At 38.0% G+C, this 72,089-nt stretch overlaps 1 pseudogene; it reads left to right on the forward strand.

Moving 5' to 3' along the window:
* The first annotated feature begins 35,105 nt into the window (after positions 1-35,105).
* Positions 35,106-35,266, forward strand: LOC133070811 (U2 spliceosomal RNA; annotated as a pseudogene).
* Positions 35,267-72,089: the final 36,823 nt, after the last annotated feature.

Genomic DNA, 72,089 nt, shown 5'->3' on the forward strand with positions numbered 1-72,089 from the left:
GATTTAACAATTTCAAATACACTCTTTCATCAACTCTTTGAGTTAAGAATCCTCTGGGTGGTCATTTCACAAACCAGGAAAAGAACATTTAGAGAGTATATAAGTTGCCCAAATATATGGTAATATTAGGCCAGAACAAGCACTTAAACCCAGATATTCTACTATCAAGTTTATCCTTTGATACTAAGGGCACTTTGACCTCTAATTTCTCTTCATATGACTAATCTTTAAATATTAGAAGACAAATTTCTCTCTCAGCTTCTCAAGATGAATATCCTCAATTGATTTTATCACATTAACTTTTTTGACAACTACATCAAAATTCTGAATTTTATTAGGTTTTTGGCCGACTAATACACCTAAGTGCATTTTACTTATTGACTTAAGGGAAGTCAATAAACTCAAATGTTCTACTGCATATGTATAGCATGAACTTGCTGAGTAGTGACAGTGTGTGAATAAGGCCTAATGGCAGTAATTATTAAATATTAACTCAATCTGAGATAACTCTGTTGCCTAACTCCTGAAAATATCCACTGTAACCTTCAACAGCAATACAGGTGGACAACAAAGTCTATAATATGGAATTAATAATCCCATTTCCTCTGAGAAGAAACAACTAGTTTTTGATGTTCATCTTTTATTTATTTTATTGACATATAGTTGATCACAATGTTGTGTTAGTGTCTGATGTACAGCAAAGTGTTTCAGTTTTATTAATATATATTTATATATATGACCTTGTTTATTCATTCTATATTATAATAGTTTGCATCTGCTAATCCCAAATCCCAATCCATCCTTCCCCCATCACTCCTCTCCTTGACAACCACTTCTGTTCTCTGTATCTGTTGAGTTTATTTTTGTTTCATCGGTAAGTTCATTTGTGTCATACTTTAGATTCCACATATAAGTGATATATGGTATTTGTCTTCCTCTTTCTCACTTACTTAACTTAGTATGATCATCTCTAGGTCCATCCATGTTGCTGCAAATGACATTATTTAAACCTTTTTATGGTTAAGCAGTATTCCTTTGAATAGATGTATGACAGCTTCTTTATCCATTCATCTGTTGATGGACATTTATGTTGCTTCCATGTTTTGGCTATTGTAAATAGTGCTGCAGGGAACATAGGGGTGTCTTCATTGTTTTGAATTATAGTTTTGTCCAGTGATATTCATTTCCAGATAATACATAGACTGAAATACGTGCAGAGAGTGTGTGCAAATATGAGGACAGGTTTCATTATAGGGATTATTGAAAAAGAATTGAGCTGTTTAAACTGACAAAGGAAAAGTCTTAGGAACACTAAATGATGATATTAAATATTTTAAAGTGTTTCTATGAAAGAAGTATCAAGTTTATTTTGTGTAGTTCCCTCAGTTAAATGTACACTTAGAAGTGCCAAAGAGAGCATTTGGGATCAATATGAAGGATAGCTTCCTAACAAAGAAGTAAAAAATTAGTTCCCATGTTGTTCCTGGAAACATCCAAACAGAGCTGTGTGATTTTTCAGAAATGTAATGTAGTGGACCATTTCCTTTCTTCACTCTCACCAAAGCTTCCTTAAGATAGTCTGAAACATCCAGAGATACCACTTGCTCACATGTGAGCCACAGTCACAGAGCTTCTTTGAGCTTCGTTTTCTCTGTTTCCAATATGCCTACTTTCTTACTCCTGGCTCCATCTCCTTTTTTAAGTAAAAAGACTCCTGTCTTTTAGATTTGTTACTGATATTTGGATTCCCAGATCTGATATGTTGTTCAGAGTTAGTCCCACTCAATCTTTCCTCTCTGAAAACCCGTTAGTAACATGTGATGCAGTCTAAGGAGAAAATAGAAAAAATGGGGTTGTATTAAAGAGTCCAGTATGACAGATTGCTTTATATAACCTGCAAAGTCCCCACTTAGTCTAGGTTTCCATCATTCTATAGTTAATATCCCCTACATTTTTATCAATGTGGCTTCCTTCTTAAAAGAGATTAATAATTTAATTGAAAAAACTATACTTATATACTTATACACCTTAAAATAATGATTTAGGTTATGGTGTTTGCAATTTAAAATTTCAATAAGGATATTTATAAATTCACTTTGTCTTTTCTCAATACAATATCTCCAATGAACATCATTGACTTGATTTCTGTTGTTAGTCAATTAAATATAAAGTGGTGTCTAGAATATCTCTGGCTCCTGAAAAAGTATTTTTCCTTAACTTGCTCTCCTTATCTTTTTCTCCCTTCTCCATTCCCTTCTTACCCTACCTACTTAGATTTGTTTCTTTTCCACACTAATCCTTTATTGTATGTCATCTTCCTATAAATCAAGGTCTCCAACCTCTGGGATCTAATGCTTGATGATCTGAGGTATAACTGATGTAATAGTAATAGAAATAAAGTGCACAATAAATGTAATGTACTTGAATCATTGCAAAACCATCCTCCCCACCATCCCCAGTCCATGGAAAAATTGTCTTCCGTGAAACTAGTCCCTGATGCCAAAAAAGTTGAGAACCATTGCTATAAATGATGGGAACTTTCATTTTCTCTGAGATTAATAAATAGCACAGTCTTTATTATCTCTTTATAGTAGAAGATTTTTCTGTAGATCTATTGACCTCAACCCAAGTTTTTCATAAGATTTAGCAAATTTATTGGGAACTTCATTCTCCACTAATGTAATAAAGTAAATAATAGCATGCTATTTTTTAATGGTGTTTTAACACTTATGTAAACATTTTCTTCTAAATTTTTCAAAAATATAATTCATAAAATTTTTCTGATATCATTTCTTTCAATATTTCCAGGGCTTCTTGATCCAGTTGGGTCAAAGGTTTTACATAGTGGTAAATTAATGAGTTTACTCAAGTTCTTTGTAACTAAAGAGGGAAGAATTACTGTCTATAAATGCTTTCTCTGGGTTATTTTTTAAGTATTTAATACAACATTTTAATTCATGCAAACCTTTGAATGATATAGAATCTTTGCATATATATTTTTGTTAAGGATGGCAAATCAGAAAAGATAAATCATAAAAAGTTTTCAAAATCCTAAGATTCAGTGATTTTTCTGATGAGGACAATAATTAAAAAAAGAAAAATAAATAAATAAAATTTATAATTAGTAAGCTCAGATTACATTGCTACAGGTATTACCTACAAGTTATAATTCTTAAAGTTGTTTTGATTCTGCTCTGATTTTTGTGTTATCATGTAGGGTAGAAGTAAACTTTTTACTCTTTGATCTGTATTTAAAGCTATTCTACAGCTGAGATTAATCAACTATTTAACTTCTATTTTTGAGCTAAGGAGAATCACTGAATAATTTTGTTATCCCATTGGTGGTGGTGGTTTCATCGCTAAGTTGTGTCTGACTCTTGAGACCCCATGGATTGTAGCCTGCCAGGCTCCTCTGTCCATGGGATTCTCCAGGCAAGAATACCAAAGTGGGCTGCCATTTCCTTCTCCAGGGGATCTTCCCATCCCAGGGACTGAATCCATGTCTCCTGCATTGCAGGCAGATTCTTTACCAACTGAGCTATGAGGGAAGCCCTTGTTATCCCATTGGTCCTCAATAAATGGATACTCTGGGATTTTTTTCCTAATACCCATACCACCCATATTTTCATATAAAATACTGGTTCTGAAAATCTTCATTGACGACCTAAGATGGCTCACTGACTATAGTTCTACCGATAAGAGTCCCACATTGTATGTGTGTGTGTGTGTGTGTGAATTAAGCCTATAATGCACTGTTTATGATTTTTAAGCTTCAGTTTCTGAAGTATAGAATAGGAAGTTGGAGAAAACTGCAAAGGTATCTGGAATCCTAGGGTGTCTTTTTATAGGATTTTCATACTTAATTCAATAACAATATTTCAGATCCTTGATTTTATTGTTTTTTTCTAGAATCAATATGACATTTTTGTCGTTGCACTCATATGTCCAAACTGATCACATGGATCACAGCCTTGTCTAACTCAATAAAACTATAGTCATGCCATACAGGGCCACCCAAGATAAACAGGTCACAATGGAGAGATATGACAAAACGTGGTCCACTGGAGAAGGGAATGGCAAACCACTTCAGTATTCTTGGTTGTAAACCCCATGAAGAGTATGAGAAGGCAAAAAGATATGACACTGAAAGACGAACTCCCCAGGTTGGTAGGTTCCCAATATACTACTGGAGAACAAAGGAGAAATACCACCAGAAAGAATGAAGAGATAGAGCCAAAGCAAGAACAACAACCAGTTATGCATGTGACTGATGATGGAAGTAAAGACCGATGTTGAAAGAACAATATTGCATAGGAACCTGGAATGTTAAGTCCATTAATCCAGGTAAATTGAAAGTGGTCAAACAAAAGATGGCAAGAGTGAATGAACATCGACATTTTAAGAATCAGTGAACTAACATGGACCAGAATGGGTGAATTTAATTCAAATAATCATTATATCTACTAATGTGAGCAAGCATCCATTAGAAGAAATGGAGTAGCCCTCATAGTCAACAAGAGTCAGAAATGCAGCACTTGGGTGCAATCTCAAAAATGACAGGATGACCTCTGTTTGTTTCCAAGGCAAACCATTCAGTATCACAGTAATCCAAGTCTATGTCCCAAAAACTAATGCTGAAGACTGGAGTTGAACGATTCTATGAAGACCTATAAGACTTTCTGGAACTAACATCAAAAAAAAAAAAAGATGTCTTTTCATCATGGGGGCTGGAATGCAAAAGTAGGAAGTCAAGAGATACCTGGAATAACAGGCAATTTGACTTGGAGTACAAAATGAAGCAGGGCAAAGGCTAACAGAATTTTGCCAAGATAACACACTAGTAATGGCAAATACCCATCTCCAGCATCACAAGAAATTACTTTACACATGGACATCACCAGATGATCAATACTGAAATCAGACTGATTATATCCTCTGCACCCGAAAGTGGAGAAGCTCTATACAGGCAGTAAAAATGAGACCTGAAGCTGATTGTGGCTCAGATCATGGAATCCTTAGTGTCAAATTTAGACTTAAATTGAACAAAGTAGGGAAAACCACTAGACCATTCAGATATGATCTAAACCAAATCCTTTATAATTGTACAGTGGAAGTGACAAATAGATCTAAGGGATTAGATCTGATAGAGTGCCTGAAGAACTATGGATGGAGGTTCATAACAATGTATATGAGGGGAAAAGAAATGCAAAAAGGCTTTTCTAAGGAGGCCTTACAAATAGTTAAGAAAAGAAGAGAAGTGAAAGGCAAAGGAGAAAAGGAAAGATACACCCATCTGAATGCAGAGTCCCAAAGAATAGTAAGGAGAGAAAAGAAATCCTTTTTAAGCGAACAATGCAAAGAAATAGAGGAAAACAATAGAATGACAAAAACTAGAGATCTCTTCAAGAAAATTAGAGATGCCAAAGAAACATTTCATGCAAAAATGAACACAATAAAGGCCAGAAATGGTATGGAACTAATAGAAGAGGAAGATACTAAAAGAGGTGGCAAGAATACACAAAAGAACTATACAAAAAAGATCTTCATGACCCAGATAACCACGATGGTGTGATCACTTACCTAGAGCCAGACATCCTGGAGTGTGAAGTAAAGCGGACTTTAGGAAGCATCACTCAAAAAAAGCTAGCGGAGCTGATGGAATTCCAGCTGCGCTACTTCAAATTCTAAAAGATGATGCTGTGAAAGTGCTGCACTCAGTATGCCAGCAAATTTGGAAAACTCAGCAGTGGCCACAGGACTGGGAAAGGTCAGTTTTCATTCCAATCCCAAAGAAAGGCAATGTCAAAGAATGTTCATACTACTGCACAATTGCACTCATCTCACATGCTAGCAAAGTAATGCTCAAAATTCTCCAAGTTAGGCTTTACCAGTATATGAACCAAGAACTTCCAGATGTTCAAGATGGATTTAGAAAAGGCAGAGGTACCAGAGATCAAATTGCCAACATCTGTTGGACCATAGAAAAAGCAAGAGAGTTCCAGAAAAACATCTACTTCTGCTTCATTGAATATGCTAAAGCCTTTGACTGTGTGGATAACAACAAACTGTGGAAAATTCTTAAAGATATGGGAATACCAGACCACCTTAACTGCCTCCTGAGAAATCTGTATGCAGGTCAAGAAGCAACAGTTAGAATGGGACATGGAACAACAGACTGGTTCCAAACTGGGAAAGGAGCATGTCAAACCTGTATACTGTTCCCCAGCTTATTTAACTTATATGCAGAACACATCATGCAAAATGCCAGGCTGGATGAAGCACAAACTGGAATCAAGATTGCTGGGAGAAATATCAATAACCTCAGATATGCAGATGACACCACCCTTATGGCAGAAAGCAAAGAGGAACTAAAGAGCCTCTTGATCAAAGTGAAAAAGAAGAATGAAAAAACTGGCTTAAAACTCAACATTCAAAAAACTAAGATCATGGTATCTGGCCCCATCACTTCATTGCAAAATAGATGGGGAAACAATGAAAACTGTGACAGAGTTTATTTTCTTGGGCTCCAAAATCACTGCAGATGGTGACTGCATCCATGAAATTAAAAGACGCTTGCTCTTTGAAAGAAAAGCTGTTGCCAACCTAGACAGCTTCTTAAAAATAGAGACATTACATTGCTAACAAAGGTCCATCTAGTCAAAGCTATGGTTTTTCTAGTAGTCATATATGAGAGAGCTGGGCCATAGAGAAGGCTGAGCACTGAAGAATTGATGCTTTTGAACTGTGTTGGAGAAGTCTCTTGAGAATCCCCTGGACTGCAAGGAAATCCAACCAGTCCATCCTAAAGGAAATCAGTCCTGAATATTCATTGGAAGGACTGATGCTGAAGCTGAAGCTCCAATACTTTGGCCACATGACGCAAAGAACTGACTTATTGGAAAGGACCCTCATGTTGGGAAAGATTGAAAGTTTGAGGAGAAGGGGACAACAGAGTATCAGATGGTTGGATGGCATCACCAACATGATGGACTTGAATTTGAGCAAGCTTTGGGATTTGATGATGAACAGGGAAGCTGGCATGCTGCAGTCCATGTGGTCACAAAGGGTTGGACTCTACTGAGCAACTGAACTGAACTGAACTCACGTGCCATCATTGTTTTTAAATATATAATTATTTTAGAATACTGACATAATAAAAGCAATCAACATTGAGGATTAGGAACAACATCACTGCCTCTACACTTTATAAAGTAGAAATGTTCTAGAGCAGGGATTGAAAAACTTTCTGTTAAGCTTTGTAAATAAATACTTTTTGCTTTGTGGCAAAGAAGGTCTCTGTCACAGCAATTCAACTCTGCTGTTTTATTGCAAGAGTCATAGACAAGCAAATGAATGGTGGGAGATATGTTCCAATAGCATTTTACTTACTTAAAATGGGCAGGGGGCTGTGTTTTGTTCACAGGCCATATTTGCCAACCCCTGTCCTAGGGCATAGACCTCTAATCACAGGTTTCATTGTGTCATTATCTTTTAGACAGGAACCACACAGCATCAATTAATCAGAAAGCAGATTAAGTGGAGTACAGTTCAGATTTTTCTACTGTATTTAGTATCAAGACACAGAGCTTCATTCACTCTACCAGAAAAATGTGACCTTGATGTTTAATAGTGTCAGTGTAAGTAAGATGCTGATTCATAACTTGCTCATTTTCCAGTCTGAAATATTTGACCCTTATTTTTGCTTTGGCTCATAGCCTAATGCAATTAAACAGATGCTTCACAAAGTTGTTTTGTATTTAAACTTTATTTTTTAAAACATAGGTTTTTAAAAAATAAAACAAAAAGTTTAACTTTCTTTAGGCATATGGGGTGAAGTTTAAGAAATGACTCTTCAAAACATTTGCGAGAAGGAAGCTTGGCTACCACGCAGCATCGATTTTATGATGTATCAGTCATCACTTCATTAGAGATGGTGCTTAATCTTTAGGATGTGAGTCATCTCATACTCATAGCCTCCAGAAATTTATCATAGAGACATATGATATAGGAAGCCATTAGCTGAGGAACAGCAACTTTAAAATGATGCATATGTGCTATTGCCAGCTCCTATATTGTACCGCTTTGGCAGAACCCTATCACATTTCCGGTGCCCTCTGTATTGAAAAACATTTCCGTGCTGATGGAACCCTTATCTAACTGAGATGTTTCCTGGGATCTAAGTTAGCCTTCAACAATCCATTTTGATGCTCAAGTTTTCTCTTTTTCAATATACAGCTTGAAACTCCCACCTTATCTTACAGATCATATTCCTACAAAAGTTGACCACATTAAGATCTGAATTTAAACTAAAAGGCTGAAATTTTCAGAATTCAGGGTTGCTTTTATAAGGGCAAAACTCTAGACTCATGGGGTATTTATTCAACAAATATGTACTCATTGCCAGCTATGTAACACTATCTTTTCACATGCTGAGGGGTCAATACAATGTCCCTGACCTCACAATAGTAACATATCTGTATCTGTCTGTGAGAAATAAACATGTAAATCAATGATGACAGCAACATTACAATATTACAGTGTAACATCATGTGGTAAACAGGTAAACAGTGAGAGTGCAGACATTAAATCATTATCATCCTGGCCTGGAGCAGTGCAGAGAGATATAGGTTTGAGAACTCACAAAGGAAATGAAATAGACTGAGCTTTAAAGATAAGAAGGATCTGGGGACTTCCCTGGTGGTCTAGTGGTTGAGACACAACCCTTCCACTGCAGGGGGCATGGGTCCGATCCCTGGTTGGAGAACTAGGATTCCACAGGTCGCAGGACCCAGCCCCCGGGCCACCCAAAAAAAGAAAGATGAGGAAGATGGAGCAACAAAATACAAAGGAACTACATGGGACGAAAAATAATTGCATGCATGGGCAGTTAGGGCAAATTCTGGACAAAAGATACAAAGAGACCAGAAAACCCAACTGCCCCAGTTTAGAGCAAAAGCAGGGTACTGCACATGCCCCCTGCACACACCACCACCTAAGGGGTGGGCAAATCACCTAAGCCATCCCTCCAGCCCAACCCTTGACAAACCCCTACCCTTACCCCACGTAAGGAACAAGCTCAATCCCTGCTCAAGGAACAAAAAAACAAGGGAACCTGTTGTTTGTTCTCCCTCCCTCCTGCTGCATCAGGAACCCCAATAAAGCCTTGACTGGAAAATAAATAAATAAAGATGACGAGGAATTTAAAGAGAAAATAGTATTTCAGAAAGAGGAGCAACATGCACAAAGGCTTAGAGGTGTGACATACCATGTTGCGATTTCATATAGAAATGAAAAATAACTAGTATCAGTGAGCTCAGAGTAAAGGTAAAGAACAAACAAGAAATAAAGCTGGAAAATTGAACAGGGCTTAGAGTTAATGGGCTAATAACTTTTTGGCTAGAAGTAATAGCGAACTTTGAAAACTTGAGGCAGGTTCATGTGGTTAGCTTGGCAATTTATACTGATTACTAAATGATATCCAAATAAATGTGTTGGAGGTAGAACTTACCAGAGAGGATTCTGGATTGGAGATTTGGGTTTTGGGAGTCATCTGTATATACATGATTTCTGAAAACATTGACTTAAAGAGTAAATACATAAATGAAAAATACACATAGAGCAAGAATGAAATTTTAAGGAACACATCCCTCTAGATTGGACAAAGGAAATAAGTGAGCAGTGACTGTAAGAAAAACAAAAACAAAAACCGGAAAGAACATTTCTAGAATGTGGTCATAACTAACAGTTACATAAAAGGTGTTAATGTGAAAAGATGACCCAAAATGAACCATTACTTTGTCAAGACAGTTATATGAAATGAGAAGCATGAATGTTAATCTGTTGAGAGATGGATTGGGGTAAGAAAACATAAACAATAATTTTAAGCTACCCTACTTAAACTTTCAAAAATCAATGTAATTCATCATATTAAAACACGAATGAAGAAAAAAACATATGATCTTTTCAATAGATACAGAAAAATCATTTGACAACAATTCAGCATGCATTCTTGATAAAACAAACAAAACAACTGCTCAGTTCAGTTCAATTCAGTAGCTCAGTCATGTCCAACTCTTTGCAAACCCATGAACCATAGCACGCCAGGCCTCCCTGTCCATCACCAACTCCCAGAGTCTACCCAAACCCATGTCCATTGTGTCAGTGATGCCACCCAACCATCTCATCCTCTGTCGTCCCCTTCTCCTCCTGCCTTCAATCTTTCCCAGCATCAGGGTCTTTTCAAATGAGTCAGCCCTTCACATCAAGTGGCCAAAGTATTGGAGTTTCAGCTTCAACATCAGTCCTTCCAATGAACACCCAGGACTGATCTCCTTTAGGATGGACTGGTTGGATCTCCTTGCAGTCCAAGGGACTCTCAAGAGTCTTCTCCAACACTACAGTTCAAAAGCATCAATTCTTCTGTGCTCAGCTTTCTTTATCGTCCAACTCTCACATCCATACACAACTACTGGAAAAACCATAGCCTTTACTAGATGAACCTTTGTTGGCAAAGTAATGTCTCTGCTTTTTAGTATGCTGCCTAGGTTGGTCATAACTTTCCTTCCAAGGAGTAAGCGTCTTTTAATTTCATGGCTGTAGCCATCAGGAATAGAAGTAAACTTTCTAACATGATAAAAGTTATCTACAAAACACTTTAGATTTAGAAATATACTTATGGAGAGACTAAAATTTTTCTATTGAGTTTGGGAGCAAGAGAAAGATGTTTTCTCTCAAAAGCCCTATCTTACATTGTACTGGAAGTTCTTGTCAATGTGCCAGTAAAAGGATCCAGCGCTCAGTGGCTGGGGAACACATGTAAATCCATGGCTGATTCATGTCAATGTATGGCAAAAACCACTACAATATTGTAAAGTAATTAGCCTCCAACTAATAAAAATAAATGGAAAAAAAAATTTTTAAGCAAAAAAAAAAAAGAAATAGCTATTAGAACATCTATTAGAAACAGAAGGAAAATGGACAATTCAGAATTACTTTATACATATATGACAAATATTGGGTTTAAAGTTTGAAATTTGCATGGATTAAATGACTAGTTTCATGATCACTTCATTTCAAACTTGATTTTACATAAGTAAATCTGTAAAGAGTCATATAAAATTAGTTACTTCTAATACACTGAGAAAGTCTATCTGGTTCATTCGTTGACTAGAAACAATGATTAAATATTATTAAACAAGTGAAATGACCTTAAATGACACCATCCTCTATTTCTGTGCCCACGTTCCCTTCCCCTAACCCTATGCATCTTCCTGCATTCCTTATTTGGTGAACAATAATGCCACCTACTGAGACATTCCAGACAGAAATCTTGACTCATTTCTGTCTTCCTGAGTTCATTCCCTATGTTTCCAAGTTTTGTGAATTCTCATTAAACAAATCACAGATTTATATCCATGCTCCTAAATCTTCAGTTTGAGATTTTGCTTCTTTACTGGTTTATAAAAAACAATTCATAACTTATGCTTCTGATTCCTCTCTCATGCCACTCAATTGTCAAAGTGATCTTTCAAAGATACTAAGCTGAATGTTCCACTCCCTTGCTTGAAAACTTCATTCATGAGGACTCCTTAGAGGTCACCCTTCCATAGCACTTCTATTCATACTGCCAGCCCTATTTGCAATTCCCTGAAGGTCACATTTTCCTAAAATGGGCTCTGTACCTGCTCCTCTCCAAGGAGACCTTGCAACACCCTCTCCCCACTGCCAGTAGCTGTCAAAATCCAGCGTTCCTTCAAAGTTCTGCTTTACTATTATCGCCTCTCAAGTCCTCTCTTGGGATCCATCAGTCAAGAATTGGCACCCCATTTACTGAACCCGGTCCACTCACTCCTACCATATCAACTTCTCACACTGTTTTATAACTGCTTGCTTATTTATCTGCTCCCCCTCCAGACTGTGAAATCTTCTGCTCCCCCTCCAGACTGTGAAATCTTCTAAAATAATCCATATTTGTTATTATGTTTAATCAACTGAATCTAAACTGTGCCTGTCTTAATACCCTTTTAACAATTTATGGAGAGTTTAAAATTTATAAGGCATGTTGTGAGTAAATCTGTTTGTCACCACTCCAAATCTTTTACTTTAATTTGCAATATTGGAATGATTTAAAATAACAATCTTATCATTAATATGGTTGCAATTATCTTTAATAATCAAGATTTTCTTATAGACCCGAAGTGAAAATAGACAAGTTTTTTAATACATGGATTATTTTCTCACCATTGGCCTCTAAGAAAGTTACTGTTGGACGTTATCCCAAGTGAAGAGTGTTATCTTGGTTCTACTAATTAAAGCGCTTATGCAACACCTACTTAAATTACATTAAACTTTATTCACCTTAAGTACTAAGCTTACAACTTTTTCATTTAGCAATATGCTCCAAAGGTCTAGGGGAATATTCTCTTTTTTAAAATCTGGAGGATTGAAGAAAGGGATTTACATCCACAGACTAAAGACCTTGTAAAAGATGCACCATGAATCTTAAGTGCATTCTTCCATTGAAATCCCAAGCTTCTTATTCTCTTGAGCTCCCCACTCTGCTGTTCCAGTTTTGAGTAGGCTCTGTATTGCACAGATGCAGTCTATCAGGATCTCCCATCCTGCCTTTCTGGATGATTTCTAGCCTGTCACCCTTCTAACTTCCCTCTCAGTGCTGCTTTGAGATCCTGTTTGGTGCTCATGCTGGCTCATGAAGGCATGGCTTGGAAGTTCAGAGAGATTTGTGTCCTACAGGATAAACATTTAACCAATAGAAAAGGGGGGTTGGTAGATAAAGGGGGTTAGTAGATCAGTTCCTGTTTGCCTTCCCAAGCAATGGTCCTGAGCTGTGTTGTGCCCTAGTACCAATAGTCAATTACCCTAGAAGTGGCCAGTTCTATGATTCATCTTTGTGTTGACTCTTTCTCCTTCCCTGCCTCTGTCCCCTCACCCCTTACTTCTGCTTCCTGGATTGGGCTTTCCACTAGAGTTACTAAACCCTCTGCCTCCACATGTGCTTTCTGGGAAACCAGGCTTAGACAGCTTGTCTAGGAAATATTTTATCTCTCAATGTGTCTGTTCTCTGGGTTAACATAGGAGTCAATAAAATGTTAAGTATCAGCAAAAATCTCTAACAAGGGGTCATTTATTCTCTTGCCTGGCATTCCAAAATCTGAATTTACTTTCCATCCCTGATTCAAAAGAAGTAGACCATCATTTTGCACGCTGTTTTTATTGGCTTTTAACAATATTCCATGAAGCTCAGTTTCAAAGATCTGGCCAAGACCTATTCTTCTTTCTCCTTCTGATAGGACTTCTAGACATGGCCCACATCTCTAAAATTCTGCACTGATATAGAATTTAATTCCACATAAACACAGTTCAGTTTGGCATTGTTGTTGTTGTTAATACTATTGTTGATGTTATTGCTACTTCTAAATGCAAGATACTTTGTTACTACGAGATGTGGATTGCAACAGTGAATCAGGGACTCTTCCTCTGCTTTCAGTAAGTTCTCAATACAGAGCAGGGGGCAGTAGTATATACAACTCCACAAGCAGGCAGACATGCTGTAACAGATACCTGAAAAGGGAGCCTAAAGGAACGGAGAAAGTGTGGGGCTTCTTCACTCAAAGTGACTAGAGAAATCAGAGAGAATTTCAAGGGTGGGAGGGACTGTTAAACAGTTTTCCTGCATGTACCCAGGAAGGCTATAGTTAATAAATATTGAACAATGATCCGCATGTTGCAAAAGTCAGCTGAACTTCTGACATGACCTTAACTCCCAAGGAGCCTCTATACAGCACAAATGAAATGTTTCTTGAAGTCCAAGACAATTTCTTAGGTATATTTGCAGCCTCAACAGAAAAAACAGCATGTGCTGTCTTCTGCATACTAACAGGATGTTAATTGTTTATTGGATAGAATCACGCATAAGCAGTAACAGAAGCATACACAGTAGCCTCTCCCCTCAATGTCAATCTCCCCATGGCAACCTGCAGCCCAACACTCGTGCTTCTTGCCACCCTACCTGTCAGCCATAATTCTCAGGTTTAGTCCTGCAAGGTTTTAATGATACCAGCTGTGCTTGGTGCAAACCAAAACAGAAAGCAAAAACTTTTCATGCTACTCAGTAAGACTCAAAGGAGGTGTTAAGTAAATGTTAGACACTCTTTCTGGATTTCTTTCCCCCTCTGTAAAAAAACAAACAAACTGGTATTTGTTTGAAGATTAGAGCCATGTCATGCTGATTTCAAAAGCTAGGCTGGGAAGATTATTTGGATAACATATAACACAACTCAACTCTGACCCTTAATATTTAAAATGTCTTTAATATACAGGGTTGTCAACACTTCCCTAATCATATCTTGCAATTTTCTAATTTTGCTTCTGTGTAGAACTTTGGAAAATATAAGCTTTTTTTTTTTTTTTTTTTGCTTTTCTTATTCACAATATGTTCATTGTTGTTGGCTAACTTAGTGTTCTTACTAAATTTGTTCTTCCGTTGTGTTAATTCTTTCATTCTCTTAGGTTCTAGGTAGCTATGAATAGTCTGAATAGTCTATGTACAGTCTTGATATTGGGAGTAAAATACCCTTATGATCCTCAGTATCCTCTCTTAAAGGATCAGTGAGGGATGTTTGAGGCCACTAGTCTTAAACAGAGGATCAAACAATGATAAGAGGCATTTAAAAATTATCGTACATTATATTGTACTAAATATCCCATTTTCCTCTTTGCATTGACCTTCACTGGGAAGGGGGGTGGGTCATGGAAGCGGGGTTTCATGAACCATTCTGACTTGCTTCAGCCAGTGACCTGTGAGAGCAATGGTGTCTTTGGGGACAGAAGTGTCTGATGACTCAGGACGTCCTTTTATTCTCCATCTTGGTCACTGGCGATGTCCAGATAAAGGATGCTTTGTCACTGTGGGTCCTAGAAAAAAGATGATGCAGGGCAGAACAGAAATCAAACTTTGATGAAGCATGATTCAAAAATAAATCTTTGTTTTCATAAGCTATGGAGATTTTGAGGTCACTTATTATTACAAAATAATCAAGTCAATTCTGAAATATATTTGTCCTACCAGGTGTGGTAGATAGACAGAATGGTCTCCAGAGACGTCGATCACAAAAATGTTCCCTAATTTCTGGAACCTGTGAATGTGTTACCTTACTCAGAAAAAGGGACTTTGTAGATGTAACTAAAGCAATGAACCTTAAAAGAGTGAGGTTTTCTAAATATTCCAGTTCAGTTCAGTTCAGTTCAGTAGCCCAGTCATGTCTGACTCTTTCCAACCCCATGAACCGCAGCAAGCTGGGACTCCCTGTCCATCACCAACTCCCAGAGTCCATCCAAACTCATGTACAATGAGTTGGTGATGCCATCCAGCCATCTCATCCTCGGTCATCCCCTTCTCCTCCTACCTTCAATCTTTCCCAGCATCAGGGTCTTTTCCAATGAGTCAGTTCTTTGCATGAGGTGGCCAAAGTATTGGAGTTTCAACTTCAACATCAGTCCTTCCAATGAACACCCAGGACTGATCTCCTTTAGGATGGACTGGTTGGATCTCCTCACAGTCCAAGGGACTCTCAAGAGTCTTCTCCAATACCACAGTTCAAACAAGGGACTCTCAAGAGTCTCTCAAGGGACTCTCAAGACTCTCAAGACTCAAGGGACTCTCAAGAGTCTTCTCCAACACCACAGTTCAAAAAAACACCACAGTTCAAAAAAAAAAAGATCAATTCTTCGGTGCTCAGCTTTCTGATAGTCCAACTCTCACATCGATACATGAACACTGGAAAAACCATAGCCTTGATTAGATGGACCTTTCTTAACAAAGTAATGTCTCTGCTTTTTAATATGCTATCTAGGTTGGTCATAACTTTCCTTCCAAGGAGTAAGTCTTTTAATTTCATGACTGCAATCACCATCTGCAGTGATTTTAGGAGCCCTAAAAAATAAAGTCAGCTACTATTTCCACTGTTTTCCCATCTATTTGCCATGAAGTGATGGGACTGGATGCCATGACCTTTGTTTTCTGAATGTTGAGCTTTAAGCCAACTTTTTCACTCTCCTCTTTCACTTTCATCAAGAGGCTCTTTAGTTCTTCTTCACTTTCTGCCATAAGGGTGCTGTCATCTGCATATCTGACGTTATTGGTATTACTTCCAGCAATCTTGATTCCAGCTTGTGCTTCCTCCACCCCAGCGTCTCTCATGATGTACTCTGCATATAAGTTAAATAAGCAGTTAAATCATACAGCCTTGATGTACTCCTTTTCCTATTTGGAACCAGTACGTTGTTCCATGTCCAGTTCTAACTGTTGCTTCCTGACCTGCATACAGATTTCTCAAGAGGCAGGTCAGGTAATCTGGTATGCCCATCTCTTTCAGAATTTTCCACAGTTTGTGGTGATCCACACAGTCAAAGGCTTTGGCATAGTCAATAAAGCAGAAATAGATGGTTTTCTGGAACTCTCTTGCTTTTTCGATGATCCAGCGGACGTTGGCAATTTGATCTCTGGTTCCTCTGCCTTTTCTAAAACCAGCTTGAACCCCTGAAGTTCACGGTTCACATATTGCTGCAGCATGGCTTGGAGAATTTTGAGCATTACTTTACTAGTGTGTGAGATGAGTGCATTCTTTGGCATTGCCTTTCTTTGGGATTGGAATGAAAACTGACCTTTTCCAGTCCTGTGGTCACTGCTGAGTTTTCCAAATTTGCTGGCATATTGAATGCAGACTTTCACAGCATCATCTTTCAGGATTTGAAATAGCTCAACTGGAATTCCATCACCTCCACTAGCTTTGTTCTTAGTGATGCCCACTTGACTTCACATTCCAGATGTCTGGCTCTAGGTGAGTGACCACACCATCATGATTATCTGGGTCATGAAGATCTTTTTTGTACAGTTCTTCTGTGTATTCTTGCCACCTCTTCTTAATATCCTCTGCTTCTGTTAGGTCCCTACCTTTTCTGCCCTTTATTGAGGCCATCTTTGAATGAAATGTTCCCTTGGTATCTCTAGTTTTCTTGAAGCGATCTCTAGTCTTTCCCATCCTATTATTTTCCTCTATTTCTTTGCATTGATCACTGAGGAAGGCTTTCTTATCTCTCCTTACTAGTCTTTGGAACTCTACATTCAAATGGGTATATATTTCCTTTTCTCCTTTGCTTTTGGCTTCTTGTCTTTTCACAGCTATTTTTAAGGCTTCCTCAGACTGCCATTTTGCTTTTTTGCATTTCTTTTTCTTAGGGATGGTCTTGATCCTTGTCTCCTGTAAAATGTCATGAACCTCCATCCATAGTTCATCAGGTACTCTGTCTATCAGGTCTAGTCCCTTGAATCTATTTCTCACTTCCACTGTATAATCATAAGGGATTTGATTTAGGTCATACCTGAATTGTCTAGTGGGCCTTTAGCAACATGAGCCTTTAAAAATAGAAGTTCTCTGACTTGAGCTAAGTGCAGCTGAAGATGAAGTCAGAGAGATGACTTAAGGAGTGAGATGGACTCCAATGGGGCTTCCCTGGTGGCTTGGCAGTAAAGAATTCACCTGCCAATGCAGGACACATGGGTTCCACCCCTGGGTAGGAAAGATTCCTTGGAAGAGGAAATGGAAATCCATTCCAGTATTTTTGCTTGGGAAATCCCATGGACAGATGAGTCTGGTAGGCTATAGACCATGAGGTCACAAAGAGTTGGACACGACTTAGTGACAAAACAACAAGGACTCCATTGAGCACATGCTGATTTGAAGATAGAGATTGAGGGGTAGGGGAGTTGCAATTAGGGTCTCAGGTGGTCTGAAGGAGCTGAGAGAGCCTTCCAATATCAGTCAGCAAGAAAAAGGGAACCCTAGTTCCATGACCACAAATAACTAAGCTTAGTAACAACCTGAGTAAGTTTATGAATGGATTTATTCTTAGAGCCTCAAGGAAGAATGCATACATCGTGAAAAGTTGAGATATAGGTCTTGTGATATTCAAAGCAAAGAGACTAGATGAGCCACACTGGACCCAGCATTCTAATATACAGAATTATGAGATAATAAATTTGTGTTTTATTTTACATCTGCATTTGTGTTCATTTATATGACAGTGATAGATAATGAATACATTAATTTTGTGATTTAAGTAGTAATATGCATTGACTCATATTTTTCTAATATGATTAAATGATGTAATGCAATGGTTGTTGAACCTGGTAGAAAAAAACTAAGGCTAATAACAGGCTAATAATTTCATCCCTCACTTTCTGGCCACTACACCTACGGCAAATTGTGTATGTATAAGAATTTCCTAACCTACAAAAGAAAACTTGATTTGTTTACTTCACAAAGTTGATGGATTTTTTTTAAGTAAACATACATAATCTAGTCCTTGATATATTAGGTTGATGAAAAAATAATTGCGGTTTTGCATTGCTGAATTTTGTCATTTGATATTGGAATACATTCTTAAATAAATGTGGTTATGTTATACATCATTTTATTGTGCATTTCTTGCTTTATGTTTTTTTCTAATGAATGATTACTTACTGTTTTTTATATGTATGTTAGGCAAGGGAAATGATGTTAGACAAAAACAAATTCGATCAATTTTCTTATTTGAGTTCAAAATGGGTCATAAAGCAGTGGGAAGAGCTTGCAACATCAATAATACATTTGGCCCAGGAACTGCTAATGAACCAGCGGTGGGTCAAGGAGCTTTGCAAAGGAAATGAGAGCCTTGAAGATGAGGAGCATCGTGGCTGGCCACAGGAAGTTGACAAAGACCAGTTGAGAGACCTCATCAAAGATGATCCTCTTACAACTGCAGAAGTTGATGAAGAACCCAACATTGACCATTCTATGGTCTTTTGGCATTTGAAGCAAACTGGAAAGGTGAAAAAGTTCGATAAATGGGTGCCACATGAGCTAACCAAAATTTTTAAAAAAATTGTCATTTTGAAATATTGTCTTCTCTTATTCGAGGCAATAGCAGTGAACCATTTCTTGATGAGATTGTGATACACGATGAAAAGTGGATTTTATACAACAACCTGGAAAGATCAGCTCAGCGGCTAGGCCGGAAAGAAGCTCCGAAACACTTCCCAAGGCTAAACTTGCACTAAAGAAAAGGGTGATGGTCACTGTTTGGTGGTCTGCTGCCCATCTGATCCACTACACCTTTCTGAATCCCGGTGGAATCATTACATCTAAGAAGTATGTTCAGCAAATCAATGAGATGCACCAAAAACTGCAATGCCTGCAGCCAGCTTTGGTCAACAGAAAGGGCCCAATTCTTCACAAAAACGCCCGACAGAATGTTCATTGAACAGATTGGGCTACAAAGTTGATCTCTTGCCAACTGACAAGCAACTGGACACCTTTTTGCAGGAAAAATGCTTCTACAACCAGGAGGAGGCAGAAAATGCTTTCCAAGAGTTTGTCTAATCCCAAAGCACAGATTTTTATGCTACAGAATAAACAAACATATTTCTCACTGGCAAAAAATGTGTTGATTGAAATGGTTTCTATTTTGATTAATAAAGATATGTTTGTAGCCAATGGGAATTTGTTGTATGACCCAGGGAACTCAAACCAAGGCTCAGTAACAACCTAGAGGGGTGGGAATGGGAGAGAGTAGGGAGGGAAGTCCAAGAGGAAGGGGACACATGTATACCTATGGCTGATTCATGTTGATGTTTGGCAGAAACCAATACGGTATTATAAAGCAATTATCTTTCAATTAAAAATAAATTTCTTTTTAAAAGATGCGTTTGAGCCTAGCTATAGTGATTTAAAATTCAGGGTCTGAAACAGCTATTACTTTTGCACTAACCTAATACAATAAGTGATCAGTTATTGATAGTTAAATAAATGAAAAAATTAATCAGTAAATAAATGAAAAGTATCTATCTTGCCAAATGACCCGACTTATAGGAATATTGTTTGCTCTAGCAAGATTGAGCAATTCTTTATCCCAATCAGTGTCTGTCTTTGATATTTATAACAAACCTGCTCAACAGAAAGAGAACACTGCAGTTTTTAAAGTAGGAAAGAATTTCTTAAGAATTAAGAATCTGAATTTATCTGTTAGCTTTATAAAATTCACCTTATCATGAAACTAATAGTGATTTCAACATTTGTCATGCCTTCAGGAAATGTTTACAAATGAGACTGTATCACCATTTTAACCATGCCAGGTTAGCCTTTTAATTGCAAATATTTACCAATATTCTGAAGGAATACAATGAATAGAAATGCTAAAGTTTACCTTTCACTGGATTGCAGTTTCTTACTTAAAATTCATCTTTTCCCTCAACTAGCAATTATTTAGCACCTAGTATTTACTCGGTCTTATTATAGGTATTAGGGTCTGCAAAAAATAAAATATGTTCCTTGCCCCAGTAAAGATTATGTTTTAATTAGGGAGCCAAACATTTAAACAACTATTAATGTTTCCTTTGTTAGAACAGTGCTCTATAGCACAAAGGAGAAGGAAAATGAACTTGGTTGAGAGAATGAGGAAAACCTTGCAGAAGGGCAGAAACTAGATGTGATTCTTGTATTTGCACTGCTACTCATTTGCATTTGCCAACTCGAAAGTGTCGTCTTATATAATACAAATGTTAGATGGCTGACAATATATAAGACTTTGTGTCATGATATCTCCTCCTTATATCTGGGCTGGGAATAATTTTCTCTAGGAAGTTAGATAGTAAATATTTTAGACTTTGCAGCTGCGTGGTCTCTGTCACAACTACTCAACTCTGCAGTCCCAGGGAAAGAGAAGCTACAATGTATAAACAGTAACATGTAAACAATTGGATGTGGCTATGTTCAAATAAAACTTTATTCATAAAAACTGGTAGCTAGTCACATTTTGTCTGCAAGCTGCAGATTACTAACCACTGTCTTAGATAAATAATATACACATAAAAATAATTGACAAGTACTATTCCTTTGTGCCAGGGCACATGAAGATACATGGAAAGAAAATGAATTGTTCAAGCCTTCAAAAATTTACTAATATACAATATTCATGTTAAAGCCTCAGAGTCTAAGTAACCAAGTTGAAAAAGATTGAGGGCAGGAGGAGAAGGGGACGACAGAGGATGAAATGGTTGGATGGCATCACCGACTCAATGGACGTGGGTTTGGGTGAGCTACAGAACTAAACTGAACTAAATTGAATTAGGAAACCATACTTAATCTGGTTTAATCTAATTTTGATATATTGCTTCAGATATTAACTAACATATTAGGGATTGTTGGCTTGTTTGTCTAGTTCAATGAATCTACACCTGTTCTAGAGACTTCAGTTTCTCTTGGTTGCAGGAAAAAAATCATACTCTCTTATTGAGTCATTAAACCCCAGATAAGCAAGTCAGGCACAGTTTTAGATAAGATTGTGTTTCTAGATTAGAAGCAAAGCGGGGATGAGAGAAAGATTCAAGTGGAATTTCATTTTTATGGGTAGTCAGATTTGGTAAAGGAAGGAAAAGTTTGCCTGAGAGAGACAGAGGAAGGCTGGAGAGGCGGTCACCAGTCAGTAAGGTGTGGAGGCCTAGAGCGCCAGGATCCAGCAGGCTCCAGGTTAAACTTTACGTGCCGGGGACTATTTCAGTGTATAATACTAACACTATCTTTTTTTTAATTGAAGTATAATTGCTTTACAGTGTTGTGTTGGTCTCTGCTGTACAGGGAGGTGAATCAGCTATGTGTGCACATGTATCTTCTCCCTCTTGGCCCTCCCTCCCCTCCCCCAGCCCACTCCTCTAGGTCATCACAGAGCACCCAGTTGGGCTCCCTGTGCAATACAGCAGCTCCCCACTAGTTGTCTGTTCTACACACGGTAGTGTATGTCAATCCCAGCCTCCCAATTTGTCCCACCCTCCCTTTCCCCCCTCTACCCTGTGTCCATATCACGTATTAACACATACATGTGGAATCCAGAAAAAATGGCATAGATAAACCTATTTCCAGGACAGGAAGAGACACTAACACCATCCTAAGGTTATGATTCCATGCCTATAATTTAATGACTATCATAGGGATGGGGTTAGTAAAGGAGTTAATAGATGTGAGGAAGTTGACAAGCAGGGTAGTTGTCTAGGCTTCAAATCTGAGAATCAGGGCACTGAGGAATGCAAAGAATTTAATGAAAAAGAAAGCAAGCTAAATATGAAGAGAACACAGAGACTGGTCTTATCAGTGTAGAAGCTTCACAGTTGAAAACACTGAGAAATAAGATGAAAAATAGGACACATTGAAGTTGCAAGACATTTGCAAGAACAACCTCGATTTAAAAATGTTATAGACACACAATGAAGTACTTCAGCAGAAAAGTGACATGTTGCTTGAGAGATACTTATTTGGTGTCATAATTAGAGATGGGTTGTGGTGTAGCAAAATCTTCCTGAAATCCAGTCAGCTGGTTTGCTGAGTGGAATGAAAATGAATCTGGATTTAGAAGATGTCAGTGGGAACAGTGAGAAATTTTTAATTTTTGACATAGTGAGAAAAGGAGAGAGATGTGTCACAGAGAGCTCCTAGGTTCTGAGTGAAAGTAATTGGAAAAATGGTAATATCTTTAGAAAAGACAAGGAAATTGAGGGGCAAATCTAATTTGGAGCGTAGAAGGCAGATTCACCTAAAAAGATGTCTAGAGGAAGAACTTTTTATTAACTTTCAATCTGGTGCAAATGTGCAAGAGACTTTTTTTTTAATAGAAAAGTAACCTTGGTGGTGGGCTGGGGGTGGGGGTTGGGGGGAAGCACTGACTTTCCAAGCAGCCTCTCTATCCAACATCAAGAGCATTTGGTTACAAAAGGTGATTTGGTAATACATGGCTGGTGCTCAGGCTTGACAAACCCACCTCAAACAGACTGCTGTTAGAAGGGTGTGAACCAAATACTGCTTCAGGGGACAGGAAATGCTGGGGTGGGGTGGGGGAGTGCTGTGCAGCCAAATCTCAGCATGAACTTACTCAGATCTTCCAGCTGTCCAGATGCAACAAGCTGTATCATTTGTTATCTGAGTAAATATTTAAATAAATATTTGTATCTCAGTGTTTTCATCATGGTATACAATTCATAATTGTTTAATGTCCACTATTAAAGGGAGCATGGTGATTAATTTTTTAATTTTATGTGTATATATATATATAGTTGGATGTGCTGAATCTTCATTGCAGTGCACAAGCTACTCTCTAGTTGTGGTGCACAGGCTTCTAATTATGGTGGCTTCTCTATTAAAGAGCAGGGACTCTAGGCACATGGGTTTCAGTAGTTGCAGCTTGTAGGCTCTAGAGCTCAGGGTTAGTACTTACAGAGCTCAGGCTTAGTTGCGCCATTGTTCAGTCACTCAGTCACATCCAACTCTTTGCAACCCTGTGGATTACAGCATGCTAGGCTTCCCTGCCCTTTACTATCTCCTGGAGTTTGATCAAAGTCATGTCCATTGAGTTGGTGATGCCATTCAAACATCACATCTTCTGCCACTCCCTTTTCCTCCTGCCTTCAATCTTTCCCAGGATCAGGGTTTTTTCCAATGAGTCAGCTCTCTGCATCAGGTGTCCATTGGAGCTTCACCTTCAGCATCAGTCCTTCCAATGAATATTCCAGGCTATTTCCTTTAGGATTGACTGGTTTGATCTCTTTGCTGTCCAAGGGACATTCAAGAGTCTTCTCCAGCACCACAATTCAAAAGCATCAATTCTTAGGAGCTCAGACTTCTTTATGGTCCAACTCTCATATCTGTACATGACTACTGGAAAAATTATACCTTTGACTATACAGACTTTTGTTGGCAAAGTGACACCTCTGCTTTTTAATATACTGTCTAGGTTTGTCATAGCTTTTCTTCCAAGGATCAAGCGTCTTTTAATTTCATTTCTGCAATCACTGTCCACAGTGATTTTGGAGCCCAAGAAAATAAAATCTGCCACTGTTTCCACTTTTTCCCCATCTATTTGCCATGAAATGATGGGACCAGTTACCATGATCTTATTTTTTTGAATGTTGAGTTTTAAGACAGCTTTTTAACTCTCCTCTTTCACCTTCTTCAAGATGCTCTTTAGCTCCTCTTTGCTTTCTGCCATTACAATGGTATCATCTGCATGTGGAATTTTCTCAGATCAGGAAACAAACCCACATCCACTGCATCGACAGGTGTATTCTTAACCACTGGACCATGAGGGAAGTCCAGTTATTAATTTTATGCATACTTATTAAGAAAAATTACATAAAAATGTAAAGGCCCCATGTATAGATTAAGGCATAAGAAAGGACATATTCTAAGGTGTGAAGGTTGAATCATACATTTGGGTAACCATGGAATTTGAAACTATAGAAGTGGGTGAATTCTTTAAGTTGTAGAGAGAGGAGCAGAGGAGTGGGGACTGAACACTGGAAATGGTTTCACTGAAGTGTTCTCTAAATGAAACCTGTATACAAGGGAAATCATAAGAGGAAGTTCTGATACAAAGAACAAAAATTACCGGCGGGGGCGGCGGGGTGGGGGGAGACAATTGAAATGTACTGAATGAAGTCTGTAAAGCTTAAACAAGATTACATGATTATTACCTATAAAAGTGAACTGTTTTTTCACTGAAAATTATTTTCTAACGATTTTAATTATTTGAGCAACACTTAGTGAAATAGAGTTAGAAATCAACTACACACATCTCTAGGTGTCTTACTATCCTGGTACCATAAACTTTTTGAGGCAATAATAAATTTTCTGAATGATACTCTTAAAATCTTTATTAATAGGATTAAGTGGGTGAAAGGAATATTTTCTTAATGAGAGAGGAAGAGAAGATGGAGACAACTAGAGTAGAGAGGTTGAGACTAAGAATCTCAGGGAATAAGTCAGGAAGCCATAGACTCATCCCAACCAATTTGGTGTTGCTTCTACACTTCTCTGCCCTCTTTATTCTGCTCAGATTTTTCCTGGATTTACATCCTGCCACAGAAGACACTTGCATTTACATTTGCCTCATTTAACAAACTACCAAACTGTGCTCCAAACAGATGTATGTTTGTTCCATAGGCAGACTGGATGTTAAAATACGTATTGGTGATGCTGCTTTGTCTAAAAAATAATCAGACATTATTTTTGGAACAAAATTGTCTGTTGAAAATACCTTTTGCTAAGAATAAATATATTTTGTCAAGTTGTACATTTTCCCAAACTGACTTGAAAGAGAATTGACTTTATCTTTCATAAAACCAGCATCCATGGTTGAGAAAACTGGCTCCTCAAGCAGTCCTAGTGAACATAAAATATGTGTGCTGTCAACCGCCCATATGTTTCCTTTCTCTTGAACTTCAACAGAATCTATGTTGTCATATTTTATCATGACAATTCTCACTTCAGTCAGAAGCCAAAGCTTCTCTGAAAACATGGAAAGAACAAATGGAAAAATATGAACAACTTTATTTACTAAAATAGAAAGAAAGGGCAGTTAAAAGCTGTAAAATGCTAGAAGGTGGAAATAGTTTTTATTAGATTGATTTGCTAAGGAAGTGGAGGGTGTGAAGAGAGAAAAGATGTTATGTTGCTGTAAGAAAGTAACTGGTTAAAGAGAAAAAATTAAATTAAAAAGGGAAGTTGGAAACGACAGGAAAATGTTTGTACATACCTGTGAAATAAAAATAAAGGGGAGGAAAAAACTTACTGATTTGATGAAGAACCAGTAGTAAGGCAAAGTTTAAGGTGTAATAGAAAAGGAAAAAGGAGAATGTTTAATGGATTTAGGTCCAGAGTAATGAAGAGAGTAGGCAGATATCTAAACTTTAAAAAGGAAAATGTCTCTTTTTGTTTTGAGATGAAGATGGTAGAGTAAGTAATGGTAATGACACTGGAGAATTTTGAGGTGGAAGGGGAAGCTTTTTTTTCTTTTTTTTAAATTTGACTGTGCCAGGCCTTCGTTGCAGCGTGTGGGATCTAGCTCCCAGACCAGGGATCGAAATCAGGCTCCCTGAATTGGAAGTGCAGTCTCAACCACTAGCCAACCAGGGAAGTCTGGGGAATTTTTGAAAGTTCAAATCAAATTGCTTCTTTCTCTTCTTACAGGGGTAGGAAGCAAGGCCATGATGGAAAATGGGATTGGCCCTTGGAGGAGAGTGAAAAACAAACCAAGCAGACATTATGGAGTGTGGTATACAAATACTGCAGAACAATTTCAAAAAAATGACTGTTGAGAAGAAAGGTTGTTTATCTGAGATTAGATACAGACATGGTAGTTAGCCAATACACTACAGGAAGAGAAGGGATCAGAGGAAACACGGACATAAAGCACAGAGTTAGTGGGAGGGAAGGGGTGGCAAATGCAAAAAGAGGTTAAGTCTTCATGGGAAAGGTCAAGGTCCCTCGCAGCACCATGAGTGAGGGACACTGAGAAAGACAGAAAATACAGTTATTGAAATTGAAGAATTTGAGGAATTGTCAATTTACACAAACATTCTAACTGAAACAGTGGCGGCTGAATGTGAGTGCACATGCCATCCACCTGTGCCCTTTACAACAGCATAAAGGCCCCCACTTCTGATCTTAGGGCTTTCTCTGGGCTAAAGGTATACAAGCTTCTCAAAAGTTTATTCATTAGTGTGTGTTACCTTGGTTTGTTGTTTATCTGCACCTCTGTGTTTAGACCTTGGAATGCATCTGCTCATTCATTCTGGATGATCTGGTCCTGATTCCAATATCTCTTTCTGCTAAGTAGGTCTCTCCCCTCCCCAGCCTCTAGCTTACATGCAGGGAAAAACAGCATTGGTGCGATGCTACAGTATCCTAGATAGATGATAAAAACAGTGGATAAGAACCAAAAGCATTCAAGAAATATGGAGGATTGCTCTAGAGATGAGCAGAAGCTGGTTCTAAAGAATGACTAGCAAAAACAAATTGGCATGGACTTAAATGGAGAATGGTGAAAGAGTATAGAAACTTAGATTGGGTTAAAATTATGTTGTCCTCTCCTGGTGTCTGAAAATACATGCAAATTTCCACATATATCTTTTCTTACATAGTCAAAACTTTAGTACATAGTCCTTTCACTTTAAACAAGAGTCACATTTTGTCTCATCAAGATAAACAGAATCTGGAAAACCATTTAAAGGTAAATGATACATAAAACTTATTTATAAAGTAATAATTTGGATGAAATTAAAATGAACTTGTTCATTAAAATGAACAAGCAGGGATTTCCCTGGTAGTCCAATGGTTAAGACTTCACACTTCAAATGCAGTGTGAGCTTGTTTGATCCCTGCTCCAGAAACAGATCTCACAAGCCAAGGGGTGTGGACAAAAAAAAAAAAAAAGAGAGAGAGAGAGAGAGAAATAAATACAAGGAAATAGTTACAAGCTTTGTAAAGGTGTTCAAAAAGTTGTTTGTGTTTTATTTTTTTAACAGGAACAAGCAAATTCTATATCCACCTCTACAGAGGCTCCACACCAACCTTTCTAAAATCTTTCTCTGATCATTTCCCTGCCCTCCTTCAAAGATCTCCAACAACATTCCATGGCTTATAAGAGTCAGCCCCCTTAGAGAGTGCAGAGTAACTCATATCCTAGAGTCCTAGGACAGTCCCATTGGTAACAGCTGTATTGTCATAATTAGCGATAGCTTCCTTCTCACTCTAAAAGACATTCCAGGTAAGAAAATAAATCACATGGTCACCACACATTTAAGGATTTTGATATCTTTTCCAAACCCACCTTTTCAGCCTCATATGCTGATATTCTTCAAAAGTCCTTCAGATGTAGGGACTATTTTGTAACTTGTGAACACAGTACTTCCACATCTGTGTTCCTTTTAATGCACAGTGTTCACTCTTTCTACTGCCCTCGTGATTCTTTCCAGCCCTTAACCCCATTTTCATTTATCTATCCAATGCATGAAAACTTACTCTTCAAATCCTGGAGCAGCAGACACCTTCACTGGAAGGGCTTCTCAAAGCTTTAGTTGAAAGGGTCAGAAACCAGATGTCATTCTTGACCTTTCTGTCTCACTCTCCTTTCCCTTCTTCACTCCACCAAAAAATCTTGTAAATTTTACCTTTATTTATGGGGGGTGCAAGTCCTGACACCCTTGCCTCAATCAAAACAGCTCTGAAGAACTATTTTCGCTTGCTATAGCTACAGTAACAAAGTACCACAAACAAAACAGCACAAACAGGGGAAACATATTGTCCCACAAGTATGTTGTCAAGATGTGAAAGGTAGGTTCTTTCTGAAGTCTTTGAGGAAGAATCTGTTCCATGATTCTAGTGGTTTGCTGGCAATCTTTGGGGTCCTTTGGTTTCTTCTGCATCATGTGATCTCTGCCTTCATCTTCATATAACTTTCTCCTCATGTGCATATTTGTATCCAGCTTTTCCCTTTTTATAGACATGAGTAATATGGGATTACAAACCTTCCCCAAGGCTTCCCCAGTGGGTCAGCAGTAAAAAAATCTTCCTGCAGTGGAGGAGATGCAGGTTCGATCCTTGGGTTGGGAAGATCCCCTAGAGAAGGGCATGGCAACCCATTCCAGTATTCTTGCTGGGAAAATATCATGGACAGAGGAGCCTGGCAGTTTATAGTCCATAGGGTTACAAAGAATTGGATATGACTGAAGTGACTGAGCATGCACACCATTCTAGTATGACCTCATCTTTAATTAATTAAAACTGCAGGGATGATATTTTCGATTAGAGTCACACCCTGACGTACTATTACGGTTAGGACATCAACATATACATATAGAGGATACAATCCAACCCATAATATCATCCTTATATTAATTACTAATTACTACTTCCTAAATGACAAATCTAGTCTTCCCTAGTGGCTCAGTGCTGAAGAATCTGCCTGCTGTGCAGGAAAAGCAAGAGACATGGGTTCAATCCCTGGGTTGGGAAGATAGCCTGGAGGAGAAAATGGCACCACATTCTAGTATTCTTGCCTGGAAAATCCCAAGGACAGAGGAGACTGGTGGGCTACAGCCCTCATGGTTGCAAAGAGTCAGACATGACTGAAGTGACTGAGCATGCACGCATGTAATATGACAAATATATATCTTAGTATTTGTTTCCCAAAAATTCAACATAAGACAAATCACCACCAATAATAATGATGTTTGTGGAACATAAAATAATATATAGATAACATATCAAATACAAACACAAATACTGTATCAAATAAAATACAAATATTGATAAATATATCAGATGAAAATATTGCATCAAATATATAATTTTATTTTTAGGCTTTCAATAAAAATTTGCCAGATATCTGCAGTACTCCAGGAATTGTCTTAATATTTAGAGAAATCAATGGATAACAAATAGACAAGGCCTTTACTAACAGTTTATATTTTAGTGAGTAAGAGACAATAAACCAGTATACTAATTAATTATAATGTCTTGCACCAAATTGAAATAAAGTGATGTATTAGTAAATGATAGGATGGTTACATTATACTAAAGTAGTAATTAGCTTTTTCTAAGTAGTATTAAATACATCATTAGAAAATAATAATTATTAGCAGTTAATATGAATCAGTAATTAGTCATTACTGAATTACTTTCTTGTAAGGTGATATTTAAATCTGGAATCTAAAGAGCAAGAAGGAAGCCAGGCAAAAGGAGCTTTTATAGAGAGAGCAGCTACAGTAAAGGCTTGCCAATAGAATGAGCCTGTCACGTATAAGGAAGAAAAATAAAGCCAGTGTTTCTGGAGAGTGGTGGGGGAGAGACAAAGTAGACAGAACTGAGGCTGGAGAGAAATGAAGGACTTGTCTCAGATGGGCATCAATTAGCAGGTTAAAGAAATCAGACACTAATCTAAATATGATATTAGTAGCTGGGAGTATTGAAGTTTCAGCTTCAGCATCAATCCTTCCATTGAATATTCAGGACTGATTTCCTTTAGGATTGACTGATTGGATCTCCTTGCTGTCCAAGGGACTCTCAAGAGTCTTCTCCAACACCACAGTTCAAAAGTATCAATTCTTCAGCCCTCAGCTTTCTTTATAGTCCAACTCTCACATCCATACATGACTACTGGAAAAACCATAGCTTTACCTAGACCGACCTTTGTTGGCAATGCTAAAGGAAATCAATCCTGAATATTCATTAGAACGACTAATGCTGAAGCTGAAATTTCAATACTTTGGCCACCTGATGCAAGGAACTGACTCCCTGGAAAAGACCCTGATGCTGGGAAAGATTGAAGGCAGAAGGAGAAGGGGATAACAGAGATGGTTGGATGGCATCACCGACTCGATGGACATGAGTTTGAGCAAGCTCCAGGAATTGGTGATGGACAGGGAGGCCTGGCGTGCTGCAGTCCATGGATTCGCAGAGTCGGACACAACTGAGCAACTGAACTCACTGAGCTGGGAGTAATATAGTCTGCCTTACTTTTATACATAATAATGGGTTAATGACAAGAGCTGCAAAAATGGAAACAGGAAGACCTGTGGAGGCCTTTTTGCAATAACCTAGCCCAGCAATCTTACTAGCCTAGTAACCTTTCCTGGATGATATCAATGGATGGAAAGATGTAAGTGAATCCACTTACAGAAAGTGTCAAAGCTACACTTAACAGGAGTCAGCATGACTTGCTGATAGATTGAATGTAGGGGTGAGGAAATGAGATGAATTGAGATTAATTCATTAACTGGTCAATTTGGTGGGTAGTGGTACCAATTACTGACTTGAAGACCAGAGGAAAAGCAGGATCTCTGGGAATGGATTAAAATTCTTCGTTGGCCATGGTATGTTACAGATACAAATTGGATAGTAAAATAAATATATCAAGTGTTAGTATTTGATATATGAGTCTAGAGTTCTGGGAAGTGGTCTTGGCTGGAGATATAGGTTTGGGAGGTATTTGTATATAAAAAAAAGTACTTAAAGCCTTGCATTTGGAATGAGATCACCTACGAAGGGAATATAGTGAGAGAAGCCCTCAGGCGCTCCAGGATTTAGAGGATAATTGTTCATAAAATTAAAACATCAAAAATGAATTTGCCAACATGTAAGGTCTTTGACAATGTCTGTTGAGTGCTGGAGATGGAAGTTCTATCAAATGGGATGGAAGACAGAAATTGAAAACGAGAAAGCAAAGATGGTATAAACTCCAAGTTTTAAATGGTATAAGAAAGTGGAGTGGTAGTTAAAAAGGCATGTAGGAGGGTCAAAGAAAAATTATGTGTTGTTTTTTATTTTTTAAGATGGCATCACTGATGGCATTGATGTCTACTAGATTACTGGGGGCAGAATGCACAGATGTAGAAGAGGTAACAATTTCAGGATGAGCTTTTTTACAGTGTGGAAATAGGTATTCTTTGTCTGTCATAAGCTGATGCATTTATATTGAATTTCAGATTTTAGAATTTTTATTTCTGAAATTTACCCATCGACAGTTTTAAAAATTTCTCTGTCACCATGGTGACAGTTATAAACACAAGACCTTAGTATCTAACTTGAGTTTCCATACCCAATTTCTCTCCTCATTATAAGGCATGTACCAGTTAGCAACCTGCCAGGAAACAGAAGGCACACAGAAATGGGACTCTTTGAAGAAGTTTGAATGCTGTTAGAAACCTGGGGGATAGAGAAGCAAAGGGGCGAAGCAAGTATTCTTTGGTAGTTTTTGTTGTTGTTGTTCTTTATGATAAAAGATATAAAAGGATGGAAGTATGTTTATATACTCACAGTAATGATCTAATGAAAGAAGAGAAATTGTTAGGAGGGAGAAATAAAAATTCCAGAAGTAGAGTTCCTGATAAGTTGAGCAAGAACAGAGCACAGAGCACATGTGAAGGGGTTTGTATTTTATAGGAACAAGAATACTTCATCTATAATGTGGCAAATTAAGCACCAAGCCATTTCTTCTTTCTGAGCACACAACTGTATTTTCTGTTTGTCTTGGGTATAGATAGGACCATACGATTAGTTTCCACAAAAGGATCATAGCAATAAATAAAATGCTGCATCTGAACTAAAGCTGTTAAGTCTGCTCTATCGCTTCTCTCTTGCCTCTGTGGTGACCACAGAGGCCATGTGTTGAAAATGGTCTCCAACAGGAATGTGACCTGAATCTCTAAAATATTGCTGGAAGGAAAGATGCCCAGGAAAGCCACACTGGAAGGGTGCTATTGGACTTACTTTGCATGATAGCATGATACATAGCCTTTCACATGGGAAATGATTGCAAGACTGGAGTTCTTTCTCTTATTTGTCAAGCTACATTAGTAAATATGCAAAGGATAAGACAAATGGTATACCTTGGGATTCAAATGGCTTGGTAGCCTTCATAGACAGCAGATGGGGACAGTTACTAAATCTGTGTTATTGAAAAACCTGAAGCAAGTTTAATAAGTCAAGAAAGCTGCAAAGGAGAGCTGGTAATGGACGCTTGAGGAGGACAGTAGCATAAATATGGTGAATGAGAAAGTGAGCATCCTGGAGTTTAGTAGGATTGCCAGATAGTGGAAAAGTCATATTTGAAATTCGAGTTCACAAATTGAAAGTCTCTAGCATTGCTTGTAAGACAACCTACTTTGAAGCATTAAAATAAATAAACAAATAAACACAAGTTTGTCCTAGAATTCCTGGTGGCTCAGTTGTAAAGAATCCACTGGTGATGCAGGAGACCTGGGTTGGGAAGATCCCCTGGAGAAGGAAATGGCAACCTGTTCCAGTATTCTTGCCTGGGAAATCCCATGAACAGAGGATTAAATGAACAGGCTTCATTTAGTTACACGTTAATGAAAAAAGAAGATATTGTAAGATGAAAGGATCGGATAACTCAGGTGGACCAAAGGAAAGGTCAAGAAAGGCAGATCAGATCCGGGAACACTGGCCTTTGTTGTTATAAGTAGCCTTGGGGGAATACGAGGGAATCTCAAAGGAGAGAAAGTAGTGCAGCCAGTCTGAAATATCTGCTGAAGACCTTAACTCCTCCAGACATTTCCTATGCTCTGTCACTTCCCTCATATTAAGCCTGCCAACCCCACTCTGCTCTTCATTGCTAATTAACTTTCTATATAACAAACCTTCCCAAGATGGTCTAATAACTCCTTGATTGACAGAGCTGATGTAGAAAATTTCTTTGTGTTTTTCAGTACCAACAATTCTATCTTGAAGAAGTACTCAGAGACACTTTCTTGGGAGAACATTTCTTGGGGATTACAGCATCTCCAGTTTGCTGAATAACACCACATGCCAGCAGTTCCCTGAGTAGGTCACAAATACCACTCTATACAATCCTCCCTGTAAACCTGTGAAGTTAGTATTGATTTTCATGTCCTCATTTATACATGAGAAAAATGAAGGCTTACGGGGGTTAAGAGATTTGTCCAGTGATAAAGTATTAGAAATTGGAAGAATGAGATTCCACCCCCTACAACTGATGACAGAACCAGGTGATTTTCCAAAGCTTTAATATGGATGCACCAACCCATGTTCCACCAGCTCTTAAACAGTCCAAGCCCAGATCAACCCAACTCCAAACTTTGTGGTTCCAGATTCTGTTTCATCTCTGACTTTAGCTCTCTTTGAGCAATTTGGGCATTTTTTAAAATAGAGAAATGAGTGGGGGGAAAAAAAAAAAAGTAGCTCACTAACTCCTGATTGAGGGCTTTTTGGTAAGAGGCTCAGCACTTAATTTTTCATTATGTCACTACTCTGAGGCCAGCAAAGGGGCTGTGGGCAGTGGGAAGCATGCAAGAAAAATTGTGCTTCCACCGGCATCTCCACAAAAATAAATGAAACTTTAACCTTGAAAAAATCATTAAAAAACACAGAAGATGCTGATATTATTCTTATCTCCCTATTTCATTCCCCTAGCAAGTTCCTCTAAAATTTAAAAAAGAAAAACTGCTTATGAAGGGTTTTTTCTTTTAATAAGGAAGCTATATTTAATTTATGTGGGCTTACTTTTTAGTCAAAATACACTTAAGTCTCCTACTCAATCATCTTCTCACTACTTAAAAGCAATTAACTTTGTTATGTCAATTTTAATGTAAAATAATTTGCTCTAGAATGATTTTGTTTCTTGAAAATTAACTAGAAAATCAGGTGTTATGAGCCCACCTGTAAGTCTTCTGTCAAGCATACTTCAATAAAGTGAAATTTTCAAGGATTTTTGGTGAACAAAGTTTGCCAAAATTAAAATTGACATTATGACCTTAATAACCACCTATGTAAACAATTCACAAAGAAACCCAGAGGGATGGGATGGGGAGGGAGTTGGGAGGGGGGTTCAGGATGGGGACACATGTGCACCCATGGCAGATTCAAGTCACTGTATGGCAAAACCAACACAATGTTGTAAAGTAAATAAATAATTTAAATTAAAAAAAGAAAAAGAAAAACAATGGCACTATCAAATGTTTCCTCTAGTTCTGGCACCGTCTCCTATCAAATATTTTAATCTTGAAAGAGCTAAGATTTCAATACTACCTTTCCTATTCTGTCTTCCATTATCTATAATTCTTTTCATCCATTCATGTCCTCTGATGTACATTTTTTAGAAACTGAACTATAGCTGATTTATAATATCGTATTAGTTTCAGGTATATAGCACAGTGATTCAGATGTATATATATGTGTACATACATATTCAGATATATATTTGTATATGATTCAGATTCTTTTCCTTTATAGGTTATTACAAAATACTGAGTATAGTTCCCTGTGCTATACAGTAGGTCCTTAGTGGTTGTCTATTTTACATAGACATATGTTAATGTTACATATGTTAATCCTAAACTCCTAATTTATTTCTTCCCTGGTTGTTTTACATTTATCAAGTTAATTTTTGTGACTGGTGTAAGGTAAGGATCCAGTTTTATTCTGGTGTGTGTGGCTATCAACTTTTCTCAGTACCATTTATTGAAGAGATTATCTTTTCCCAATTAAGTTTTCTTGGCTCCTTTACCAAATATCAGTTGACCATATACGTGTGGATTTATGAGTGGGCTTTTGCATCTGTTTCTTTGGTCTATGTGTCTGTGTTCATGCCAGCAACATGCTGTTTTTATTGCCATAGCTTTGTAACATAGTGTGAAATTGGGAAGTGTGATACCTCCTACTTTGTTCTTTCTCGAGATTGCTCTGGTAATTTGGAGTCTTTTTTGGTTCCAAGTGTTTCTCAGGTGGCTCAGTGGTAAAGAGTCCATCTGCAGATTTTTGGAGCTGGGAGTTGGAATAGGAGCTTGCTCCGTCCACTCCACGCATCGACTTGGTATTGCAGTACTTCCAGGAACGGTGCACCAAAAAAAATTAAAAAAAAAAAAAAAGAGTCCATCTGCAATGCAGGAGGCACAGGAGATGTGGGTTCAATCCCTGGTTTGGGAAGATTCCCTGAAGAAGGGCATGGCAATCCACTCCAGTATTCTCGCCTGGAGAATACCATGGACGGAGGAGCCTGGCACGCTATAGTCCATGGCGTCGCAAAGATGACACAACTGAAGTGGCTTGGCATACACACACAAAAATAGTTCAAGGGCTATCAGTAGTGGAACAGCATAATCTCAGCTTCCCAAGATAGATCTTCACTTGCTGCCTTATCTCTCATCGTTTCTTTTCCAAGCACCCCATGCTTTAAAAATAAACTGTTTCCTGACTCAATGTGTCTCTTATGATTTTCCTTCTGCTTGCATGCCATCTGTAGCATTTCAGATTTCCTTCAAAGCCTGTCTAATAATCCACCAGTTCCTTTCTTCCTTACCCAATTCCTCTCAATCAGTAGGGAATGAAGGCAATTAACTTGTAAATGGAAAAGTGAATGTTTGGTAAACAAATATTTGCTAGGTCATGCAGAGACAATTGAACACAGAAAGTGGAACGCTCTGAGCTTCTCTCACCACACATAGCCCACATTTTTTGTAGATATCTCTGGTAATATCTCTGGTAGGCCCTCTTTCTAAATTCTTCTGAGGCAGTTAGGGGGAAAGGCAGAGTTTCTTCTTGAGTCTTTTGGGTCTTGATTGTTTTCAGCTTGAAAAAATATGCTTTCCAAAGAGACAGTTTGGGGTGGCAAATTTTGCTCCACCATCAGTGGCATTAATTACGTTCATAAGCCTATGTATCCATTACCACTGTCTATGTCCAAAACTTTTTCATTATTTTCAACACACATAAACTCAGTATTCATTAAATAATAATTAGTTTTTCTTTCCTTACAGACTTTGATAATCTTATTCTGCTCTCTGTTTCTATGAATTTTCCTATTCTGCAGACCTCATGTAAGTGAAACTATTTAACATTTGTTTATGTCTGGCTTATTTCACTTGTTTAGTTGCTAGGTTGTGTATGACTCTTTTGCAACCCCGTGGACTGTAGCCTGCCAGGCTCCTCTGTCCAGGAGATTTCCCAGGCAAGAATCCTGGAGAGGGTTGCCATTTCCTTCTCCAGGGGATCTTCCCAACCCAGGGAAGATCAAACCTATGTCTCCTACACTGGCAGGCAGATTCTTTACCACTGACCCAACAGGGAAGCTCTTATTTCACTTAGTGTAATGTTTTCAGGGTTCATCTGTATTGTAGCATATGTCAAAGTTTTTCCCTTTTTATAACTTAATAGTAGTGTATTCTATGTATACGCTACAACTTGTTTATCCATTCATCTGTTGATGAACACACAGGGCCCACATTTGGCTGTTGTGAACATTACTGCAGTGAACATGATTGCACAGATATCTGTTCTCGTCTGTGCTTTCAATTATTTTGGATATATACCTATATTGACGAAAAATGAATCAATCAATCTGAGAAAGAAATGGAAACTTTCCTTTGAGCCAAATTTGAGGATTATAATCCAGGAAATGCCTCTCAGGACACTATGAGAACTGTTCTACCCGTTAGAACTCAAGGCACAGTTATGTAAGTCTTTTGAGTAGGGAGGTGTACATTAAATGATGTGTTACTGACAGCTTACATAATCCAGATCTAAGCCCTGAGTGACCCCTTATAAAATCAAGAAGGAATGTTATTATTTTTTTTTATTTATCTTTTAAAATGTTTGGCTGCGCTGGGTCTTCATTGCTGCATGTGGGCTTTCTCTAGTCATGAGGATCCAGGGCTGCTCTTCAGTTGCAAAGTGTAGGCTTCTCATTGTGGTTGCTTCTCATTCGTATTGTAGATCATGGGCTCTAGGGTTATGAGGGCTTCAGCAGTTAAGCGTGGGCTCAATTGCCCTGTGGCATGTGGAACCTTCCTGGTGCAGGGATTGAGCCCATGTCCCCTGCATTGGCAGGCAGATTCAGGAATGTTATTTTTAAGGAGCTATCTTATTGATTCTAGGAAAACGTTGGTCTTTATGATTAAGCAGGTGTCTCTGCAGTGGGAGGTTTTGTCCACACATAATGCAGATACACAATGCAGTCAGGGGAGAAAAGAGGCCAAAGGGCAGAGAAGATTTTGCTTAAATTTTTCTTCTCTTGCCATAAAATATGAATTTTATTTCACACCTAGGAGTATAGGAGTATATTGCTGAGTCAATATGGCAATTTGATGTTTAACTTTTAAAGAAATTGCCAACCTGTTTTCCATAGTGGCTACACCATTTTACAAGTGAAAACAAAAACATTAAAACATTTTTTCTAATTGATACATGCATTTCAAACTCAAAGTTTGCTTTCTTGTACTGATTGTTTACAATACTCCTAGAATCATGAAAATATGTTATTTGATTTGACCTCCTGTTCTCAAAGAGGATGGATAAAAATACATATTTTAAAGTGTTAATACACTGATAGTTTATAATTTTATTGATAATAACATGGAGATAACTACAGGAATCCCAAAGTAGCTAAAGTAACTACATAAAATGCATATTTAGTAAACTATATGATGTATGGATAATGAATACACAAAATGGCATAAACATATCCAATGACTCAAAACAAATAACAATCTGAACATTGGATGTGTCTTGAAAAAGATATTGTTGAAAGTCACAAAACTCCACGTAACTTTTGTTATATATAGGTTCAGTTCAGTTCAGTCGCTCAGTCACGTCCGACTCTTTGCAACCTCATGAACCACAGTACGCCAGGCCTCCCTGGCCATCACCAACTCCCGGAGTCCACCCAAACTCATGTCCATCGAGTCAATGATGCCATCCAACCTTCTCATACTCTTTCATCCCCTTCTCCTCCTGCCCTCAATCCCTCCCAGCATCAGGGTCTTTTCAAATGAGTCAGCTCTTCACATCAGGTGGCCAAAGTATTGGAGTTTCAGCTTCAGCATCAGTCCTTCCAATGAACACCCAGGACTGATCTCCTTAAGAATGGACTGGTTGGATCTCCTTGCAGTCCAAGGGATGCTCAAGAGTCTTCTCCAACACCACAGTTCAAAAGCATCAATTCTTCGGCACTCAACTTTCTTTATAGTCCAACTGTCATATCCATACATGACTACTGGAAAAACCATAGGCTTGACTAGACGGACCTTTGTTGACAAAGTAATGTCTCAGCAACCTCTGTCTAGGTTGGTCATAACTTTCCTTCCAAGGAGTAAGCGTCTTTTAATTTCATGGTTTCAGTCACTATCTGCAGTGCTTTTGGAGCCCAGAAAAATAAAGTCAGTCACTGTGTCCACTGTTTCTCCATCTATTTGCCATGAAGTGATGGGATGAGATGCCGTGATCTTTGTTTTCTGAATGTTGAGCTTTAAGCCAACTTTTTCACTCTCCTCTTTCACTTTCGTCAAGAGGCTCTTTAGTTCTTCACTTTCTGCCATGAGGGTGGTGTCATCTGCATATCTGAGGTTATTGATATTTCTCCTGGCAATCTTGATTCCAGCTTGTGCTTCATCCACCCCAGAATACATCTCATGATGTATTCTGCATATAAGTTAAATAAGCAGGGTGACAATATACAGCCTTGATGTACTCCTTTTCCTATTTGGAACCAGTCTGTTGTTCCATGTCCAGTTCTAACTGTTGCTTCCTGACCTGCATACAGGTTTCTCAAAAGGCAGGTCAGGTGGTCTGGTATTCCCACCTCTTTCAGAATTTTCCACAGTTTATTGTGATCCACACAGTCAAAGGCTTTGACATAAGTCAACAAAGCAGAAGTAAATGTTTTTCTGGAACTCTCTTGCTTTTTCAATGATCCAGCAGATGTTGGCAATTTGATCTCTGGTTCCTCTGCCTTTTTCAAACCAACTTGTTATATAGGTTAGCAAATTTTAATAAACTGAGAAATGCACAGTGTTAAACATTCTGTAATTTTCTTCCAATTAGGTCAATTTATATCTTTTCTTATACAAAATGAGGTATTATGTTCATTCTGATATAATAGAGCATAAGAAGACATTCAGTCTCATTAATTGTGGGTCTAATTAATTTTAGTTGCATTGTCATAGTTAAATGAGAAGTCAGAATATTTTAATTAAATGATAGTATCATGGGCTTTTTTTATGCTGCACTTTCTGACTTTAAAATATTCTAACATATTATTGAATGTAATTTTTTAAAATTAAAACATTAGTATCTTGACTCTCCAAGAATAAATATTAAAATACTAAAAATGTACTGTCTAAGTCATCAGTCCTATGCCACTGTCCTATGCCATTGAGATATAATAACAAAATTATCTTTTATATTATCTTCAGAGGTCAGTATGAGCAAATTATTCACATATGCTTAAGAAGTTTGAATATTTTGAATTCAGAATGTCACAAGGACTAATTTACTGTAAAGTCTCCTCCTTCAATAAGTAGAAAGCATTTACACTGCTTAAAAAACATTTCCAACTGCTTAACTATCTCTAAAGACTGTAGATGGCTGTGTACTCAATAACTTACAGCTATAGCCACTGGTGACTTTTGCTTCCAGACTTGAACTTGCCCTGGTACTAAGCCCATCTTAGTCAGTAAGGAGGCTGCTTCAGTAATCCTGGGCCCACCAACTAGAAGAGTCTGAATTAGTCTGCTATCAGTCTGGTATCTGAATCACTAAGGATGAGCCCTGGGTTTTCATGTACAGTCAAAGGGTTCCCTGATTCCCTAATCCTGACAAACTAGCTCCAGCAACTAATTGAATTTCTCCAAAAGCACTTCTGTGTTCCATAACGAGCTGACACTTTGCCCAGCTTCCTAGTTGAAACCCTGTTTTGTTTGTAGTTGAAAAAAAATGGAAAGGTGCATAAGCTGTTATAAGTAGTATATGTAATTGTTTCAACCACATGGATCTAGTTCTTCTCAACTGACCCTTTTCTTGACTTTATAAACTTCAAAATGAAAGTAATACTTTCACATAAAGCCAAGGAGAAAGGATTTAGCTGACAATTATTGTATCCTGACTGTCACTGAACCCAAGCTTGTACTGCTCACCACACAACAGGCCAATAAGTTGAAGGACATCAGGCTTCTTTTATACTAGAAGTGGAGGGGTGTGGCTGGTTGTCACAAACGGGTCTTGGTGCTAGAATCCTTTGTTTTTGCATCTGTCCATGTAGGTCTGGTCACAATGTTTCTATAAATCTCCAATAAGACACATATTATTCTCTGTTCTGCAACTTTTTATTTCTATATGAATGGAAAAGTGTTATCCTTTTAAAGCTTAGAACCTTGAGAAGGGGGTATCCTATAGACAACATTCTTTCACAAAAGGTGCAGAGCCAGCATAACCAAGAAGACAAGAGAGAATAAGGGTTAGAGCTAAAAAAATAGATTAAGCATGGAGTCAGGATTTTTTCTTCTCTGTGACATCGCCAGTAAGTGTATCTCTTCAGAACAATGTCCAAAAGGGAGATTAATTATTTATGCCACTCTCTTCTATCCAGTCGTATCCAATGAGCAGCCTTATCCTCATTTTGCACCTCACCCTTTAGCGTTCTCTGCACTTCTCTTCCCACTGTGTTCCTGATACTGCTTTTATTTCACCCCCAAAGCTATCTTGCCTTCTTACTTCTGATTTAGTTTGGCCAGTGGGGTGTATCTGCAAGAGACTTGGGGTAGGAGACAGAATTCTGGATATTTCTCCCCCCAGAAATTTCCATGTTCTGGCATCATGTTTCTGGAGGTAGCTATATCCAAACAACCAATACTTACTAGGGCATGACTTCCCCATGTTTCCATCTGTTACCTCTAATGGGTCTAAGAATTAAAAGGGTTCCCAGTTTTCACAGTCACTAATTCCCAGATGCCTTAGCATCCTCTGTTCATTTCCCAATCTCTGAACATGGCTTTGTAAATCATTCCTTTATTAATTTGTCTTCAGAATCTAATCTCCTGTGCCCTGTGCTTCCTGTCAGAACTCTGGTCAATCTCCCAAAAGATCTTCCTTGAAGGGAAGAACTTGGACTTGAAATTCAAGTTAGTTCTCTAAGGTCTTTTATCTGTATCCAGGACACTTAGGATAGAAAACAAAAGGAATTGGTGGGAAAGTTTCAAATGTAATATCGAGATAACATTCAATGCGAAGGCATCAGACTGTGGTGGAGAGCACACAGAATACTTATTTTCACACTGTGCAAAGCCTAACCAACATGGAGGAAAAAAACAGCACATTCACTGAATACATTTCACCTCCCTTCAATCCCAGTATGTCATGCTCTGAATTTGTTAGCTCTGACAGGTCTCAAATGTACAACTGTGCCAACCTCACTTGTCAGCACTTTTGAACTACCTGTAACCATAACCCTTTCAAAAGCCCTTTTAATAAGAAACTCACAACTGTTCACTGTGTTTAAAAATTTGCTATTAATCCTGGCTAAAGTAGATCTTGCATTGTAAGTAACATTAAATTTTACACCCCCTCATGACTTTATAATTTTAAACACTTGACAGATATTTAATGAGGATTTTGCCTCCCTCTCCCTGTAAAGCTCTTCTCAGTAATACGTGGTTATCTTATTCACCAGGTGTCTGCCCACACAATAAAAAGGAATACAAATGATTTTTCATTATGCTAGTAATTTGAATCATAATTCTGTTTCCCTTCCATTTACAGAAGCAGCATGGTAAAATGAAATCAGTGTCCTCTAGACAAAATATCACTACAATTGGAACTTAAAACATACTTTCATTTTTGCTGTGTTAATAAATCACTTTATGGTTACCACTGCCTGATTCTTTTAAAGGAATTATTAAATGATGGGAACTAGTTTTGGGGATGTCATCAATACCTTACCTGTCACTGATACAGTAGTGTATAAACACTGTGTACAAGACCAATAAGGACCAAAAAGTGCACATGCATCTACAAGGAACATTCCCCAAGAAGGGGTATGTGAATGTATGTGACTGGCACAGGATATTTCACTGCAAATACTATTGAGATCCTAGTGCAATTCACTTTGGTCAGTTCAGAGGGTAGTGAATTTTTAAAAAAATAAAGAAAGCCTTCCAAGCTGAATCAGACAGTGGACCTAAATGGAAAGATGTAAAGACAGTTTTATGTTCCTCAGAGAGTCTTTCCAACTCTCCTCCCCCACACCCTGAATTATTAGTCTGGTGACTACACAGCATTCTACTAGCCCAGCCTCTCATAAACTGGAGTCAGAATTCCTTTACAAAGCAATGGGAATTTTATTCTAAGTGGATGAAGGGCTATATCTTTAACCATTTCATTCCCTTTGGTTGTTCTGTGTTTCTCCCAGTACATGCAACTGAAGCAATACTCTGCCTATGCCAGTCTGCAGTCACTTCCATGAAAGAATCCATGAAATCTTATGTGATTATGGCACACAGTCTGGTTCATCAAAGACCACGAGGTCATCAAATTTCTTATCACCTTGAATGTTATGAAGATGAATTTGATAAAACATTAATTTCAGATCAAATGAACTAGGTATTTCACTTAACAGTACTTTCTTAATCCAGTCACATGAATAATGTCTATTAAGTCTTTGATGTACTGAAAATATCTAAAATAATAAGGATCCTTGAGTGGCTAATTAACACAGACTTGAATTATACATGGCTCTTTTTCTTAGTAGATACAGTTTCTTGGTATTCCTGGATGATTTAGAGTCAGAAAAATACCCATTTGATCAAGCATACTTTGAAATGTGACTAATCATGGGCAATGTCCCATGCCACAGGGAGCGGCCTGACAACCTTCTGTGTAATCCTCTGAACCCACTGCTCCCCTAGCATAGTGCACAGAGAAAAGAGGGAGGTGCCCCTGCTGCCGTCCTGCTCTGAGCCTCCTGTACGTAGAATTTTCCATTGTGAACACAACCACTGTCATGATTTGGAGCTGTCAGTTAATCTAAGGTGCACATTTCAGGTATACGTTTTTCCTATCAAGTTTCTTTCATCCAAGAGAAAGAGCAGACACCTCTTAAATAAATTAACTGAGGCATCAGAAATACAAAAAGAATAATACCACAAAGTCATCCTGATTTTAGCAGAAAGTATAAAACTGTTGTACCTTCATCAGAGTTTCCCTAACTTAGTTTAACCATCAAGCTTCTGGATGACTACTGATATTCCTTAACACCTAACATTCTAGGATATACTCTTCTCTGTCTTTAAGTGCCTGTAATGGGCTTCCCAGGTGGTTCAGTGCTAAAGAATCTGCCTACCAATGCAGGAGGTGTGGGTTCAATCCCTGGGTTGGGGAGATCCCTTGGAGAAGGAAATGGCAATCCTCTCCAGTGTTCTGGCCTGGAAAATCCCATGGACAGAGGGGCTTGGTGGGTTACAGTCCATGAGGTCCCAAAGAGTCAAATACAGAGTCTGACGTGACTCAGCATGCATAGAAATGCAACTACAGTGCAGGCTTGCCTTGCCCTTTCTGCTCGTATTTTACTCCTGTATCACCTCTGATTTACTCAGATGATTTTCCACTAGACTAGGTGTTCCCTCAGGAAAAGGACCATGTCTTTTTTTTTTTTTTAATTTATTTATTTTTGGCTGTGCTGCACACAGGCGTTTTCTAGTTGCGGTGAGCTGGGACTACTCTTCATTTCGGTGTGCGGGCTTCTCACTGTGGTGGTTTCTCTTGCAGAGCACAGGCTCTAGGCACAGTGGCTTCAGTAGTTGCAACTCACAGGCTCTAGGGCACAGGCTCCTGTGGTTGTGGTGCATGGGCTTTAGTTGCCCACAGCATGTGGAATCTTCCTGGACCAGGGATCGAACCTGTGTCCCCTGTCTTGGCAGGCGGATTCTTATCCACTGTACCACCAGGAAAGTCTAAGAGGACTGTGTCTTATCACTAGTGACTTTAAATAACAAAATGATGGATAAGATGGAATCTCAAGTAGTTATCTTAGCAATGTATATTTAAACAAATTAAAAGTGATATTTTTTATTTCAAAAGAGAGTCTGGGTTGTAGCCTCCTCTGCCTGATTAAAATCTGGAGTCAAGTTAAAACAGGGGTGCTTTTTATGCAACCTCCTCTCCAAATGCTGTCCAGTAATAGAAACAAACACTACATGAATAGTGCAAAGAAACTTGGAAAGGCATATAATTTAACAAATCAGAAAAGGAGCAGAGAATTATGACGTGATTGGTCAGGTCCACAATGGCCCTTCCCATTGAGTCGGGTAGGGACAGGTTACAGGCAGGTAACAGTATATGGTGAGCTGGGGAAGGGGAGTAGGGCAGTGGTAATACTAGCTCCTCTCCTACAGCAGCAACCCTTGAACTTGTTCCTCCTAGTTTATTTCTTGCTTTGTCATGGAGCATGACTCTCTGACTTACCAAAAGTATGATTATTTGCTGCAAATTTTAAAATATAGAAAGACATGAGTTACACATTATTTTTGTCTACCTGACTGCCTCTGGTTTGTTCAGACAGCTGTTAGGGATTACTGGTTTGGAAAACCAATTGTTTCACACTTGAAAGTGCATCAGACTCAATAAGCTTGTTAAAACACAAGTGGGCCTTAAAACCAGAGTTTCTGACTCAGTAGGTCTGATTTGGGACCTGACAAGTCCATTTATAACCAGATTCTGGGTAATGCTAATTCCATGGATGTGGGAACTAGGCTTTGAGAACCACTTGTCTAAACCTCTCAGTATAATTATTTCCATTGGTCTAGCCAAGGATTTACAGAATAACTCTAATGGAGTCACTCATTGAACATTTATCGTGTGCATATTATGTGTCAGACACTGCCCTGTGCACTGTGCCCATCAGTCAGTGAAGCAAAGGTCCTTGCTCTGTGATCTTATATTATGATAAGAGAAACAGACAATGAATAATAAACATAAGAAATAAAATTTTAAAATAATGGAAAAAAGAAAAAGTAGAACCAGGTACTTTTACTTGGCTCAGGGATAATGGAGGAGCAGGTGGTGCAGTTTGTGGAACTGAACATGGTGATAAGTATCCATCATACTGAGAGACTGAGACAGGCTTGAAGGGGAGGAGGAAATTTGACAAGAGGTTATCTGGGGAGGAGCATGCCAGGCAGAGGGAATGGCTAAGAGCAAAGGCCCTGCTATGGAATGAATGTTTGTGTGCCCCCCAAAATGCATGTGTTGAAGCTCTCCCTCCCAATGTGATGATCTTTGGAAGAAGAGCTTTTGGAAGGTGACTGGGCTTAGACAAGGTCAGGAGAGTGAAACCCCCATGATGGTATTAATATCCTTATACTAAGAAGGTGAAAAGGCTGGAACACTATCTCTCTCACCATGTGAAGACCGAGCAAGAAGGTGGTTGCCTGCTGGAAGACAGCCCTCACCAGGGCTCAACCATATTAACACCTTGATCTTGGAATTTTCAGCCTCCAGAATTGGGAAAGTAAACGTTTGTTGTTTAAGCCACCGTGTCTATGATAACTTGTTATAACAGCCTGAAAAGACTAGGTAGGATAAACCCTTAGGCTGGAGTATGCCTGGTATGTAAGAGGAACAACAAAGAGGGGGTGTGGTAGAATAAAGGCAAGGAGCATATAGTGCTAGGGCTCTTAATCTCTTCAGGACTGATAGACTGATCAGCAAAGTGAGTAAAGTGTGCCCCACTGTATGCTTAGGGCTTCCTGAGCGGTGCAGTGGTAAAGACTCTGCCTGCCAATGCAGAAGACACAAGAGATGCAGGTTCGATCCCTGGGTCTGGAAGATCCCCTGGAGAAGGAAATGGCAACCCACTCCAGTATTCTTGCCTGGAGAATCCCATGGACAGAAGAGCCTGGAGGGCTACGGTCCATGGGGTCGCAAAGAGTCGGACACAGCTGGGTGACTAAACACACCCAATATATGCTAACCTTCCCATCAAATAGACAGCTACATTTACAAGGCTCTATGAACCAAATGCAGGATTTCTACATAGCAGCTGTTGAAGAGCAGTGGCTGGGAGTCAGAGACCAAAGTACACATAATGATTCTGCCATTAATTACACAGCTGATATTAGGAAAATTACGTCAGCTCTCTGGAATCCACTTTGCTCAATTATAAAATGAAAGAGTTGGACTGCATCATCTTACAAGTTCCCTTCTAGTTCCAACATGCTCTTTCACCCCTAACAATGCTGTTAGGGCTGTGGTATAGTTATCACAGCAGTGAAATTACAAATATACTGTTAAAGAGAAATTTCCTGGTGGTCCAGCGGCTAAGACTCATGCTTCCAGTCCTGGAGACCCAGGTTTGATTCTTGGTCAGGGAGCTGGATCCTACATGATGCAACTAAAGATCCCACAAGCCACAACTTAAAAAAATTAAAAAATTCCTGTATGACACAATGATGAACAAAGATTTTGCATGTTGCAACTAAGACCCAGCACAGCCAATGAAATAAAAATAAATATTGAAAAAATAGCAGCTAACCATTAAAAACAAAAGTATATATAAAAAGAGTATACCATTACAGTTCCACAGAATCAACTGCACAGGCTCTAGCCTGACTGTGAGTATCAAGGATGGGAAAGGCCAGAGGCTGATGGATCACAACTGTGAGAGAGATAGTCACATGGTCAAGAAGACGTCAGGTCAAATTTAGAAGCAAAGTCAGAAATAAGACAAGGCATCCCAGAAAATATTGTCAATGGTAACAAAATTACAAATTGTACTGAAATGTGATAATGAATATTGATCCTGAGTTAGATTCAAGTCCCAATTGCACCTATAGATCTTAGTCAATACCACCATATTTTAAATAGGTTATACAAAGAATTCCCCAGCTGTTAACTCTCAATTCTATATATATGTATTTATGTCCATTATTAGCCGCCTTTTTCTGAGCCATACAACAAGTAATAGTTGGGGTGCCCTATTACCCTTACTGTATAATCCTTCAAGTTAGGAAATCATAATTGATGTGACATAATCCTCTAATCCTTATATAGCTTTCAAATTTCACTAACTATGCAAGTCAAATCTCCTATTTTATTAGTTCAGTATTCCATTCAGGAGTACATATTTCATTAATTTGTTATTGTTTCTTTTGCTTTCTCCTAAGTGGAAGACTTCCTCTCTTGTCTGTGTTCTTGAGCCTCACAGCTTTAAAAAATGTAGATCAAGGAACTTCCCTGATGGTCCAGTGGCTAAGACTCTGAGCTGCCAGTGTAAGAGGCACAAGTTCGATTCCTGGTCAGAACACTAGATCCCATATGACACATGGCATGGTCAAGTAAAAAAATTAATATACAAAAACAAACAAACAAAAAAACAAAATAAAAAATGTTGACCTTAAATATTGTCGAATGACCCTGAATTTGGATCCACCTGCGGTTTCCTCATTACTGGACTCAAGATATGCTTTCACAGTAGAGAAACTACAGAAATCATGCACTTTTCTCCATCCTTCACATGAGGGGCCCACAATGTTGATGCTGCCTATCAGTGGGGATGTTGACCTTTAACACCTGGTCATATTCTTTTAACCAGGTTTCCCCACATAATCACCTTCCTCTCCTACCTTTTGTAACTGATATATTCAATTTATGGAGACATAATCCAGGATTATATTAATATCCTATTTCCCACCAAATCACCACCCATCAGCTTGGTTTCCATTGAACAATTCTCTTCTGAATCAATTACCATAATAATAGTAGGCCTGTAGTGTCTTTGCAGTCTATTGTTTTTTCTACATTTATTATTAACATTCTACTATACAGAAAAGCTTTTCATTTTTCCCAATTATTTTCTGATTCATTCGCTTTAATTCATTTAGCCATATCAGTACAGACATCAGTTCAGTTCATTCGCCCAGTCATGTCCAACTCTTTGCCACCCCATGGACTGCAGGACACTAGGCTTCCCTGACCATCACTAACTCCCGGAGCTTGCTCAAACTTATGTCCATCAAGTAGGTGATGCCATCCAACCATCTCATCCTATTTCATCCCCTTTTCCTCCTGCCTTCAATCTTTCTCAGCATCAGGGTCTTTTCCAATGAATCAGACATATTTATATAATAGACATATATGTTTACATATTCATATAATAGACATGTAAGTATAGACATACTTATATTTTTATTCAGTGGGGTATATTCCTTTCCTACCATTATCTATTTTGAGACTCCAATTTTCCTAAATTTAGCCAGTGAGAATCCTGAGAGTGATATTGTGGCACATTCCTATCATTCTTTGAACATTTATTTACTTTCTGTCACAGTAAGATGTTCTAAGTAAAGTTGGAATTGCAATGCCCTAGTCCAGAATCAACAGTTTTTCCAATCTTGGTTCTTTCAGTGTAGGTTTTGTATTTGGAAACTAAAGACTGGGTGTTTATTATGCTCATTGCTACCCAAGTTTCAATGCTCCTAGGCCTTCTTGGTGGACAGAGCCAGACAATATATATATATATATATATATATATACACACACACACACACATATATTTACATGTACATGCATACATACATATACAACCATACACACACACACACATCTCTAACTAATTCAGTATCTCTTGACAAAGATCTAGCTCCATATATAGACATATTTTTAGGCCATGAGTGATATGTATGTCCAATTTTAATCCACCACCTCATGATTCTTTTTAAGCCTTAATTTACCTTTAACAGTAGTAAACTTAGCTCTCATCATTCTTAACATATTGACTTGCGGGATCACTTTATGAATCTGCTTGAGCTGAGCAGACTCCCTATGCAGATGATATGCAGATGATAATACTCTAATGGTAGAAAGTGAAGAGGAACTAAAGAGCCTCTTGATGAAAAAGACGGTGAAAGAGGAGAGTGAAAAAGCTGGTTTAAAACTCAATATCCAAAAAACTAAGCTCATAGTAACTGGTCCCATCACTTCATGGCAAATAGATAGGAAAAAGTAGAAACAGGGACAGATTTTATTTTCTTGGGCTCCAAAATCACTGCGGATGGTGACTGCAGCCATGAAATTAAAAGACACTCGCTCTTTGGAAGAAAAGTTATGAAAAACCTAGACAGCATGTTAAAAAACAGAAACATAAGTTTTCCATACAGTCAGTTCAGTTCAGTTCAGTCACTCAGTTATGTCTGACTCTTTGTGACCCCATGAACCGCAACACGCCAGGCCTCCCTGTCCATCACCAACACCTGGAGTCTACCTAAACCCATGTCCATTGAGTTGGTGATGCCATCCAGCCATCTCATCCTCTGTCATCCCCTTCTCCTCCTGCCCTCAATCCCTCCCAGCATCAGGGTCTTTTCCAATGAGTCAGCTCTTCACATCAGGTGGCCAAAGTATTGGAGTTTCAGCTTCAGCATCAGTCCTTCCAATGAACACCCAGGAATGATCTTTAGGATGGACTGGTTGGATCTCCTTGCAGTCCAAGGGACTCTCAAGAGTCTTCTCCAACAACACAGTTCAAAAGCATCAATTCTTCGGCGCTCAGCTTTCTTTATAGTCCAACTGTCATATCCATACATGACTACTGGAAAAACCATAGCCTTGACTAGATGGACCTTTCTTGACAAGGTAATGTCTCTGCTTTTTAATACGCTGTCTAGGTTGGTCATAACTTTCCTTCCAAGGAGTAAGCGTCTTTTAATTTCATGACTGCAATCACCATCTGCAGTAATTTTGGAGCCCAGAAAAATAAAGTCAGCCACTGTTTCCACTGTTTCTCCATCTATTTGCCATGAAGTGATGGGATGAGATGCCGTGATCTTTGTTTTCTGAATGTTGAGCTTTAAGCCAACCTTTTCACTCTCCTCTTTCACTTTCATCAAGAGGCTCTTCAGTTCTTCTTCACTTTCTGCCATGAGGGTGGTGTCATCAGCATATCTGAGGTTATTGATATTTCTCCTGGCAATCTTGATTCCAGCTTGTGCTTCTTCCAGCCCAGGGTTTCTCATGATGTACTCTGCATATAAGTTAAATAAGAGGGTGACAATATACAGCCTTGACGTACTCCTTTTCCTATTTGGAACCAGTCTGTTGCTCCATGTCCGGTTCTAAACTGTTGCTTCCTGACCTGAATATCGGTTTCTCAAGAGGCAGGTCAGGTGATCTGGTATTCCCACCTCTTTCAGAATTTTCCATAGTTTATTGTGATCCACACAGTCAAAGGCTTTGGTATAGTCAATAAAGCAGAAATAGATTTTTTTCTGCAACTCTCTTGCTTCTTCGATGATCCATTGGATGTTAGCAATTTGATGTTTCCTCTGACTTTTCTAAAACCAGCTTGAACATCTGGAAGTTCACAGTTCACGTATTGCTGAAGCCTGGCTTGGAGAATCTTAAGCATTACTTTACTAGCATGTGAGATGAGTGCAATTGTGCAGTAGTATGAGCATTCTTTGGGATTGGAATGAAAACTTACTTTTTCCAGTCCTATGGCCACTGCTGATGGTTTTTCCAGTAGTCATGTACGGATGTGAGAGCTGGACCACAGAGAAGGTTGAGTGCTGAAAAACTGATGCTTTGAATTATGGTGCTGGAGAAGACTCTTGAGAGTCCCTTGGACAGCAAGGAGGTCAAACCAGTCAATCCTAAAGAAAATCAACTCGAAATATTCATTGAAAGGACTGATGCTGATGCTTCAGTATTTTGGCCACCTGATGTGAAAAGCCGACAAAAAGACCCTGACGCTGGGAAAGGTTGAGGGCAGGAGGAGATGGGGTTGACAGAGGATCAGATAGTTGGACGGCATCACTGACTCAATGGACATGAGTGTGAGCAAACTCCAGGAAATAGTAAAGGACAGGGAAGCCAGTGCTGCAGTCCATAGAATTGCAAAGAGTTGGACACAACTTATGACTGAACATCAACAACAAACCAGATTCCCTACTTACCTCAGTGGTACATGAGACAGCTATCAGCTCTGAGGTGTCTAGGTTGCCTCTCCTGTTAGTCTAGGTCACCTCCATTATAACCTCTCTACTCCCACTGACCTTACCCCTCCCCCCTTTTAGTCACCCACATTTACCACCATATTTCTGCTGAGCTCACACTATTTATTTTCCTTTCTCAACAATAGCCCAACTTAGGGAGGTCCAGTGGTCACGACTCCATGCTTCCAATGCAGGGAGCACACATTCTATCTGCATATAAGTTAAATAAGCAGGGTGACAATATACAGCCTTGACGCACTCCTTTTCTTATTTGGAACCAGTCTGTTGCTCCATGTCCAGTTCTAACTGTTGCTTATTGGGGCACTGAGATCCCTTATGCTGCTTGAGGCAGAAAAAAAAAATAGCCCAGTTTAGACTCACTTTCCTGTGTGACCATAGAACTTCCATTAGCAAGCAACTCTCTCACTTCTATCTCCATGAAATAATTTGCTATTATTGTACACTCAGTTTTTCTCTGGTTTCCCATCTTCAGAGCAGTGGTTTGGATAAGAATAAGTAAAACCAGGCCCTAAGCTTGTGAAGATCTGTAATTTAATAGAACCAGATGCAACCCCTGAAGGATCTGCATAATGTATGGATTTTTACCATTTCTCTGAATCTGCGATCTAATTCATTATGTCAGTTTCCTCTAGTTACTCAGGCTCTGTCGATATCTAAAAAAGCATTTTGACTGAATATCAATATGTTTCAACCCAATGTAGAAATCAGCACAATCAAGACTTTTGCAAGTTCTTGAATTCACCAGATCTCTTACAAAACTATTATAACTGAACATCAATATCAACACAGGATTTTTGCCAAAGTTTATAAAAACACAAGGTAAATCTTAGTACACTGACATCATTGCTATATCCTGTGTTGGATGGAAACCAACCCTCATCCCCCCCGATCAAATTATGACATTTTTGCCTCCTTTAGCCCATCAAGCTATTCTGTCCATGGAATTCTCCAGGCAAGAATACTGGAGTGGGTTGCCATGCCCTCCTCCAGGGGATCTTCCCGACCCAGGGATCGAACCCAAATCTTTTACATCTCCTTCTTTGGTGGGCAGATTCTTTACCTGATGAGCCACTGGAGAAGCCCCTAAAGTGACACTAAGTAATCCTAAGTGAGTTTTTCTGAATTTGTGCCAAATTTATCTAATAAGCAAATAGATACAAATTATTCCTACCATCATTTATGTAAATAACTTGTTTTTACATTTTCTCTCCCCTTGTGTCATTACTAGTACATTAGAAATAGTAATTAGAAAGTAAATGTCTATTATTATTTAAATAATAATATTTTCTCAAATTTTTCTTATCTATCATAAGCCAGAACCAATAAATTTATTTTTTATATTATCCCCCAATGCTTAGATATTGTTATAATCTAATATCTATGATAGAATTGAAGTTTATAAAAGTTAAAAATAATTTTCTTAAAATTATGCATGCAGTAAGACTGTTTTTCCCTCTGATCCCATGCATTAAATAATGCTTGCACATGGTAAGATGACCATAAATATTTGTTTAATGAATAAATGAATGTTAATGAATACAGGTTTGGCTGTGTCTAGTCCCTTTACTTATCTTAGCCTGTGTTGGACTTCATCCTCTTGTGTCCAGTAAACATTTTAACAATCAAGTGGTAAAATGGGAGCATAATTCTAAATAAAGAAACACAAATGCACAAAGGTATGAGTTACTGATACCAGAATATTCTAATTTACAGTATCACAATCAAAATGCATTCTGTGTATGTCCATTCACTATATTTTTCAAGGAAATTGCAAACTAGAATTTGAAACCATCAACGAACCAAGCCCAGCAGTCCACATTCCATCATAGATCAGCACCCTGGTCTATGATCTATAACTGAACCATGTCTCCATAGTTCAGGAGCCCTACCTGTTAGCCAATAGTAGCCAGTACTGCTAACGTCAAGGTTTTTACAGAGCAGTTATTTATGGCTCTCACAGAGGAGATGGTGTGTAATTCAGCAGTCTAAGCCTTTTCTTGGCATCAGAAATTTTTGTTGCTCCTATGATCGAAGTTATTAGAGAAAGAACTTGACAGTAATGAAAAAAGTTACAAGTTTTCCACCTGTGTACACTAGTCAGACCAATCAAGAAAACAACATACAGGAACACAAGCAAAGAATCATTTTCTAGTTTGACAGTGCTTTTTGACAAGAGTTGGAGTTAAAACTTTAGCTCAGTCAGTAAAGAGTCTGCCTGCAGTGCAGGAGCCCCGGGTTTGATTCCTGGGTTGGGAAGATCCCCTGGAGAAGAAAAAGGGCAACCCACTCCAGTATCCTTGCCTGGAAAATCTCATGGACAGATGGAGCCTGGTGGGCCCCAGTCCATTGGGTTGCAAAGAGTCGGGCATGACTGAACAACTAACACTTACTTACACTACTGAAACTGACCTGCCCTACTTGAAGGATTCTGTTATAGACAATGTTGATTTCCTCTCCCTGGATGGATGGCTGGGAAACTGGACACTTTATCATCTTCAGTTCTCTTCATGGGCATATTGCACCCCCAGAGGACCCACTCACTGACAGGTCTCCTGAGGGGCCTACAAGTCTGTTGACAAGAGAGAGAACACATCAATAAGCTGCAAAGGAAAAACAAGCTTGCCACCTCTTTTATATTTTGAAATGATAATTTTATGTTATAAGAAAATATTAGGCAGAGTTTTGTTCTTTACCAGCTATAAATAGGGTCATCCAGATTCTGACTATGACAAGATGATTGTACATGGATTGGGATGGTAATTTTCTCTAATGTTCTGATTTTTTGTCATATAGAAAATATATTTCCTCTAATTCATCCTAAAATAATACTTTTAAGGGGAGAGAAGTACAGACACTGCTTTTTTTAGTAATAGTCACTATTATTACAGTTGCAGGAACACAGAAACCTACCATATTTCATGAGAACTTCTCATTTTAGAAGTAATGTTGGTTTTTCTGTCACTCAAGGCATAAGTTCTACAAATTGGAAAGTTGAGAATATACTGGTTATTTCCATTGTGAGGGTTCTATTAAGATGTCACAAATGAAAATATTATTTTTATAGAATGCAGAAATATGAAACAAATCTACAATAAATCTGTATCAAATAAAGGTACAGATATTTTCAAAATGGATAAAAAAGGATTGGAAGTATTTTATTTCCCTTTCATATCTTTATTTAAATTTCTATTTTGAAATTTAAAAAATGGAATACATTGGCTATTTTGCAGAGCAAAAAACCAGTCAACTTTTTTTACCTTTTAAAGTCTAAATGCTTTTCCATTTCATGGAAACAGCTACAAATATCTCTTGCTTTTTAGAGAAACTGGTTGTAGAAAATGATCTTAAACAAACACATGAGGAAATATTTGTTAGGACTCAAACTTAGTGCACATGTTCACACAGGCATACCTTTCTGGTTTGTGATATTATGCCCAATGAACCTAAGAAAGCTCCATTCTCCTCCCAGTTACCTTTTTTCCCAGCAGAGTTCTTAATCAAGCTATGTAGAAAAAACAATAGGACCATAAACACCAAGTGACCACTGTATTTACTTCTGTGACAGTGCCTGAGAACCCAATGGAGAGTCTAATAAGATGAGATTTGAAAATACATCATGTCCGAGGGGAAGTTGCTGCCTCCCTCTCACCTCAAGTTGGGATGGGTACATCCTGGCCTGACAATATTCAAAAGCAAAGTAGACTCAGTTTTGCAATCCTGACATGCGGATGCAAGAAAAACAGCCTAATCGTGCGGCTACCCATATGGATTTTTAAAGGCAGTTTTGAAAACCTCTTGTGCGACCTTGAGCAAGTAAGTTATTTATACCTGATTCAAATTACTGGAGGCATTTATTTAAAAAGGAACTACAAATATACACCCATACATACACACTTGTGCATATTCATAATGTATTATGCAAGATTGTTTTAAAATGTAGGTTTCACTACTACTCAGATGTGATGAGGCCACCAGATTAGGAGACAACTGCTATTGAAAAGATAGCTTGTTACACTTCCCAAGGGGAGGGCATACCAAGGAGGGGTGAGAGTAGCACATATGAAGAAATAACAGGCACAGGCAGGAGGCAGAGTGGAGCAGGAAGAAAACGTGATGAGCCTCTTTACTAAGTTTTACATGGGAAGAAATATGTGACTAAGTGCAAACAGGCTTAGACCCTCATCTAGTTTGAATGAATTCAGTGTGCTCTCAGGTATTGGGGCTGTACTTTGTCTGGTACTGACCTTCTGATACCAGACAGGGCATGCAATGTATGAGCCTCCTGAGAAGCCGATAAAGAAAGTAATGGGGGGCAGGGGCTGTGCATTCGTTGGTTTGCATATGGAAGTTGCACTCACAGGAAAGTCGTTTGCTATCTCTAGAAATTAAGCTAACACTGGGAGATGAAAACTCCCAGGCCCTAGATGTAAAAGAATTAAAAAATACAAAAAAATTAAAAACATGATTAATACCAAGACATTTTGTACTTTCTGTCTCGCTGTATCATAGCCACAGTTACACTACACTGCTGCTGCCGCAGCTTCAGTCGTGTCCGACTGTGCGGCCCCACAGACGGCAGCCCACCAGGCTCGCCGTCGCCGGGATTCTCCACGCAAGAGCACTGGAGTGGGCTGCCATTTCCTTCTCCAGTGCATGAAAGTGAAGTCAGACACAATTTAGGCTCTATCTTTAAGGTAATATAATGAGTAATTTCACTCCAATATTACCTAATTTATAGCTTCTTCTATCCACAAAGGGGAAAAAGAAAAAAACAGCCAATTATCTTGGCATCTGACTTGATTAATTTGGCAAGACCTACCAGTGTTTGGTTTGATTATATTTTAAAAGTATAATTCTACAAAGTTAAGCTGAATATTTCAAATACACTACAGTTGTGCAGTAACATAACAAAATGAACCCCTCTGAAGATAACTGTTGAAAGTTTCCAAGTGGCCGTTTTTTTACTGAATTTCTGAATGATTTGGGAAATTGTGATGGGCAAATTTTATGGGTCAGGGTGAATGGGCCACAGGATACCCAGATATTTGGTCAAATATTATCCTGGGTATGTCTGTGAAGGTGTTTTTTGATGAGTTTAACATTTAAATACATAGACTAAATAAAGCAGATTGCTCTCCCTAATGTAGGTGGACCTCACCCAATCAGTGGAAGGTCTGCATAGAACAAATAGCCTGACCATCGCTCAAGTAAGAGAGAATTCTTCCTTCAGATGACTTATGAACTGAAACATTGATTTCTTTGCTCTCCATCTTGCCTTACATACCTTGAGACTTGCTAGCCTCCATAGTCAAATGATTCAATTTCATATAATAAATTTATTTTTATATTAAATATATATAAATATATTTTATTAACTATACATACATAATAGTATATACAAACATATTATATATATGTATACATATATGCACGCACACACACACACACACACACACACACACACACACATATATATATAACACCTTTTGGTTCTGTTTCTTAAAAGAACCCTGATTAATGCAGTGTTAATGATTTATCCCTAATAAAACTGATAATATAATAGTGGGCAGACACTCTGGCTTTTGACTTTGTGGACCCAAATTCTATTAAGATGCCTCTCAAGTTTGTGATTTGATGGCAATTAAACTCTTGCCTGGAGAATCTCATGAACAGAGGAGCTTGGTGGGCTACAGTCCATGGAGTCACAAAGAGTCAGACACAACTGAGCGACTAAGCGCACACACACACATACACACACACAATTCTAAAATTACCAAGGTAAAAGTGGCTCTTTTTTAAGTCTGTTAACTATTCCTCAAGGAATTATGTTAAGGAAACAACATAAATATTAACAAGTAAGTAAAATTATCATAATCCCACATTTTGGAACAAGAACATGCTAACTCACACCTACAAATTTCATCAAGGAAACACTAGTCAGTGATCTTGATGACAATTGTAAGATTACTTATATACTATAGACACAAGTACAATACTTAAGACGTTTGATGGATAAAAATATCTGTTAAGCATAACAATAGATGGACTTCCCAGGTGATGCTAGTGGTAAAGAATCTACCTGCCAATGCAGGAGACACAAGAGACACAGTTCAATCCCAGGGTCAGGAAGATCCTCTGGAGTAGGACATGGCAAACGATTCCAGTATCCTTGCCTGGAAAATCCCATGGACAGAGGAACCTGATGGGCTACAGTCCATGAGGCCGCAGAGTCAGACATGACTGAATACAAACACACGTAACAATAGATATGCTAAATAATTGTATTTCACTTTCTTGGTAAGTCTTACTAAGTTTTTGCTGTTGTTGTTACTTTTCCCATATAATTGTTTTAAGTTGATATGTTGCATTTTCATTTTTATTTGGTTCAAAAATTTTTCTTTCTTTTGTTTTTTGGTCTTCCAGCAGCAGGATCTTAGTTTCCCAACCAGGGATCAAACCTGTGCCCACTGCAGTAGAAGTACAGAGTCTTAACTACTGAACCTCTAGGGTAGTCCCAGTAAGTTTTGCTTATAAATCAGTCCTCACTTTCATAAGAACCTCTCATGATCGAATAAGTGAAAGAGAATAATCATCACAGAAACTGAAAGCCACAATTGGAAGCACAAAGAACAAACACCATTAGAATAGGCACAGTACAATTGAGAAGCAAGAGGCTTAATTTACAAATGAAATTTTGTAGTGTTAGAATAAAAATATAGCTCTGAAAGAAAGAAATGGAGAGTTCACATACACAAAACTGAAAGTACAAAAAAAAAAAAAAATGGGTAAAACAAAAGAGAAAATATGCAAAGATGTACTAATCTACTCAGGTTTTTTATTGACATTCTAATTAAAGACTTTGTACTTTTTGGTTACATGTCCCATCTAAACGTTAAGCTCCTCCATTGCAAACCCCAGCCTTGTATCCACCACAAGATCTGGCCAAGTCATATGCATGAGAGTCAATGTATTGAATTAATACAGTGTAGTCTGAAACTCAACCAATAATGTTTAGATTTTCTTTATTAAAAGTCAGAAGTTGATATTAAGCACATCCAAAAATTTTTGAAATTAATATGTTAACAGGAAAGCTGCCAGGAAACATAACATGAATTTTATAATTTGAAATCTACTGAGGTACAGAAGCATAATTTTATTTTATTGCAGACATTTTCAATTACACAGCATACTCACTTCCCAGTTTAATAATGGAAAGCAGGCTAATGTCCCACCTGTCATGTAGCATTCTGCCTCAATGTGTGATCTTGGTGATTTCTGAAAGAATTAGTTTCTGGATTGGAAGCAATTTCTTGTTTTGACATGTAAGATGCTCCTTGTGAATATTTGTTTGTGTATTCTTCACAAATTCCAACCCTATCTATAGATTCCTCTTGTACTTAAACTATTAAATGAGATCTGAGGTGACTTGAAAAAGAATCATATTTCTTTTACTGTTAGAGTTGCTAAATGTCGCAAATAAAAATATAGGCTAGTCAGTTAAATTTTAATATCAACAACAATAAATATTTTTCAGGATAAGTATGCCCTGTGCAATATCTAGGGTACTTTCATACTAATTTTTTTTTAATTTACCTGAAATTCAATTTAACCTGGGTAACCTGTATTTTCTTTAACAATTCTACTTGGGCTTCCATGGGCTCAGAGAGTAAAGTGTCTGCATGCATTGCAAGAGACCTGGGTTCGATCACTGGATCGGGAAGATCCCCTGGAGAAAGAAATTGCAACTCACTCCAGTACTCTTGCCTGGAGAATCCCATGGACAGAGGAGCCTGGCAGGCTATAATCAATGGGATCGCAAAGAGTCTTAAATGACTGAGCAACTTTACTTTCACTTAGAACAAAGTCTCTTCCTTATGTGTGTTGTGATACAATCTACTGCTTCCTTGAATACAAAAATATAAATTATGTAGAACTTGTATTTTTGATCAAGGACAAACATGAAAGAATTACACGTACTGGTAAGTACAGAATGAAAGAAAATAAAGTGTGTAGCAACTGTCACAGGGTCTCAGCTATAGCCATTAGAAGACATTCAGCTAGATGACCAGGAAACAGTGTCCAAGAATATGAAGCAGTGGACAATGGAAAGAAGGATAACAAACTGGAATAAAACATGAAACCATAATAGAGGCATCCATATAGAATGCAGAGTGCAATACTGGAGAATCGGGGCATTCCAGGTTGATTTTGATGGATATGTCTTCACCCAGAGGGGAACACAGAAGGGCAGTGGGAGGCGGGGAAAACAATCTATACATGAGGGTCAAAACTCCCAGATTCATGCCTATCTTATTTTGGCTGTCTTTTACCATCTGTGACCATTGACCATTTTATATGTAATAAAAGGATGATATTATCTGTGCTGCCAAGGGCTGGGAGGATCAAACAAGATAAAAACTGTAATCCATGTGATACATTATACAAATATCATTTGTTATGCTTATTCGATGGCTGATTGATATGAGTATATTATTATGCTATTATCAAGACTAAATTATAAGCATGTAAGACAATAAAGGTAAAAGGGATTTATAATGTGACTTTTTCATTAGTCAGTGTAATTATATATTCAGGTTCATATTAGTTTATTTGGGTCCTATTAGAATTATTAGGGAAAAATTCTTCCTTTAGTCCTCTTAATTTATTATGTGGGGAGAATTTTATTTTATAATCATTTCTTTCAGGCAGAATATTTAAAATACCTTATCATTGGCTCATCTACCTGCCAACCCAAATATTTTACTTCTTTCAAATTTATATTCTTATAGCTGAGGAATTTAATTTTCCTCTGCCACTATAAAAAAATAGCTATTTTATAAAAGAAAATTTTATGTTCCATTATCCCAAGAAATCTCAAAAGTATAGGGAATAAGATATATAATCAAGCTGCCTCTATTGACATTAATCTTTTTTGAATTTGAACATTATTCATGAAACTCATTTTCATTCAATTAAGACTGACACATACTCTTAAAAAGAACTGCCATAAAACAAATAGCTACAATAAGCTCATTTCATGTAGAAAGCCAAGGTCCCATTTTTCCTCTATACTCATCTGCTGAACAAGGTCAGGAAGATGTTGAAAGTGATTTCACATACATTTTTTTCAGTAAAATGGTGAAACAAAATGTGACGTGACTGATAAAGATAGAATAGAAAAATAAGACCAAGTGGGGTTATCAAATCTTGGCTATATTTTCTATCTTCAAAATATAAAATAATTTTCCTTGACATTTAGCTCAGTAAATGTTTCTAATATTTCAAATGCAAATTTCCAATTTCTGAGATAATTTCTTCTCATTATTTTGTTAACACTTAGGGTGAAATATATTATACATTCCATTTCACAAAAGATCTCCCTCCTTGGAAGTACTTACTTGCATTATTCAGAGCTGAGAGTTGTAAATGTCAGTGAAGGCTGACTCAGTCGGTTAAACAAAATGCAAAGAGCACCACATTCGTGAGTCTCAGCCCCATGTATCATTTGAGCTCTTCTGTCTTGCATAACTATAGCTTGTACAATGTGTCTGGGTCCACTACATATATAGCCATGGTTAAGGAGGACACACAATATAATAATGTTTAAAAGGTAACGCAATGAGCTTGCTTAAAAATATGAATGAGTGCCTCCTCTGAGACAGGCACTTTGATGGACATGTGCCAATGCATGAAACATATGGAAACTACATTCAAGTAGGAGAGAGGAGGGAGGGAAAGAAAAAAGGGAGAGAAGGAGGGAAGGAGGGAGAAGTCACAAACGAAGTGCTAAAGATTTAGACAAAAAGGATTAGTAAGTGATATGAACTTTTAAAGAACTGAAAACTCAAATTTGAAAATGAGTTAGCCATTACCACTATTTGACAGTTCAAGTTTTATACCTTATGAGTTCTTCTTTGAGTATTTCATAGCTATTGTGGATCTAGAATGTCAAATTAAGCAAGATCTTGTTTGTCAGACAACACAAATTTGGAATCTGAGCTGAGACAGGACTTGAAATGGAGTTTGTTGTTTTATCTTTTTAAAAAATATTTATTTATTTATTTTACTGCAGTGAGTCTTAGTTGCAGCTTGTGGACTTTTTTTCTTTTTTCCTAGTTGTGGCATGTGGGATCTTCAGTTGAGGCATGCAGAATCTTTTAGCAGTAGCATGTGGAATCCTTTGTTATAGCACGTGGGATCTAGTTTCCCAACCAGGGATGGACCTGGGCCCCCTACACTGGGAGTGCAGAGTCTTAGCCAACGAACACCCGGGAAGTCCCATCTTATCTCCTATATGGACCACCAGTTGCCTTCTCCCATCAATTCCCCCAGGCCATCTCGACACTCTAGGTTTCTACAGAGGATGTCATAATATAAAGAGAAATAGAGATTTTCCTAATGGAATCCACGAGCTAGGTGAGGCCAAATAGAACATTTTACTCTTCTTGACAAATAAAAAGTTTAGAGTTGAGACTATGACCTAGACTGATCCAAGAAGGGAATTTTGAGGCTTTTATTTTTCTGAGAAACTGGGGACCCGCATGCTCATTCTCCTTATGAATTGTATAATATATGGTAGTGAAGACAGGAACTACTAAAACTATTTTATTACACAGGGAAAGGGTGACATAAAAGCAAGAGAGGAGCTGAAGAAATCTGAAGTAAAAGTTGGAGCCTGAATCAGATCACACCTGAAATTTGTACTAATTTTACCCTTTGCAGTTGCTGGCCTCTTTGCTGAGCCTATCATATCTATGAATCATTCAATCCAATTAAGTTCAATTTTCTAATAAAAATTTCTCCTGCCTATTCATGATGGAACTTTCTTTTAAAAAAAAATTTTTTAATTAAAAAAAAAAAACTTTTGGCCACGTCCCATGTCATGTGGGATCTTAGTTCCTTGGCCAGAAAGCAAACCCACAACCCCTTGCAGTGAAGTCTTAACTACTGGACTGCCAGGGAAATCCCCAAGATGGAATCCTCTTTGTTTGAAGTTTTATACATTTGAAAACTGTATGTCCCCCTAGTTGACTCTGCTGTCCTGGGCAGACAGTGGATTTCTTTTCTAGCCTCAAATGTTTCTGTCTCCCTGACCTCCTACCACAGAGGACTGCTCATCTGTGTCTTAATACTCTCCATGAATCTCAACAGCCCAGATCAATTTTCATGGAAACACTCTGGCCTCAGGATTGCATATTCTCTGACACTGGTATAGGCTCTGAGGGAAGTAGCTATAAATTACTAAAAATGCTCTCCTGGAATACCGCAGGATTGAAAAAAAAGAAAATGTCCTTGCCTTATCAGCATATATTCTGAGTTTTAATATGATGTTTCTATAAGCAAGTTGTATTTAATAAACAAATTACATTTTCTCCAGGTTTGAAGATTTTGGTTACTGAAATTAATTACTGCCTAATGAACACAAATCTAGCTTAAATACTGTGTCTCCAGCTAAATGGTAAATGAGACTTTCTTACTGCATCCAGTTGTAGGAATACTTACGGATGAATTAAAAATGTGTGGATATGATATGAATAATTATTCATGAAACAGTTATTGATATTCCACTTTGTAGCACATGGGCTTCCCTGATGACTCAGACCTGCAATGTGGGAGACCTGGGTTCGACCCCTGGATTGGGAAAATCCCCTGGAGAAGGGAATGGCTACCTACTCTAGTATTCTGGCCAGGAGAATTCCATGGACAGAGGAGCCTCGTGGGCTATAGTCCATGGGGTCACAAACAGTCAGACATGACTGAGGGATTTTTCACTTTGTGGCACACACTATTTTAGGTCTTATGAAGTTCATATTAGGAATAATAAAAACTCATGTCTACTTTAAAGGACTTCACAGACAACAAATAATAGCAGGATAAGAGTGTCATCATCATAGAGATACAGTCATATAAATGAGCCAAAGATTGTTTCTATATATTGGCATTTAACTCTTTATTTCTTTTCATGTCTTTATTTATTTACTTATTTTTTGGCCGCAAGACATGTGGGATCTTAGTTCCCCAACCAGGGATCAAAACTGTACCTCTTGCATTGGAAGCCTGGAGTCTTAACCACTGGACCACCAAGGAAGTGCCAGTTGTTTATTTCCATAGATCAGTCTGAGATGTTACTAGCTCAAAGTTCAACAGTGACTAGCTCAAAATTTTACACATCCAATTGTTAAATAGCACTCAGTTACACAGATATTTTTAGCCTTTTAAAGTCTCCCTGCTTTGCATAGCCTACAAAACTGCACCTAATGCCTGCTAGCTAAAGATGGGATAAAACCACAGGACAATAGAAAACACTTAGTTGCTATTTCCCTTGGGAGCCGTCTGCCCAGCAGAGTCCTCTCCAGACTGCTGAGCACATTCTCTAGAAACAGAAGGCCCTCTCTGAGCCCCTCTTTCTTGGGACTTACCCTCTCCCCTTCTAGACAGTGGCTCCCACCCCTTAAGCCTCCAGATGACTGATGCTCTGAGGTACTCCCCTGTATGTATACCCATCAAAATAAAGCTTAGGAGTACAACTGCCAGGTCATACCTATGTCCTTGCTTACCCCCCAAATCCTCAAAGACTTCCTACAGCACATAAACCAGATTCAGTGAGAGGGAAGGATATAGGACACTTGAGAGGACAAAGAAGGGGATAAAGGCAATCACAGTCATGGGGACAGAATGTGCAAAGTTCTGAAATATAGTACATTCTGCATCTAACCTTTCAGGAATTCAATGTGACTGGAGTGTCAAAAGCAGAATGTGAGAAATGAGACCAGACAGGTAGACATTAGATAGAATGTGTCATGCCAAGAGATTTGTATTTATCCTGGCAGCAATGGAAGGCTGTTAAGAAATTTTAAGCGAGGAAGTAAGCAATCAGAATTGCATTTTAGAAAGATCCACCTGGCAGCAGTGTGGAGAATGGTTCTGAAGAAAATCAGTACCTAAAAATGTTTTCTCAAACAAAAAGCTAGTGAGAAATTATGAGGCCTTGGACAAAGGTGTGAAAGAGTTATGGAAACAATGAGTGTTTTGTGGAGGGTGTTTTGGTCTTTTTTTCTTTTTTTTAAGAACAAGAATTGAGAGAATTTTTCTGACTGACAACATAATGAGTGAGAAGATGTGAAGAGAAAACTATAACTTCCTGGAATCTGGTTTGGGCAAATGGATACATTGTGATGTATAAATTAAAGCTGAAATAGAAAACTTAGAAGAAGAAATGGATGGATTTTTTTTTTTCTGGTTGACCAACATTAATTTCAACTTTGGACATGTCGAATTTGAGGTCTTTAGAGTCATTCAGTTTTCACTGTTAGAGAACTGAGTGGAGCTGGGGGTCCAAACTTCAGAAAAAAATCCTGGTTATAAGATGAAAATTTGGATCTAGCCAATGGACAGTGGTTGAAAACAGAAGTGATGAGACTGTCCAAAAATAGTGATGAAATACAAGATTACAGGATGGATTTCAAGGTACAGCGATATATGATGAGCAACTAGAAAGAGAGGAATATACAGAGGAGAGGTATCCAGGAAAGAGACAGAAGAAATAAACAGAAAGAAAGAGAGATATTAGAAGTTTTCACCACCTCCTTATAAGATCAACTATTTAATAATATTAAATTTAAATAACTTTTGTTCTTTACTTTGAAATATCAAAATAAGTGTGATCTCATCAGTATTTTTGAGCCATGCTCTTCAGATTGTGAAGATTATGTGGTCCATGTACATCAAAATCAACTAAGTGTTGGGTTTAAAACTCAGCAGTATCTCCACAAATCTGAGTCAGTAATCTGGCATGTGGACCCAGTAATCTGACTTTACTATCTTCCTAAGTTTAGTCCTCAGTTCAGCTCAGTCACTCAGTAGTGTCTGACTTTTAGAGTTGGTTTAGTAGGTTTAGTACTACTGCCTTACGAAGAACTTGGGCTAAGAGCTTCATTGATGTGAAACTGAAAATGAGAATTTAAGATTCCAGGTTTGATATTAAAGATTTTTAATCCTCTTTCTACAGTGCTCAGATCAAGATTGCAAAAAATAGTTCACTATGCAAGAAAGATCAACCTAGTCATCAATTTCTGAATCCAATGAAAAGTTAATATACTCATGAAACAAAATAGGTTCCTTTCATGAACCATTAGGTATGTAATTTTAATGACCAATGTAAGAGCCATAAAATGCCAATCTGTGTTATAATTAATTAACAAAATTAAATGAGAGAGGGAATTCCCTGGCTATCCAATAGTTAGGACTCTCTGTTTTCACTGCCAAGGACAGGGTTCAATCCCTGGTCGGGGAACTAAGTTTCCACAAACCACATGACAGGGCCAAAAATAAAACAAAATACAAAAAAAAAAAAAAGGAAATGAGAGCTTCAGCTATTCCAGCCAAGTCAGTAAACTTAAAATGCACACTCATTTTTAAGTGAACAGAAACCTTTAAAATGTATCACAAACTGAAGATTAATGAATAAATGAGAAGAATGACCAGCTCCTGTAATAGAAATAATTACACAAAAAGCTTCATAAGAACAGGACAGCTGTCAGTCTTGTCACAGCAGGCCAATGCTCAGCAGAATGCCTAATATATAAATTACTCAATAAATGTAATTTTTATAAATGTGCTTGAGAGTCAAACAGAAATGTGTTCAAATACACATCTATCGCACACCACTCCTTTGACTTTGAAAAATAATTGCAACCTCTTTGTCAGGGTTCTCTAGAGAAACAAAAGTAATAGAACATAGTCAAGTATATAGAAAGAGATTTATTATGAAGAATTGACTCAGCAATTATGAAATCTGAGAAGCCCCTCAATCTGCCATCTGCAAACCAGTCCAAACTCACAGGCCCGAGAACTAGGGGAGCCAATGGTGTAAGTCCCAGTCTGAGTCTGAAGGTTCAAAAGCAGGAGCACTAATTTCCAAGGGCAGAAGCTGGATGTCCCAGTTCAAAGAGAGAACAAATTTGCTTTCTGCTGTTTTTGTTCTATTTAGTCCCTCAACAGATTGTATGATCCCCACCTGCATTGGTGAGAGCCATCTTCTTTGTTGAATATCAATTCAAATGTTTATCTTTTCAGGAGACACCCTTACAGATGCAACCACAAATCATGTTTTACCAGCTATTTGGACATCTCTTAGCCCAGTCAAATTAAGACATGAAGTTAACCATCACATCCTCTCAACAAATTTCCCTGTAAGCCTTCTGGCAGTACATGGTACAGTGTATGAAAACTGACTCACACAGCATAAGCAGTCAAAATATGCAGAGATAAATTGACCTTGAGGCTATCCAAGCTTAAGTCAGGGCCTCATACTTGCACAGGCCCTTTCCAAGGCCTTGCATGGGGCTCTACCAATGGGGTAACATGAACTGGTGTTTTTATAATATTTGCAAAAATAACATGTTTTTTATATTATTTTTAAAAGAAAGAGTCTCCGAATGAGCTTTAGGCCCTAGAAAAATTGGCTTTATCAATGAATATATTATTATTATTATAAAAATAAATTATACACAACCTATAGAAAATTCCTAGCACACGGCTGGCACTCAATAAATGTATTATTTTCATACATTGTAATATAAATTGTTCCAGCAAGGTACACAGTGAAATGTATAAAAATAAAAAATGGAAGAACATGTAAGAACAAGTTTTCTAACAGAACAGAAGTAAGATGAATCTATATACATTTTATCAGCCAAGGGAAAAAAATGAAACAAAACTGGGTACTTATTTCTCAATGTGCATGAGCCTAAAGCAGATGAACTGCTAAGGAGAAACTCAACTGTTCCCAGTATGAAGTAAGATATTTATTTTAAGAATTATTTTTTTTAATTAAAAGAAAACTGTAATGCAGTGGACAATTATGTTCACAGTAGTGATAGAATAAAATCAGCAACTGGTATCAGATACATATTAAAGCCCTCATAAAAAAAAATGTGATCACATTGCAGCTTTACTTTTTAGATTTTATAAATTTTTTGTAGAAGAATGTGGAAAAAAAGGAAAACTTGTGTGTTTACGAATGTAGGTATGGATGCATGGTTGAATAAAAACTCTGATAGAGGTGATAGGAAAAACCAGTTAAGGACAGATACATGCATTGTGAAACAGGGTCACAATTGAATGGCAATTTTACAGCCAAAAAAGGAAAATTTATATGTGCAGTGACATTAGTGAAGAGGTAGTTAAAAACAGATACAAAAATGTATCATATTATTTTGATTAAAAATAAATCTTGTCAAACTAGCCTTTGAGTAAAGTTCAAGTTTAGTCATAGTTCCAATTTCTATCATGGAGTGTTTCTAGGTCTGCAAGGACAGTAAAATGATCTCACTGGTTTATGAAGATACAGCAAAACTTGTTATGTCTTTTTTCTCAAGCTCTCCAATAAACTTTTCATTATATCATGTTAATAATCCTAAATCATATGTAATTAACATTCATTCCTAAAAATTATAATTACTATATCATTATATTTTATTTCATTAATTGTTATAGAATTATAATTGCATTATATTGCTAGGTCTTGCTGCCTTTGAGTTTTCCCTCTCCCAACTCTTATTAATAAAATAATATTTTACTCATTAAAAAAAAAAAAAAAACCAGATACAAACATTTGGGACGAAGCAACTGACTCGGGAAGCCATTATACATAATGTTACACAGGAGTCTCGAGCCTGCCCTTTGCCTTCCCGCCTTCAGGCCGCCAGCTCTGGACACCCCCCAGCCCCTTCAGTCGCGACCTCACACCCCTCACGCTGTCGCGGCCCGGCGCCATCTTGACTTCACGCCCCTCGCGTCCGTGCGCCTTTTGCGACCTCATGCCCCTCACGCCAACGTGCCCCTCTGGCCCCCGCGACCACTCGCCTCTCACTCCTTGGCGACTCGCCCACCGCCAAGCTCCTCGCGACGTTGAGACCTCACGCCCCTCGTGCCCCTCATGCCTCTCACACCGCTCATGACACTCATGCCCACCTGCTGTCTTCCGACAGCCCCTTCCGACTGGCCGGAAGTAACGCGAGCAGGCCTATTAAAAACGTTCGCTTCCGGGACGGCTCCAGAACTTGACCTGGCACCTCTGGGTCAGGCAGGAGGAGGCTCCAGTCTGGAGACCTTGTGGACACTGCCAGCTCTGGCCCCAGAAGATTGAGTCAAGTGGATACAAGTGGAACATGGCAGAGAAGACATGTGCTCTTAGAAATGTACGCTCAGACTTGTGATGTCCTAAGACTACCAATTGACAGAACAACTTGCAAATTACTAATTTTGCAAAAACAATGCAGCCACCGTCTTGTTGCCTCCTGGGACATGACAGAAAGCTTCTGAAATGGCGACCTGGATACACTGGACACTACCTGAGATCAGCGTGTCCCGCCTTGAGACCGACCCTCATCCATCTACTACCAGCTGAGTAAGTGCCTTCCCTCGCCTCACCAGTGGGCGTGGACCATCTTTTCAACTCCTCAACTTCTTGATCCCTGTCTGTGACAGTGTGGCCTGAGGCAAGCTGACGGAATTTCCTGTTTTAGCGATGCAGTGTGTGTGTGGTGGAAAAATGCTAGACAAATTGAGACGTGTTTTCTCCTAGATGTCAGATTCCAGTTGCCTGAGGATACTTAGTAAGTTAGACAGGTTTCTGAAGGAAGTTTCAAAGCTCCCAGCAGTTGCCTTAGAAGGACCATCTGTTGGTTAAACGGAGCACTCAGCCCAGACCTGTTTTCCATTGCAGAAAGAGTGCGAAGTCTGCCTTTACACAGCAATGGCCGATCCTCCTCCTCCTCCTCCTCGGGATTTGTGTGACTAACCCTCAGGCACAGGCAGAGAAGGTCTGCATCCCGTGGAGGGTTCCTATTTCCGGTGTGAGATGGAGTGCTCCTATTCCTGGTATGAAAGTGGTGTGGGTTTCTGCTTCCCATGCCCACAACTCATGGTTCTGGGACCACTGCTTTTGGCGCGGCTGAGCAGATGACACGGCATGCTTAACTCTCTGAGTTTTCAGAAAGACTTTAAGTTCTTTTTCTCCCAGCCAATTTTCTTCATGCTTATAGAGTTTAAATAGTACAAAGCTGCATGAAATGAATGAGTTAACTTTTTGCCTCTCTAAAGTTGGGGGAATATTGTATTTTACAGTTGCCACATGGATGTCCTTACTTTCCAAAACAGTATTTTAAATAACATTTGGGTGGAGGTCAGTGTCCGATTTTTCTGTGGTGTTTATAAATCATGTACTAAGTTCAGCGTTGCTCGTTTTTCCTTCCTTTCTCAGTTTATTTCCTGAGTTTTAAAAATGCTGTACTTTTATTTCCAAACAGTTGCCTTGTTTTAAAAACCTTTCCATCTAGACTTTGTTGGTTTGCTGAAAGGTAGAAAAAAGAAGTCGTAATTCAGGATCTAAGTTCTTAGGCTTGGTCCTCCTGCTGGATTTTTAAGTATTAGAAGGCTTCAAGAAGCAGAAGTTTTTCACTTTTTTGTTTTTCCTAGTTAACCTTCTTAAAACTCAACCAAGAGAAATTAAATACATAAGTCCATATTAGGGATTAGTTAAAAACAAAAACAAAACTGCAATCAAATGTTTACTTCCTACATTTCAGATACCTTGGAGATTTTTTTTTTATTAGATAGCTTTTCAGTTAACCATATAAATTTCATTAAACTGAACATCCTATCATGGGTCTTTTGTTGTAAATTCCAATTTTTTTTTTTTTGGTTGAGAAGTCAAAATTATTTAAAAAACTTAAACTAGTAAAGGAAAAAAGAAGGAACACCTAGTAGTTTCTTCTCTATTTTATTGGTTAGAGAGAATTTATAGATTTTCAAATAATTACTTTTTCCTTAAAGTACATTTCAGGAAAAATCAAGTGTATCAGGATGCATAATTTTGATGGTGGTATCATAATTGTATCAGTTCTGAATTTTGAAGAGTATATGCATTATGTATGGCAGATGCATACTGGCAAGGCCTTTTTAACAGTATGAGAGTATGTGTGTGTGCCTTGTTTTCAAGATTAGGACTATGTGCAATGCTTTAGTGCTTTGAGGAAGATAACTTTGAATTTTGAGACTGATTGAGTAAAAAAGTTTCCATCTAATGAAAAGATGTATAATCGGTTTAGTTGTAATTTCTTTGAAGGTTGTCCACTGTATCTGTACTGATATTTTGAGTGAATGCTTCTCTGTGTTCACCACAGATGAATTTAGTCTGTATTTGACAAGCTTATATATTAATTTTCATTGTAGGTTTGATATGTATGATGTTGGTGCTTGAATGTTTACTTTGATTTTTCCAAAAGTTTTTGTTTAATATTTTATCTAAGTAACTATGTGATATAATTTCTTATTCTTCTAGTCATCAATGCATTCATTTGCCTTTATTATAGAAAAAAAAAGCCATACAATACTGTTTTGTTTTTAAAAAAAATAAAAGAATCGTTGGAATAAGCCATCATCATAGTTATAAAGCATGAAGCATGCTGATGGCTAAGAGGCCCTGACATAGAAGCTTAGCAACTTCAGGAATAAGAGGGCATCCCACAAGCAAATAATAGCATAATTTTATACTTTTCCATGGCATCTTTTTTGTCCTGGAAAAGCTTGATTAAAAATTAATGTTTTCTCAGAATTCCCTGGTGGTCCAGTGGTTAGAACTGCATGCTTTCACCGCTTGGGGCCCAGATTCATTCCCTGGTCTGGGAACTGAGATTCCCACAAGCCAAAAAAACTAACTTTTTAATGTACAGTATCTAAAATATGAATCCTCTAGATCAGAGATAAGCAGACTTTTTCCTAAAAGGTCAGCGAGTAACAATTTTGGACTTTGCAGGCCCTACTGTCTCTGTCACAGCTATTCCATAGTAGCAGAAAAGCAGCCATAAAAACTGCGTAAATGAATGGAGATGGCTATGAGCTAATGAAAATTGTTTACAGACACTGGAATTTAAATTTCTTACATTGTCACAAAATATTATTTTTTCAATGACTTAAAAATGTAAAACCATTTTTAAATGCAAAAAAATATAAAACCATTTTTAAATAGTGGACTGTACAAACAAGTGGCAGGCTGGATTTTACCACTGGGATATAGTTTGCCAAACCCTGGCCTACATGTTTTTCAATAGGATTCCTCCCCTGCCCCCCAGTAGTATAATACTTTGGTTAGACATAATTTATGATGAACCTCAAAATGGATGGCTAGGAATAAATTTCTCCTAAATTAAGTCTAAAATGACATTTTATCATTCTAAAGAAATGACATTTTATAATTTTTCTATCATTTCTTGAGAAAATAGTTTTTAGTAATTTTTAATAACATGAAGGAAATTTGTCACATTTTCCATTGGAATTTTTGGAAATAAGCATAAAGATAGCTTATGTGTAAATAAGTTTTTGCCTTCTTTCAAATTCTCTTGAAAATAATTTAGTTCTCATTTCCATCTGTATGTCTGATTTAAATGCCTGATGATTCTGAGAATATTGATTGAGCGTAATTTAACTTTTTAAAACTTCTTAATTTTATACATAACAGTATCTCATTAATATATAAACATTTATAAAAGTTTGAAAGTAAAAATCATGTGGCCTGAGCTTTGCCATTCACCTTTCTGTATAAAAAGGACATTCAATATCTTATTTTTCAGTTCTTCAACCTATATAGTTTGAAGAGTAGAGTTTATGTGCTCTACTATTTAATTTTTTCTATTTAATTTTTTCTATTGAAAATTTTTATTGAAATAGAGTTGATTTACAGTGATGTGTCCATTTCAGGTGTACAGCAGAGTGATTTAGTTTTATATATATATATATATATATTTTTTTTTCAGATTCTTTTCACTTATAGGTTATTACAAGATATTGAGTATGGTTCCCTGTGCTATACAGTAGGTCCTTGTTGGTTATCTAT

The sequence above is a fragment of the Dama dama genome, chromosome 15, assembly GCF_033118175.1.
Source record: "Dama dama isolate Ldn47 chromosome 15, ASM3311817v1, whole genome shotgun sequence".
Classification (NCBI taxonomy): domain Eukaryota; kingdom Metazoa; phylum Chordata; class Mammalia; order Artiodactyla; family Cervidae; genus Dama; species Dama dama.